This window comes from Colius striatus, chromosome 1 (assembly GCF_028858725.1).
Source record: "Colius striatus isolate bColStr4 chromosome 1, bColStr4.1.hap1, whole genome shotgun sequence".
Taxonomy (NCBI): domain Eukaryota; kingdom Metazoa; phylum Chordata; class Aves; order Coliiformes; family Coliidae; genus Colius; species Colius striatus.
Genome location: NC_084759.1, coordinates 91,041,701 through 91,102,648, shown reverse-complemented (window position 1 = coordinate 91,102,648; position 60,948 = coordinate 91,041,701). Strand labels below are relative to the sequence as shown.

The 60,948-nt window shown below is 41.8% G+C and overlaps 3 protein-coding genes across 3 annotated transcripts; 1 reads left to right on the top strand and 2 right to left on the bottom strand.

Moving 5' to 3' along the window:
* Positions 1–215: 215 nt before the first annotated feature.
* On the bottom strand, positions 216–20,734 carry TMPRSS3 (transmembrane serine protease 3). Its single transcript, XM_061988621.1, has 13 exons — positions 20,717–20,734; positions 19,169–19,313; positions 17,095–17,205; positions 16,136–16,252; positions 14,218–14,341; positions 13,053–13,178; positions 10,497–10,540; positions 9,584–9,749; positions 8,054–8,223; positions 6,373–6,468; positions 5,130–5,272; positions 3,462–3,614; positions 216–236 (listed from the first exon to the last, which is right to left on the bottom strand). Exons 1-13 carry the CDS (start codon positions 20,732–20,734, stop codon positions 216–218), a joined length of 1,434 nt encoding a protein of 477 aa, XP_061844605.1.
* A 2,212-nt stretch (positions 20,735–22,946) lies between these two features.
* UBASH3A (ubiquitin associated and SH3 domain containing A) lies at positions 22,947–44,446 on the top strand. The gene is made up of 14 exons (XM_061988620.1): positions 22,947–23,059; positions 26,346–26,399; positions 27,904–28,090; positions 30,106–30,304; positions 31,001–31,170; positions 32,046–32,254; positions 33,109–33,235; positions 34,767–34,875; positions 36,082–36,204; positions 36,996–37,088; positions 38,123–38,267; positions 41,930–42,036; positions 42,530–42,636; positions 43,508–44,446. Exons 1-14 carry the CDS (start codon positions 22,947–22,949, stop codon positions 43,643–43,645), a joined length of 1,881 nt encoding a protein of 626 aa, XP_061844604.1. The 3' UTR covers positions 43,646–44,446.
* Positions 44,447–50,415: 5,969 nt separating this feature from the next.
* Positions 50,416–58,477, bottom strand: RSPH1 (radial spoke head component 1). Its single transcript, XM_062005190.1, has 9 exons — positions 58,413–58,477; positions 57,674–57,787; positions 57,447–57,552; positions 55,507–55,597; positions 55,134–55,269; positions 54,770–54,832; positions 52,856–53,069; positions 52,286–52,450; positions 50,416–50,456 (listed from the first exon to the last, which is right to left on the bottom strand). Exons 1-9 carry the CDS (start codon positions 58,461–58,463, stop codon positions 50,416–50,418), a joined length of 981 nt encoding a protein of 326 aa, XP_061861174.1. The 5' UTR covers positions 58,464–58,477.
* Positions 58,478–60,948: the final 2,471 nt, after the last annotated feature.

Sequence of the window (60,948 nt, the reverse complement as noted above, 5' to 3'; positions counted from 1 at the left end):
CCATCATCCAGAATCCAACTGTCTCTTCCATCCAAAAGAGGCTGAATGTGCAAGAGTTTTCATTAAGTACAGTTACTAGTACCAAAAAGAAGTGGTAGAAAGTAGTCTGTGAAGGTACAAAACTCAGAGCAGTTGTCCAGAGAAGTGTGATAGGTCCTTCTGTGGGGCTGGAGTGCGATGAGGATTTTCAGAAGGCCAGAGCACCACCGCTCTCCTCAGGTCCGCAGTTCTTCTCTCTGGGAAGCAAAACCAGTTAGGTAGGCATTGATTCAAACACTCATATTGCTGCCTATTGAACTCTGAAAGCAAATTACTATTTTCTGCTGTACTAGGGTCACTAGAGAAACCATGAGACTCTGCCAGATAAAGTTCTTCAGAAAAGTACACCACCTGTCCAATTCCCTTTGCATGTACTGTAAATCTGAGCAAATGTCATCAGCTTCTCTCATGGCTTTATTGCACTGGTTCTCAGCCTTGTATGAGAAACATAAATAAATATGGTTATGGGGGATGGAGGAATATATTAGTCACAGTGGGACATACTGCATGCGGGGGACACATGCATACAGGGAGTTAGGTTTGCTTTGAAGGGCTTTATTTTATTTCCTCTCAGTTGTTCCATTGCTAGTTTCTGTTTTTTTTCTGGGGTTTGCTGGTTTTTTTGGCTGGGATGGGAACCTTTCATATCTATTCAGATTTAATAGTTGAAGCATAATATTTCTCAGGTAGTAATGTGTGTAGGTCATTGATATCCTCCTTAGTACTGGAAGCTCTGGCTTTTTTCCCTAATGGGTAAGTGGTTCAAAATGGTGGCAGCAGAAATCCCGTTTACAGTGTTGGAGAAGCACCTTGCTAAATGACATCAATTTCAACCACTTAGTGGAAAGCAAGAAAAAACTTTTCTTTGCACTCACAGGAGATAGCCTTTAGCAAAATGTTTGTATCCTACTCAAAACCTGAGAGAGTGAAACTCTTTATTCAGGTTTCCAAATTGGAAATGGAGGATCAGAAAACACAAATGACTCCTCTTTGATCATGTCTTGCTTTAGAAGATTGGCCATGATGGATGAGTTGTTATAAAGCTAATTTCCAGAAGGAAAGCTTTCAAAGGTATGCTGATGGCCAAATTCTTTATCTTGCAATTTTGCATCTCTCAGATCAAAATGGATCTCTTTCGTAACTCTTCTGCTAAGCTCTGTTTTGTTTGACAAAGCATAGAATCTTCTGGTGAGACCAAATGAACCCCGGTCCATGGTCGGCAATAGCAGGTAAGAGCAGAAGACCAGCAATGTTATACCATAATACAGACCTGTTAGGTGCAAGCACTTCCTTTAGCTCTATTTTCAAAGCTACACTAGCTCTACCTTCCTTTGGTTTGTTTCAGAGACCATTAAAAAGCATCCATATTTCTATGCTGCAGATGAAAATCCTTTCTAAGATAATAAATTAATGAATTCATGTTTACATCTGAAGGATGTCCCTACCCTTCTCAGACTAAAACACATTGCTCAAAAAATTTAGCTGTATGGTTTTTAATGGAGATCTCTGTTTTCATTGGATATGAATTCTTCATCTGAAAACTGGGCTTCCGCATCTGAAAATGAGTCACAATGATGTATATATTTGGGAGGAAGAAAATAGGATCTTAAAGATTTAGAAATGTTATCCTGTTTAACTTTGTTGAGTGATAGATAGATATATAATAGCATAAATCTTTGTGTGTAATACTGGTTATGAAAACTCTGTGTGTCATGCAAGATGTAGATGTGGTACTGAACTGAAATTGCACACATCACCTTATTTCAGGCATTTATGACTGTGAATAACCAATATTGGCACTTCAGTTTGAGGAATGAGGTGGGGACAGGAGTGATTTCATCATGTGGCATCACAGTGGCAAAGGCAGGTGTTGGGGCTAGAGGGCTGTACTGCTAGTGCTGGAATAGCATCATTGCTATTCATTCATTTCAGTATATTGAGTGCTGGAATATCAGCACTGGCACCACTGTCTGGGAGGACTTAGCTAGACCAGATGGGATATACACTTTGGTGGTTTTGGGTGGCTTTGCCGTTACGAAGATGACAATTAAGAGCTTGTGCATAGGGGACTTGTGCATAGTGGAGCATCTCCCTTATGATAAAAGGCTGAGGGAGCTGGGGCTCTTTAGTTTGGAGAAGAGGAGACTGAGGGGTGACCTCATTAATGTTTACAAATACGTACAGAGCAGGTGTCAAGAGGATGAAGCTAGTCTCTTCTCAGTGTTTTTCAATGACAGGACAAGGGGCAATGGGTACAAGCTGGAATGTTAGAGGTTCCAAAGAAATACAAGGAAAAACTTCACTGTGAGGGTGAGGGAGCACTGGAACAGGCTGCCCAGATGTGTTGTGGAGTCTCCTTCTCTGTGGACATTCAAACTCACCTGGACAAGTTCCTGTGTGACCCACTCTAGGTGGCCCTGCTCTGGCAGGGAGGTTGGACTAGATGATTTTTTGAGGTCCCTTCCAACCTTTGAGATTCTGTGATTCTGTGACTACTTGTGAGCTATGTGCCTCCCACCAGGGCAGAGGAGGAGAGCTCAGTTGCCTTGCATATGTACTGTCTAGTGCCACTTGAGGTTTCTTAGTGCACTTTGTGTGACCTCCAGCAGTCAGTCTGGAAGGCTCAGATCTCCCATAGACCTTCTATCATATCTACCTGAGCAGGGTATCTGAGATATCCCTATGGAGATCATGGATACCACCCAAGGATATCTGAAGATCTTTGCCCTTCTGCAAGGACACTTGTGAGCCAGGTAGGACAGCCTAGAGTCTCTGAAATAGCTCTAGATACCTCTGCTTAAGCAACAGCTCACTGCCTGGATGCGTAACTACCTGATGCGTAACAACTCTCCCTGCTGACTGAATATAGCATCTCTCTGGCAACATTGGAGAAGTGCTGGCAGGAGAGGATGTGGTCTCTGGAGAGTGGGCCACCCTCGGGTCAGCTGAAGGTGGCTGCAACTTCCTTGCCTCTGTGCTTTTCTCCTTCCAGCCAACACTGCCTGGCCTGCTCCTCAATTTCTTTGGCCCTCTGAGCTTCCACTCCCCAGGTGCTTTTTTGTAGCAGCTTCATGGCTTCAGGTATAAGTCCCCTAACATCTCTTCACTTGCCCTTCTACCTCTTCACTCAGCCATTTCACACCTCCTTGCTCCCTGCTCTGCTCCACCAGGCCCTCCCTGCAGTCACTTCCACCCTCCTCTCCTCTCTTTGCCTCTGCCCCAGTGCTCTACAGGTCTCACTAAAAGTTCAGCACCCTGCTCTGTCTGCTCTGCATGGACCTGCACCTCCATACCCAAACACATGCTCAGCTTGCACATTTCTGTATGACACAAATCAGCTGTGACAAATACAAGCTAAACCCTGTGTGACACAGGCAGAGCAAAGTGACAGCTGGAGACAGAGAGACAGGGCAAAACCAGACCTCCATTTGTTCATGTATCCAGTCCAGGAAGGAGGTAGTTCGGCTGTAGACGCCTGGCTTGTTCTTTTCTGCACAGCCCACTCCAAAGCTGGTGGTCCCCACCAACTTCCAGACACTCCTGTCTTCGCATGCTAAAGGGCCCCCGCTATCTCCCTGGAGGATAAAGTATTAAAACAAGCATCAGTACCCCAAGAAAAGGAGGGGAATGTTTATTTCAGGGGGTTAGAGAGAAAGGCATAGTGCAGTAATTCAGTCTCCTGTTTCTGCTCTGTTCTGGGCCCTGGGAAAAGCAAACATTACAGCAGAAGTTGGAGACTTCTTAGAGATATCTCTTAGATCATATTTTTTTTTCCCCAGCTAGCAGCACAGGAGGACAGAATCAGTGTTGAAGCCTGCTGTTAAACAACACTCAAGTGCTTGGGAATGTGCCTGTCCTGCAAGTAGAGCATTGTTGATCTGCAGTCTCCATGCCACGGACTTAGTCTCTCCAAGCTGCTTCTCTCAAAAAGCTCCTAGCCGTTCAGCTGAGCTGAGCTGAGCCCAGGGTTGCAACAACCAGCTTGTACCCCACCTCTTTCCCTGCCTGCTTCTGCATGCAGCCTCACACACTGCTTTTTTGTCTATTCCCAGACACTTTGCTAAGCAGATTCAACTCAATATACTCACACCTAAGTACTGAAAATTCTGTTTCCTGTCCTATGAGCGTCAGAGCCAGTACAGCAACAGAAAAAAACACAGGGGGAAAAAAAAGTCACTTAGAACTGGCCTCTCCCTTTGGCAAGTAGGGCTCATTTTGTCACTTGGAGCCAGGTGCTGAGAATACTGTCTTTAGGTAGTTCTCACACGCATAGTGATGTACTAGTGCCAGGTGCCTTGCTGGGGAAGTTATAGAAATAAATGCTTAAATGAAGATCTAAGCACCTAAATGCCTTTGTTTTGTCTTGTCCCATGTGTAATGGGGACTGAGCAAATCTGGAAAACATGAAGTTCCTCCCCAGTCCTTGCTCTTCATCCATGACTAGTTGGGCGAGTCAACCAGTATTGAGACCTGACAATACTGAGGTTGAGGCCTGACAACATTATGCCTCTGACAGTGATTTTTGAATCACCGCCATCCTGTGTTGCGAAGGATCCTCTGATCCATCACTGCTACGAGCCCCTGTCCCCAGAGGCATTACCAGTCCTCTCAGTTAATCAAACACTTCTCCCTCTCTTCCTTCCCCTGCCTTATTCTGCTCTTTCCAAAATCACAAGCTGCTGCTTCTCCATTGACATATGCTTCGTCTGCTTTTCAACGCAAGGTTTCTACATCTTGCAGGTCTCTGGAGCTGCTAACAGTGCAGTGTAACGCAACTCAGTGCAGTGCAGAGGCTACAGCCAGAGCAAAGAAAGGATGGCATCATGCTGTAGCACATGTAAGAAATTTTGAAATGACTTAAGTAAATTTGGCTTCAGAAGTAGCAGATATGGCCGACAGAAGAAAGGTAAGAAGGGAATTGCAGCACATGAATGCTTGTACAGTGATGGATGTTCATGGCAACAGAGTAAATGGCACAAAACCAAATGTTTGCCCAAGAAAAGCGTGGGAGTGCCTTCTGATAACTTATCACTCATGTTTTTCCATTTCTGCTGTTAATGAGCTCGATTGCAGTTTGGAAACTTCCATACCTGGCAGGTGTCTACCCCTCCCTTTAGGAAACCGGCACAAAGCATTGAAGAAGTTATGATCCCGCCATAGACATCCCTATGATTGCAAATTGCATTAGAAATCAGAGGAACGCCTGCATAATTCATGGTGTCAGATGTATCACCTGTTGAAAACAAAACAAAACAACAAAACTATCCTTGAAACTAATGATTACAAACAGAAAATGTTTTAGTATAGGAGAGATTTGTCAGTAAGGGTGAAAGAGAGAGGGTTAAAATGACAACATATGTGTAAAGTAACTAAAATGTCCCACCACTTACAAAATTCAGTAAATAGTAACTTTATAGACCTGTAGACTATCACAGGATGTAATATAAAGCTATAGACTATGTGTTTCTACTTCAAACAGGACAATCAATGACAGTAATGGACTTAAAAGAGAGTTGGACATTGTCTTCAATATTAGCACCAAAACTTTTTTCAAATTTATCTCCTGTTTTTTCACGCAACAAATCATCTGTAAACATCTGTTTTGCTTTATATATACTTATTTTGTATTCTCTAGAGTCCGAATGGATCGTTTCTATAAATGGGAGTATTTGCACACTGCCTATTGTCAATTTATAGCTGACTTTTTACATTGTAAACCTTGCTTTAATTTTTTTCCTCGCCTTTCCCTATTATCTATAGGTCAGGTAACATACCGTTCTTGTTCTCTGAACAATGGGAACATGTTAAATGAGATGAAGAATGATAAAAAGCAACGGTCTAAGAATTCAAGCATTTTCATATGAAAGTGATTCAGTACATAACAGCACCTAAGATGACCTGTGAGTCATGGGAAGGAAGAAAAAGAACACCCTTTGCTTTGTGACGTCATTCACAAATCAGATTTCTACATCACCCGACCTGTCTGAAAATGCATACATACTTTCTCTAAAAAAAAAAATGGATGGTTGACTCTTGTATTCATGTTGTGCTTACTGTGCTTGAAGTCATAAAGGATGCAACCTGTTTGACTAGAGCTGAGAACAACATTGTGGACAGTGCTGCTGTCTATATGTGGTTTTCAATCTTTTCACAAGGTATACCCATCTATTCCTTGTACAACAGTTTTGCAATTCAGGATAAGCATAACACTTCCCCCTAATCCCAAACCCCAATAGTCAAGAAAATTTAATGTTGAACAATGCTCCAGCCAAATCCTGTATTTACTGTATGTGTTTTCATGTAGTATAATCAACAGCAGATCATTTAAAATACCTCCTTCCACAGTAGCTCCCCATCCTGATATCCAGCACATTTTCCCTGCTGGGAATTGTTCACCAAAATTAGGCAGACAAATTGGTTCTATGTGACCTATTTGAATAAAAAAAGGTGGGGAGGGGGAAGAGAGACAAGAGATAGTTGCTTTTAAAATTTAGCAAAGACTTGTATGTCTCAGTGAAACTTGGTCTTGCAGTGAACTTGTTATGAACACCACCCACTCCCCACGGCAGTTCTGAAGATCTTATGGGCAATACCGTTGGTTTGAAGCAATACCTCCAACAGGCCTAATTAGTTTCAAGTATGAAGCAAAAGAAGGAGGTGTTGGCAGATCAATAAACTGAAGAATAGACAAAATTACGCACCATGTCCACAGTTGACAGGTAGATCAGAGAACCCATGGCATCCTGCTTGGGCAGAGAAGTGGCCTTGGCTAACCATGGTAAGTAACAGGTTTTGTGCAGCAGCATGTTACAAAGCCTGCATGCACATCTCTGCTCTTCTGAAAGGGCAATGAGGGGTATAGAGTGCACTTTACTTCCTATCCAATGGTTCTCAGAGTTTCAGTGCCCCTATGCTCCGGGGTACTGAGTGCTGTGTAATATAATTGGTGTTTGATGCTCACAAGAACAAACTATGACAGGTCAAGATGCACTAGCACTGAGAAAGGAGGGGAGGGAAGATACAAGGTACTGCTGGGCAGTTCCCAGTAGTTCACTTCTGCACAGTGCAGTGAGAAAAGCTCAAAGGATCAAGCATCCAGCATGGAGCCTCCAAAAACGCCCTATGGCACAGCAGGTATCTTACTCAGATGGAGAGCCATACTGTTCTTGATTAGCATCTTAAACTCATTCCCCAGTAAAAATAAAACAGCATTAACTGAGATAGAAAAAAGAACAAAATCAAGCTTAATTTTCATTCAAAGTGGAAGCTTAAAGTATTTCAGGATAACTGATTTAGGAACAGACAATCTGGATGGGTCAAAGAGATAGACCCCTTTTGGTGGGAGCTCACAGTGATTAGAAGGTATTGGCAGGTGAACATTTAAATTCACACAGTATTATTATACATTATTTCAACTGACTAACTGTGGCAACTGTAGGTAGCATCCTGCTGAGAAAATAAATGGAGTTTTAATTTAAATGCATCACGAGATTTTAATTGCCTTTTCTTCTCTTTGAAATTTAAGCTTGATTTTCAGCTTTGGACACTGCTGAAAGGACAGGATAACCATCTCTGTGACCTGCAAGTAAAATGAGGCAGGGCATTTATTTTAGATAGGAAAAATATTTAGAAAGAATAAAGTTAATGTTTGCCTATTATTAAATGCCTTCAGAAAACCAACACCAGAATAGGAATGTTTTGCAGAGCTTTGTGACCTCATTGCTGTTCCCTGTGCTTGGATCTTGAGTACAGAGGAGTTCCTGGTACCAAGATTGGGGGATTTCTGCTGGTGTGGTCTGAACAGGGATCACTGCCTTGCCGTCACAGCAGCAGGCTGACTTCATCTATGCTGCACATCTCTCATTGCTTTTAGAGATGGTGGGTATCCACTCAACAGTTCTGTGTCAGGAATATAGTGCCAGCAGAAATTTCCCTTTCTGTACTAGGAAAGATCCTTCTTGCTTTTTAGACGGGAAGACGAGAAAGTCAAGTGAAAGCTAACAGGAAGGATTACCATTGAGAGCAAGCGGTGCTGCCAGTTTCATCAGTGCTATATCATTTCCCATTGTCTTGGGTTTATAATTTCGATGGTATATAATTTTTTCCACTGAATATGGGTGAACCTGGGTGTCTTGTTGAGTCACAAAACCAACTTGCACACTCCATGAGCTTGGCAAGTACAGGCTGAAACAAAGAATTGGGAGAGAGTGAAAAAACTTCTGGAAAACTCTCAGGATTTCTAATTGTCTCCTGAGCTTTCAAACCACATAAAACTCTACAAGCAAATAGCTACAATCTGCTGTACTTGCTTACCTATGTTGATATTGACTATGTTTTGTGCCTAATTAAAAAAAGATATAGAATGGATGACTAATCTCAGTAACACAGTCAGTTGCTGGTATATCAGCTGTGCATCATTATCTTGCCCGTCCTCCTATCAATGCTGCCTGCCTGGCACACTTGTACTCAGCCATTTGGCTACCTCAGCAGCATTTGTGACAAGGTGTTTGCAAGGGAGAAACTGTCCTTCTGGAAGATGCTTCTGCCATCAGCTGACTCTTGGCTTCATCTCGTCAGGCTGGCAGCAGTTTAGCAGCAGTGCTGGGAAAAGGCTCTGGGGATGTGGGTTATTTTGCCAGCTCACATCCTCATCTGCCTTTGAACATGCCACAACCAACAAGAACTAAGGACAAAAGACCTAAAATGCTTAATTCCTAAGTAATTCTTTTTATGGCAACATAGGGCTCTAAATAGGATCTAAAAGTGTCTGTCACATCTCTCTACTGGGTACAGAAGTATCCTACAGGAGTTGCTCAGAAGCAGGCATCCGTGTTGTGGGTACCTAAATGTGGTCAGATAAATCCGATTTTAGCTGTCCAAGCATGAGAGGAGCTCTCCTGCACTATTAGCAATAAACAAGACTGTAAAACCAGATATCTCACTATTTATCACATAAAGAAGATGAGTCTAAATAACAGGTTAGCATCTCCTTATCACTAAAAGACTGCTTTGAGCAGCATGAAAAGGAGCCGTGAGTATGTGGTAAAGGGTGTTAAGCACAGTACTGCTCACTAACTACCACTGATTGATCCTGTCAACTTGGAAAGGATTGTGTATTTTATTTTAGAGCTTCAGAGTACCAGAGTACCAGGGCAGCCAAGTACAAGCTCCAGTTGAGTTGTTAACTCACACGGAATGTGCAGAAACTGCAGATCAGGAATACCTAAAATCTAGCACTTAAAAGTTGGTTTAAACAGATTTCCCAAGAAGCTGGGAGCACCCAGAATATATGAAAAATGGGCCTTCTGATTTGGATCACTTTCTTTTTTTCAATATACCAAGACTTTTTTTCAATAAAGAATCGCTCTCATGAAAGAAGGGAGATGGTTTCAACATCATGGAACAAACCCACGAAATAAGGATGACCCAATCTCTCCTGCAGTTTTAAGAGAAAGCACACTGCCTTAGTCCTCTTCTGCAGCAGCCCCACACACAGACCCCCTGCAAGTGGGGACACTCCAAGCAAGAGGATTTGGAGACTTACTCGTAGACGCAATGGGCAGCTGTGATGATCCAGCGCGGGGTGATGACAGACCCTCCACAGAGGTGGTGCCCCTGGAACTGCAGGCTGACCTGCCAGGGCCATTGCCGGGGGGAGGATGCATTGCCCCCCACAATCCGTGGCCCGTAGCTGGCCCGCGTCCCGCATGCTGCCAGAAAGCAAAGGTTACAGTCCATGGAAGGTCCATGGAAGAAACACAGGTGTGGTTTTGGTCACTTTTCAGCCCTTCTCCTCCCAGCATTGCTTAGGGATGAGGTCTCTCTACATCCCATGGCCCACATCTCAGGTTGCAGCTGCCCCTGTGGTCTCTCCTCCTCCCTCCCATTCCTGCAGCATTTTGCCTGGCAGCCTGTGGGGCTCACATCTTCTCTCCTGCAGACGTGGTACTCAATTCTGCTGTAAAACCTATTGTTCTGCCCTCCATAAATGCACAAGGTCCCAAGGGCCCGCATAGGCAGACTGAAGCATGTCCTCTCCCCTTGGTGATTATTTTGCTGGTATTTTTTGTCTCTTCATATCCCAATCTGAAAACTAGCTGACATAGAGAGGTGATGGGTAAAAGTTCAAATGTTAAGACAAAATTTTCCTTTCCTCACCAAGACAGCAGAGAGTTGAAATTACAGCATAAGTTCACAGGCTCAGTTCATAATCCTAAAATGTCTACTTACTACTGTGATTCTGACCTAAATGCTCCTGCTACCTGATACTTCCAGTCTGCCCTCACAGCATATTCTCACTTTCTAAAATTCTTTTTATTTTTATAAAAGAAATACTGTTTTTCCTTGATGTGATTAACCCACGGTGTAGTATGCCCTGAATACACAATTTCTCCCAATTCTTGTCATTCAGTGGATGAAAAAGGACTCATTTTATTTTCGCTTTTCCTGATTCTTACCCAAACATTTTAAGATGATCACATTGCCAGAAGTACATTCCTCTCTAAGAAGCAAAAACAGTGCAGTATTAGTTCCATTCACAAATACCAATCTTTTTTTTTCATTGTTGTGTCATACTCCAGTATAGCTATGTGCACATAAATATAACTAACTCATATATTAAAAGAGTTACAAAGCCTTGTACTTGCCAATCTACCTATGGCATTTAGCTGAAATGCTTAGGTTAGGAGTTTGGGCACCATTAGGAGCCTGCAGACCATGTGCTGTCCTCTTGAAGAGTGGTTCACTCTTCCTTTAGGTTTAGCAGCAGTTTTCAACATGTGATCTTTCATCTCCTTGAATCAATAGCTTGCTTCTCAGTGAAAGGTAATTAAGAAAAACAAGCAATTATCAGGTGCAAGAGATGGACAATCAGAATGTTGTTAGGTTATGTGGGGAGATAATTAGAAGGTCGAAAGCCCAGCTAGAAGTCAAACTGGCTTTAGAAGTAAAGAGTAGTAAGAAACGTTTCTATAAATACATTAACAATAAAAGAAGGAAATTTGATATTAAAAGACGAGGATAAGACTGAGGTGCTTAATGCCTTCTTTGCCTCAGTCTTTAGTAACAGCAGCATTTCCACTGGGGAAAGTCAGCTCCCTAAGCCAAGAGACAGGGGTGAGGAGCAAAATTTCCCCTTATAATTCAGGAGGAGATGGTCAGTGGCCTGCTGCTCCACATTGATGTGCACGAATCTATGAGGCCAGATGGGGTATATCCTAGAGTGCTGAGAGAACTGACAGAGGTGCATTCCAAGCCACTGTCCATCCTTTAACAGCAGTCCTGGGTGACTGGGGAGGCCTCATCTGATTGGAAATCAGCCAATATAACACCTATATATAAGAAGGAACAGAAAAATGATCTGGGAAATTACAGGCCTGTCAGTTGGACTTCTGTGCCCAGGAAGCTGATGGAGCAGATCATCCTAAATTCTATTACGCAGCACATGCAGGAAAGACAGATGATCAGGCCCAGTCAGCATGGGTTTATGAAGGGCAGGTCCTGTTTAACAAACCTGATGTGTTTCTATGACAAGGTGACCCGCTTGTTGGATGAAGGAAAGGCTGTGGATCTTGTCTACCTTGACTTTAGTAAGGCATTTGACACTGTTTCCCACAGTGTTCACTTAGAGAAATTGGCTGTTCTTGGCTTGGATGGGAATACACTTTCCTGGGTGAAAAACTGGTTAGATGGTCGAGTCCAAAGAGTCGTGGTCAATTAAGTTAAATCCAGTTGGTGGATGGTCACAAGTGGTGTCCCCCAGGGTTCAAGTACTGGGGCCACTCCTGTTTAACATCTTTATTAATGATCTGGATGAGGGGATAGAGGGCACCCTTCTTAAGTTTGCAAATGACACCCAGCTGGGTGGAAGTGTTGATCTGCTTGAGAATAAGGAAGTTTTACAGAGAGATCTAGATAGACTGGATGGCTGACCCAAAGTCAATGCCATGAGTTTTAATAAGGCCAAGTGCCAGGTCCTGCACTTGGGTCACAACAAACCTCAACATACTACAGGCTTGGGGAGGAGTGTCTGGAAAGCTGCCAGGCAGAGAGGAACCTGGGACCGTTAGTTGACAGCGGCTGAACATGAGCCAGCAGTGTGCCCAGGTGGCCAAAAATGCCAATGGCATCCTGGCCTGTATCAGGAACAATATCAGCAGGAGGAGGGAGATGATCATTCCCCTGTACTCGGCTTTGGTGAGGCTGCACCTCAAATACTGTGTCCAATTTTGAGCCCCTCTCTACAAGAGGGACATTGAGGTGCTGGAGAGGATACCAAGCTAGTAAAGGATTTGGAGCATGTCACATATGAGGAATGGCTGAGGGATTTGAGGCTGTTTAGCCTGGAGAAAAGAAGGCTCAGGGAGACCTTATCGCTCTATACGACTACCTGAAAGGAAGTTATAGAGTGGTGGGGGGGGGTCACTCTGCTCTCCCTAGGAGGAAACAGTCTCAGTTTGCACCAGAGGAGGTTCAGGATGGATACAAGGCGGAATTTCTTTACTGACAGGGTTGTCAGACATTGGAACGGCTGCCCAGGGATGTGATGGAGTCACTGTCCCTGGAAGTGTTTAAGAGATGGTTGGATGTTGCACTTAGGGAAATGTTCTAGTGGTTGATAGGGCTGGGACAAAGGCTGGACTCAAGAATCTTAAAGGTCTTTTCCATCTGAAACGAGTCTGATTCTATGACCATAAAGGGTTCATAAGCCCACTGGGAAATATTTAGGCATCTGTAAACTGAAACAAACTGCTTCACAATGGAAAAAGAAGTGCCAGGTGTCTACGGGACAAACAGGCTTTTTAACTATCTCGTTTTAAACCCTTTACTGATTTTAATGGGCCTTGGGTCAGGCTCTTTATTCATAAGACTGCTACTGAACCTTGGTCTATGATACATAACAACACCAAGCACTTATGAAGTACTGAAAAAAGATGACAACAACCTTAAACTATTAGTAATTCTCCTTCTATTGATTGCTCTCTTTCTGTCAGGATGAACAAGCTGAGGCATACCTGAGGTTTGTTGCGTTGTGCAGGGATGTCACTTGATCAGCTGATAACAAGTGGCTGAGGGATACAAAATGTCTTTGGAATTGCTTTTCAACTGCAGCCACAGGCAGGTAATCTGAACTCACATAACTGCAAATAAACCATAAACACAGCTTCCTCAGGCAGCAGTTCAGTAATCTGTTTAAATAATTTATCACTTCTGCTAATGAAAACCCAGTATAGCAACCACAATAATCAGATTCCGACAGTTGATAAAGTAGTCTCATCGTCCCCAAGAAGCTCTTCTTTTAACGTGCACATATTTTTGCTGTAGTCATGTGTGAAAGACATGCTGAGAGGCATTTAACTGGCAGACAAAGTAAATTTTAATTCTAATATTGCAACAAAGATTTTGTTGTAGCCAGTTGACACATTTCCTGATGCTCTAACAAGCTCATTGGCTCCTTTTTCTAGTTAAGCTTTGCAGCAGGAAGGGTGAATAACTTGTAATTTTTAGTTGTCTTTTTTGTTGAACAACTGAAATGTATTTTATCTTAAAGATGAGAACTCAGTCAAAGAAGCTATATACTACTGACTACAATAGGCAGAAATCAGAATGACACCATTGTAAGAAATAACAGAACAACATTACAAATCAGAACTACAAACCTTCTTAATTGTGTGAAGGTTTCTGAAAGAAATGGTGCTATTTTTTTTTTAGGCTGGGATTACTCCAGTAAGAACTGCCACATCAGGTCCTTCTTTAGTTATGAGGTGGACCTTAATTTCTAACACGTCATTACATCAACTATGTGTACAATTTTCCTACAGAGGAAGTAAAAGAAATGGAAAATGCTCATACGTTTTTTAGTGCCTCTCTAACAGGCTGTAAGCTACTAAAGACACAAGTAGGATTCAGGCACCTGCCACCAGTAGGGAAGATTTAACCAAACCATTGTATTTAGCCATCATCCAGGATTTATAGCAGTAGTAAATTATATTTGCACTGCACAAGTATTCAAGACTATTTCCCACATCATCCCAAATCTCTTCAACTATGTCATTCACAAAGGTTATGTCCTTTCTTTCTTTTAAAGCACAGACTAACACAAGGTTTCATTAGAAAGATTGTAAACCTCAGAGTTTGTTCAAAATGCTGAAGACATTTTCTTGCATTTTGCGTCCGTACCTTGAGAAACCCAAGTGTTTGCAGGTAGTATTTCCATACTCTGCTTTCCAGTCGTCAGAGCAGACTGTTCGCCAGGATCCAGAAGTGAACACCTGCAGTACTGCTTTCTTCCCACTCAACCTGACTTTGAGATTCAGGAGAAGAAAAGCCTGAGTTGTGAAGAACCACCACTGGGTACACAAGAGGTGCACAGTAGTGTCAGTGCACCACTGTAGCATCCATACTCCTTGTCTCACTGAGCTTTTACTACTTGTCTTTTCCATTAGTTGAATCTTTTTACAGTTTTTCTGTGCTTTTTGGTTTTCTCCTGTAAGGAAGGGAACCGAGGTACACTGAGCTAGAACAGCCAGGGGAAAGAAAGTTTGTGTTGGTAGGAATGGGTAGGGGATGTTAGTTTTAATACAGATGGGGAAGGCTGCCTTGCCCTCCAGTGAGCCTAATCAAGACTTTCAGTGTGTGGGAGCTGCAGATGCTTGGCACTGAGGAAACCTATGATTAAAGGTTGTTAGTACCTCCTGTGCTGCACAGCACAGTCAGAGAGGTTGACGCACTTGTACTCAGCCACTCTTGGGCTTCCGTGGGGTTTCTGCCTTGCTACCTTCTGCTGAAATGCGGCTGGTATGTCTGGGCTGCTGAGTGTGTAACAGATGGAGAGAGGAGAGAGGCACAGATTGAGAGCTCACCTTGCAAAGACTCCCTCCCTACTCCAACCTCACTCTGCTCAGCACAGTCCTTTCCTGTAGGAGTCTTTTCACAACAGCCAGGCAGTGGGGTTGAGCCGCTTAATGGAGCTGGCACTGCTGCAAGCTCTATGCCTCTGGCCAAGGGACTGATGGGGAAACACCACAGGAGGCCTAGATCAAGAGCCATAGCCCACAGTCCCATCGTACTCCATGTCTTCCTCACCCTACACCCCTCACTGCTGCCAGAGCACAGAGTCCCAGAGGAGCAGGAGGCACCTGGACCTGGAGCAGGCATGCCTTTGTGGTTTTCCCAGGGAGAAGAGAGTCCATGCACATGGTCACTGCTGGACAAAGGTTTCCTGCAGGCACTCACTGTCCAGTGTTATGGCATTGCAAAGGCAGATAAGAAAAGTAGATGCATTGCCTGCAGGCTCCACAGAGGCCTAAAGCCTCCCTGGGGAAAACACACTACAGTTTGAAAGCATCATGCAGGGTTAGCTGGGGCCAAAAGCTCATGGTTGCTGTCATTCCTGGTATTGCACAGATAAAAAGCTGTGCTGCCTCATTACCTGTAGGTAGGTACAGGAGTCAGAGTTACAAGTACACTGATCTAAAACTCAGTTATTCTGTTTGCTAATAAGAGTAAACACCTACAGTGGCAGCAAACACCACAGCCACCTTCCATAGCATAAGGCAGGGTGGGATCATTAAAAATGGCCCTGTGAACCCCAAAGCTATTACAGAGAGAAACTTGGACATGGAGGCATACATTTCTTATGTGAAGCAGCAAACTCCTCAGTACTCAACACACAAAAGGCAGTGCTGATCTCTCCCATTCCCACATCCCTTAAGACAGTCTTTGCAACCTTCAAAACTGGCAGTGCGACCGTGTCCTGGTCAATACAGGGAGCGCTGTTTGTACACACTGTAAAGCAGTGATGGCACACCTTGCAGGCAGAAGAGTGCTAGCAGTCAAAAAGCATCTAGACTTCTAACAGAGAGACATACCTAATATGGCACTAGCACTATTCAGCAGCTACCACATTTATCTCAGAGCCGTTTGATTTCTCATAAACTATAAATCAATACACCAGATAGGTTGTTCCTCCGAAGTGCTGATTTAGATAATCCATCAGTCTCTATCTTTCTAGTCTCACCCAAACTCTTTACAACATATATGTCTTTATAACCTGCCAGGAGAAGGTAGGAGAGATTCATAACCAATTTTAAATTACCACATCTGTATTCATCCTCTCCATCTTTACAGTTGAAGACACCGTTGCACCTGGCTGACTTCTGGATACACTTAAAGGATGATCGGCAGCGAAACTTCCCAATGCAGTTGTATTGGACTAAGAAGAATGAAAGATATTAATTTAATACTTCTGACTCCCATTATCTGTACAGATTTCTCTTCTGTCTTGCTACAGAAAAGACCACTCCTGTTCTCTAGGAACTTCTGAAACACAACCTGGAGGTTGCTACATGGTGCTGCTAAACTCATCCATTAGTAATGACTTGTAGGATGAGTCAGCCTTGTTGTCTGTGCTGACTCCTTCCCAGCTCCCTCTACCCAGTTTATGTTTCCCTCCAGGGCAAGTTTCTGCCTGGTGCCTCAGCCCCTCAGTGCCAAAGCAAGGAGATCCCTGCAAAATACAGCCAGTGCAGTCTCTTCCTAGTGTATGTCTCACCCTCCCACAAGCTTATCCCCATTGCAGGGTGAAGACACTGCTCTAGCATCAACATATTTGACTAATCTCATTCTGTATTTTCTTCTCCTTTGTAGAAGTGGTGGGTTTTTTTGTGGTAGGGGAAAGCTCTTAAATTATTTGAAAACAAACTTAAAGAAGTGAATTACAGGACAATAATATAGTGTGTGCTACCTGACACCTTCCCCAGTTCCTAAACTCTTAGCTCACCACCTGAGGGGAATCAGTGAATTTTTACTAGAGAAACATTTCCTAGAGCTACAGATTCCTCAGTGTTGTAAATTTTACACCAATCCTTTCACGAGTGCCAGATCTATTTTATCCCTACATGTAAATAAAATTTAAACCCATCACATCAACAATATTTTTTACTTCAGCAAACAAGCCACAGTAGCAGTTTAATTCCATTCTAAGTAAAAGGCTCATGAAAAATTAAGCATATGAATGGTTAAGCGAGAACTTAATGAATAACTAATTGTACTCACCACCCAAGCCAATGGCAGCTGCTAGGATTACTGCAAGGAATAAACCACAGATATATGGAAAGTATTTTAGGGAGGTAAAAGCATGGCACATCGAAGGAGGTTCGATATCTCCTAGAAACCAGACAGACAGAACAGCTTCCGTGAAGTTAAATCAGCTTGAGTTTGCAAAGAAAAAGATTTATCTAACATTAAATTAGATGGCAGTAGTAACCCCTGCATACACCTTGTGAGCTGACCTAACCTGGGGGGGTTTGGATGCCCTAGCTCAGAGCTGAGAAGGCTCCAAATACTTTGGGGCTGGCTAGTGTTCTCAGATATCCCTTTAGCATTTGCCTCGTGAGGGGTCTGAATCACACCCTTACACAGCACTCGGCCTTACTTCAATGCAAATTAGATTATGAGCTCTAAATCTTTATTTTCATGGACTACATCATGCTACAAGCTTTAGAAGTATATGAGCACCTCTCCTGAAACTCTGAGTCACAGAACAAAAATGAAATGCAGACCTGTTTTGTTTGTGTAGTCAAACCTGTGTGCAGGGTATACCTATACTCTCTGAAGTCTTCAGAAATCTCAAGTGTACTGATAAAATCTTTCAGTGGAAGTAGCTAAGAATGAACTAGTTTGAGCCTCCTCCTTTACGACTGTTTCTGTGTGTGATGCTTTCTGATTCTTGCTGGTACTAAGCCCACAGTCCCAGTACTCCCTCCAGCCTTAGTCCCAGGTGGGTGCTGCTCTGAGCACTGTGTCTGGGAGAACCAAAATCCTGGGACAAGGCTGGAGGTCACATAGCTCTGCTTCATGCACTAGAGGGTCCTCCAGAGTTGAGGCAACTGAGGCGCTGAAACACAAAAGAGACTAAAGATTCCAACAGGAGAAGGGATATTGGGAAAAAAGACAGGATGGACTCATAAATAGGTCTTCCAGACAAGAAGAATGCAAATCACTGGTCCTTGAAGCAAGGTTAACTGAAAAAGATAGAGTTGAATTTGAAAAAAATCAGGACCCTCAAACTAGTCTCGAAAAATGTGGAAACAGGTGATCTGTTCAAAGTTTTGCTATAAAGACAAGGAGAGAACAGAACAATGACTCAAGGCTGAATTTTGAGTTTTCAAGGAAAAACAGATGCATCTAAAGGTACAATATACATCACCAGTAACTGCTGAATACAATTCATGAGCTGGACCTGTCCCACTCACCAACTACCTCCATAGCTGAACTTAGTGGTATTGTCAATCTGGAAGACAACAGATTCCACTGAAAATAACAAACAACTCCCTTGCTTCAAATATTTTCTGATATATAAAGGGAAAACTATGGGAAAATAGTACACACAGCTCAATCATGGGTACACACAGGAACTGGCAGAACCTTGTTGTCAATTGTAATTCATGCAGGTCTTCACCCCCCTCATTCTTCAAGCTTCAGGTTTGAGATTGGCAGACACTTACATTCGGTCAAAGGTGAGGAGTGTGTCCCAGTGCTTACAGACTCACAAGTAAATCTCAGTCTACACAGAGTTTCTCAGCAGCAGCTGAGTAACTGGCTTGGGCATTGAGTTGGTGTCTTGTATGCCAAAAATCTTAGACAGCTGTAGTAACTGACAGACTAGAAAATTAAATTGCTTTATCCAATTCCTTAATGCTCAGCCTCCCTCTGTTGAAGTTAATGGTTATTTTTGCCACGAAACCTATGGAAAATAACAAACCTGCATGCTTATTCCTCCAAGGCTGCTGTATTGCATATTCATATTTTTTAATGGACAGACTTCCAGGTTGGTAAAATTTCAAATCAGCTGTTCAAAAATGTTTCTGAAAAGCGTGGGTAAATGTTTGCTATGCAGCTGAAGTGAATAATCTGGCTGTGAAGAATGCTTGTGTATGCAAGCTGACACAAGATGTCACCACCTGTTAATATGCTGGCAAACTTTATGGCTGGGGGAGTGATGTTGTGGGTTTTTTTAATTCTAAGTGATTTCTTCTCTGACTGATTGGGCAAGCATAGTTTGGCAAGGCTAGAGACTTATATTCACCATTTAGATTAAAAAGGTCAAAAAGCTGTGCAGTATCCCTACCAGATCCATCTGCACTGGGATCCACTCTTGCTTGTGGTATGAAGAAGAATCTTTTGAAAGAAAACTGAACTTCTGATACTGGTGGTTCATCTTCTGTAACAGAGATGATTTCAAGACTTCCAGTACTGGGATTTGTCTCCTGTACCTGACTCAACAGGAAAAAAAGAAAATCACCTTGAAAAATATTACCATAGAATCACAGAATGGTTTGGGTTGGAAAGGATTTTTAAAAGTCATCTAGCACAATCCCCCTGCAGTGACTATGGACATCTTCAACTAGATTATGGTGCTTAAAGTCCTTGATCTTGAATGTTTCCAAGACTGTGGCATCTACCACCTCTCTATGCAATCTGTTCCAGTGTTTCACCATCTGCACTGAAAAAAAATTGTCCCTTATATCTAGTCTGAATCAACCCTCTTTTAGTTTAAAATCATTACTCATTGTCCTATTGCTACAGGCCCTGCAAAAAAGTCTGTCCCCATCTTTCTTATAAGCCCTTGTAAGTATGTGTACTGAAAGGCTCAGTAAGGTCTCCCCAAAGCTTTCTCTCCTCCAGGCTGAACAACATCAACTCTCAGTCTTTCCTCACAGAAGTTCTCTATCCCTCTGATCGCTTTTGTGGCCCTCCTCTGGACTCACCCCAACAGATCTGTGTCTTTCCCACACTGAGGACCCCAGAGCTGGTTCTACGCTTCAGAGCTAAGTTCTATGCTTAGTTCATGAGAGGGGCTCTTATAATTAGCTTACCAGCAACCTCCCAAAGATAATTTTTGTTCCAATTTGTCTAAGCACCGTAGTTCCTGTTAATAACTCACACTGAGGATGTGAATCCATACCCTGCTCTTTGATTACAATAGGAAACAGGAAGACTAAAAAGCATATGACACCTGCACAGCTCCTGACAGGATCCTTATGCAGGGCCCCATTGAATTTTACTCCAGAAAACCTTTGATCTCTTTCTACTCAGTAAAAAAACAATAAAAACAGGCTACACTAGGATTCAAGGTAGATAGATTTGAAATGTTAATTTATTACTTCAATTTTTCACAGTCATTGGCAAAAGCAATCTGATTTTTGGACTCACAGCAGTGTGAAATATGGCCAGGTTCGTTAGAGACAGTGGAGCTGGTAAGCTGTAAAAGCAGCGTATTGGCAGAGTCAGTCCCAGAAAATGCTTGCAATGGCAGATTTTAGGCAAAGGTTACATGTTTATTCTGTTGCGCTGTATCTTTAAGTCACTTGGAATACCTTTTCCCCCCTCAGCAAACAACGGCAGTAAGGCTTCTACTCTTTCATTTGCTAAATTGCACGTACATTTAAATGAACATCAATTAAATTGTATATAGAATCTGCTAGCTTTAAGGCAGAGAAAAAGGACAGTTTGCTTGTTGTGCATGATTTTTAAATATATTTTTTAAAGCCTTCTAACTGGCCTGTAAATTGTTCATCAGGAAACAAAACAGCATCATGAAGTATGCTACATAAAAGATAAACACCGACGTGTTGTTTATTTGGGGGATATCACATGCTTCCAAAGCTTCACTCACCTCTTCCTGAGAAGTCATAGTTAAAAGAAAAACTGTTTTCTTTCTTCATTATCAAAAGAAACCAAAAGGAAATTCTGAGGTTGCTAAGCCAGTCTGCTCTGGAAAGGTTCCCACTGAGCTGCCCGTGGCTGCCCGTTCAGTCATCAGTTGCATACAGCATCGTGGCAGCAGCCTTTGTAACACAACCTGGTGAGGGGTATCGGGTAGCCTTGGGTGGCATGGCTACGGAAAAGGGAAGATAAAAATTCAGCACGCTTTTTAATTAGCCTTAGAGAGTTAGCATTTTCAATCATAGTATTTGCAAACCGTTCCGTAACCCCTCAGCAAAGGAGCACCACGAACTGCACAGGCTTGTGTTTGCTCCTCTTTTATCAAAACTTGTGTCACTGGGTTTGCTAATAGCTGTGGGTGGCAGAAGACAGAAGCCCCAGGTTGCTTCATCTCACTGGCATGCAAGGCCCATAGGCTCACCTTGCTTTTTATTCACTTAGTTTACCTTTTTGGTGTGTGCTTGCAGCAGATCACACTTAAAGAGAGATTTTTAAAAAGACCCATGCTTCAGTTATGGATAACTTTTATAACCACATATCACACAACATTTTGGAAGTGCTTTTCAAGCAGTATCTCATGTTTCTGAAGTATCACCACATCTGTACTCAGGGATTTCAAAACTCACCTGGACAAGTTCCTGTGTGACCTACTCTAGAAGGTCCTGCTCTGGCAAGGGGGTTGGATTGGATGATCTTTCAAGGTCTCTTCCAGCCCTTAAGATTCTGTGATTTTGTGATTTAGAAAATGAAAGTGTATGCTCGGCTTCATAAGATGCTCAAGAGCAGTAATAATTTGGCTCATTTGTTTTTATTAAGAAGAGAGATTGATGACAGAGAGAGGAGTGGAGGGAAGAAGGAGGTGAAGAGATGAATCAAAAAGCTGTGGCAATGCAAGTGAAACAATGCTTCCAAGAGGCCAGGGAAGAAACTAATGTGACAAAACCCACGTCCCTGGAACTGGGTTGCCATGAGGGAAGCTGTTCAGTCCCTTTGTTGTGCACAATGGTAACTGACACTTCTAAAGGAGAGGACGAAGCATCACAGTCTTGTTAACTGATCTAGGCCACGACATCAAGAGTTCTTCATCATCTGTTATGCCACTCTTTCAGCAGCCTTCCTTGGATATGGGAAACACAGGAGGATGTAGGAAAAAACACCAAAACAAACAAATAAAATTTTAAAAAGCAAGCAGGCAAAGATGTATAATAAAGCTGCATTTCTTGAGTTGCTCACAACGCTCTGATGCTCTCCTTATTAGGCTTCAGAGACAAACGGTTGGAACCAGAGCCCAAACTGTCAAGGTGCTACAACTTCAGCTAAGGTAGAGAAAGTGAGGGCTTGTTTTAGGAGACCAGCAGTTCAAGTGATCCTTTCTGTGCACGAGGTGAGATGTTCTCTCCAGGGAGTGGTGGCACATTCACTAAGGGCACAGAAATTTACCTCCAGCCATTTCACTCTCTCTGGCCATGCTGAAAACCCTGGGGAACAGCCAGTGAAACTCTGCCAAGGCTCCTGTGGTAGTACTGGAACTGCCAGAAAGGACAGGCTTCTCCCTACTGATACCCTGAGCTGCTCCAAGCCCAGTCTCAGGGCATAATGTCTAGATAGGACATTAGGTTTCACCTTGCAGAGTTGGCCAGCTTATTGCCTTTGGCTGAGAAAACCAAAGGAGAAGTCATGTACAATAGAGATAGGTGGACATGAAAATTGAGTCCAGAAGGAAAGAATTCAGCCTACAGGATAACTTCTTAAATGCTGCAGGACATCCCCACTCACCTCCCACAAGTTTTGGTAGCAGCTCAGGTTGATTTCTTGACTTTCAGAAGAAAATTTAAAATGAAAATATGAAATAACTCAGGCCCTTCAACAAGATCCCCTTGGTTGTGATGTTTACTTTTGGACTACCAGTCTTGTTCTGCCGGGGCAGATGACAAAATCCCAGAGATAACTTTTGCTTTTTCAGCCTCCCTAAAACAAAACTTCAGAGATTCTATGAAAACAGGATGTCAGCTTTTGTCAGAAAAGATCACAAGAGGCTTGAGGTTTTTGGTTTGTTTTTTTTTTAGCTGCTCTTTCTCTTTCCTTCTCTCTTATTTTCTTACTCCCTCCCTCTCTCGCACCCTCCTCCCACCTCCCAGTTCCTGTCAACACTCAGTACAGTCAGGGGAAGAGCGGAGGAGATGGCGGTGGCTGAGACGCAGCTGTACGCAAAGGTGTCCAACAGGCACAGGAGCAAAAGCACCTCTGCACTCCTCGAGTCTCTCCTTGCCAAAGGATTCCCGGCTCATACCGCGTGAGTAAAGTATTCGGCTGCTTTTGGATAGTAAGAGGTGAGGTATTTACCCTAAGATCCTGACAGCAGGTGGTTTGTTTTTTTCATCTAGACAGCATGCAGTTCCCTGGAGTAATATCTCTCCCTATACAGAGGTCAGACCTCTTACTTTGATTTGCTTGTAGAGCAATGTGTATTACTTATATTGCAAAACCCACATGCTTTGTATGCGTTTGTGTGTATCTGAAGACACATGCCCTTCCATGCCTTCAGGTTGAGAGGCTTCACAATGAATAAAGAAGTTCATCTGCACAGTTTGCCCTTGCAACGTATCCTCTTTTGGGTTTTATGCTTATCACTGTTATTTTAAGGGAATTAAAAGTGGACATAACTTCTGTCCAAGGGGTTTTTTTCCAACCTGACAAAGACGTCCTGCTGTATTTTGTCACTGGAATCTGTTTTAAAAAAGTAAGCATTCCTTAACAAGGTGACATATAAGTCTGTCGATTTTTCTTCCTGTCTTGAATCAAGATCTTTTTCCAAAAGCATCCCATACTTGTAAAATGTAACAGTAAAGGATGAGGCACTATTTTGAGCAGCCCCAATGGATGAGAGGTTAGGTAGTAGCAGCTAACTGAGTTCATAAAAAAGAAATGTGTTGGCCACTCCTTCCCACCTTGGTTGGACCAGGAAGTTTGGGGGAGGATTTTCCAGCTTCTGAAGGGCAAGTACAGACAATTGAGTTCAAGCTGTTAAAAAAATAAATACTTTTGTTTAAGCGTCAGAGACGCTCACAAAAATATTTTAGAAAGGAGAGCAATATCTCTCCTTTTTGACTGAAAATTAAGCCAGTGGAATAGGCTTCATTTCTAAGTGCTGTGCTGCTTTTTACAGAACAGCTGTGTTTAGCAAATCAACTTCAGACACGATGGGCACAGCTTTTAAGGAAACTGTGGTTCCCTTGTTCCCAATTACGCACAGTGGAATTTTAGCCATGGAGCTGAAAACCTGGCTCATCATCTCTCTGTTAATAATGTAAGTTTTGGTCACCACAAAGTAATGGCTAGTTTAAAAGTTTTTTGGCTTCTATGTGATGTTCTTCAAATCCCCTTTGAAATACTTTCTGCTGCTGCTGCTGAAACGGCTTTTTGTTTCCCAGGTCAAAATCAAAAAGCAGCAGCAGAGGTACAATGCGAATCATCATCAAGTGATAACATGTCCAAAAGCACTTTGTTTTTAATTTATTTTCTTTTATTGACTTTAAGACCTTCAGAATTTTGATTGGTTTTATAAGACCTTTTAGCCATCTCTGTAGTGCCTGGATTACACCGTAAACAAAGTACCAAAAAGTTGTTCTTTTGAGTTGTTCTAGCCTGAGAAAAATGAGGTTGGGTATAAACACTACAAAATCTTTCATATTGTAGAACTAGCATGACAAAATAACATTTCCCCAAAGAACAAAAAACAAATATGTGAGGATGAAGCCTAGCATCAGATCAACAAAAAGGGCCTTCCCTGCTGCTTACATAGAACTAAACTGTGTCAGCCATTTCTGCTTTAGGGAAGAGATAATTTATTCTCACCGTAAAGACGCTGTTTTTTAATACAGAATTCCAATGGTTTATTCCTACTCTCTGACCGAAAGTGATACCTACAGAATTGATTATATGCATTATCTTTCAGCCTTCACTGCTCATCTTGAAGTACAGGATGACTAGTCGCATTCCAATGCACTCTTGATGCTAAGGTCTCTGCAAAGCATCCTACAGCCAGTGTATATGACAAGACAAAGGTTGGGAGCATCTACTACATCTGCAGAGAGTAGCAGAAGGGAACAAAGAGATAGTACTGAAGCAGTATGACAGTCTGTGGTCTCAGGTCTTGCTCATCATATTACATTCGCGATTTTGTAGGCCCTATGGTAAAGAAAAGCTGAAGTCAAGCTCCATTTGGCTTTCTGAGCCATTTGCACAGAGCTTATGTCTGAGTGGGAGGAGCAGCGTGACATGAAGCAGTAAAACACACACTTTGAAGTGTAACAAAATCTTACATCATTGAGCAGTGGCAGGCACTGACATTTCAACAGGATGCAGCAGGAAGGGCTGCATGGAGAGAATGACAAAAACACAAGTTGTTCATGTTTGATGTGATGGCAAAAGGGAAGCTAGCAGAGATGTGGAAAGAAAATGTGCAGTCTTCCGTCACAGAGGACACGGGCTAGTTTTAGACCAACCAGCTCATAGTTTTTCATTGATTTGGCCATGGTAGTTGGTTTACTTTATGGAGGAAAAAGGTAGAAGGTAAAGTTTGAGTGAAAAGATGTTAGCCTACATCTACATTGAGTCCCCACTAAAGAGCCAGGCATAGTTGCAGACACGTAAGTACCTTTAAATGTTTTTAGGAAGCCCAAGCTTTTGAAGTGGAGAGAAGACAGAAGGCTAGGAAGAGTCACCAAGGACTAACCTAAGTCCTGATGTTTAATGCACTCATTGCACTGCTGGTGTGTGCTCAGGCATCACAGGGATGGATGGAGGATAAAAATGTGAGGAGACTAAATTAGTTAGCGCCCTCAGGACTCAGTGGCTAGAAAGGATATCTTCAAGAGAGAAGGAAAGACATGTGCAGGTGGGGTTAATGGGTGCAAGTGCTACTTAAACACTGGAATCCTTCACCCATTACTTGGTATTTATCCACAAAGACTTGCTCGTGTGAAGCACATAGCTGTCATTCTGAAAGCTCTAGTGAAAAAAGCAAATGCGAATCAATTCCGGTCCCAGAAAGGGACCGATGCATTAACAGAGAGCAATGTGAGCTATTTTCCTTCACCTTGGACTGAACTGGTGGCTTAGGTCTGTCTCTCTTCTGGCCTATGGGAGATCCTCAATCCAGATTTTAAAAGTCCAGTACAAGCATGTTTTCCTTTGTTTATATGTATGGCCTTGGGCCTGCCATCTTGAACTGGAATGTAACCCTATGAACCGAGCAAACTCTGCTCTTGGAGTGCATGGGTGGGTGTTTTACTCAACCCCAAGGAAATCCATATAGTCTGAAAGGAAGTGCTCCTAGAACACAAAGTAGGATATTCTGTGGAGTGGACAGATAACAGTCCTCAAGGAATTAAAGACTTGCAGTGGAAAATGCTATCTGGAAGGCTTCAAGAATGTTATATATATTCCAGACAGAACCTAGTTGTTAAAGGTCCTGTCTGTGCTGGAAAACAGACTTGGCGACCACAGGATACCCATTCTTTACTTTCTTGGAGTTTTCTTTCCATTATTCTGATGAATCCATTTTGTTTTTTTCCTAGTCAAAAAGCATTGGCTGCTACTGGACAAAAGACAATAGAAGATGCTGCAAAATGGTAAGTACCTGTGATTTCTAAGGAGTACTTTCACACTAAACCTGGCTAAAAATCCTTGTTCATGTGCTGATTCTGTCAGTAAATTTGAAGTTAGCTGCCATAAAACCCCTATGTCTGAGTTCTTTTTTTTTTCCTTTTTTTCATTTTAGTTCATGTAGAGAAAGAAATAATTTTGTTTGTACTTATTCTGGGAGTCAAGATCATTTGCGGAAGGTCGAGGATAAATTAAAAAACTGGGGAGGAAAGGACAGTCTTAGATAGAAGCAGCTACTTTTATCACCATGATGTTAGTCAGTTCATAGAACCGGTGGCTCTGGCCAGACACTTCTCAGCTTTAAGTCTCCTGCTATTTTTTGTGGCTGTGCCCTCAAGTATCTTCTCACTGCCTCTGCAAGTGTGGTCTGCACCCACTGGTGTTGGACACTGGGGTCTGAGGGGGCAGCCTGGACTGCCTCCTAAAGGAAAGAAGGAAGGAAGGAAACAGACAAAAATATCTGTGAAACCATGGTTGTAGTTACAAATGCATGCAGTAACAACATGGGGGTAAATGGCAATGGCTGAAGGCAAACAGCCCATCATGAGAAAGGCTCATTATAAAATAAGTTAAATGGCTGATGGTCAGAGGGGCATATTATTAGAGTCAAAATCACTCATTAGTTTTGATCCCTACAAAGATATTTTTCCTCTGTACCAAGACTCCTGCAGAGTATTCATATCCTGATAATTGATTTTTTTGCTTTAATCCACTCTCTAATCCAATCTAGCGTTTTCTTGCATTCTCTTCTACGTTTTGGTGTGATTTTTTTTCCCCCTTTGGCTTGGTTTTATTGGATTTTGGGGTTGAGGTTTTTTGTGAAAAGACAGAGGAGACATTGGAGAAAGGCAGATTCTTTATGAATATTTTTTGTCAGGCATGCCACGGTGCTTTTCAACAATCACTCTCAATCCAACAGATATGAAGCCAAACATTTGCAGAAAAGAGTAGAGAATATCATCATAGAATATGAGTTTTTGATCATTGCTTGTGCATTTTCTGATTTGTCGTGTTTGCTTTTAGAATGGCTAAATAAAAGTATTGTGTTATTTTGAATATTTTTTTAGTCTTCAGTTATCTTTCATGTGACATTTTCTACCTATTGTTTTTTTTCCTCCTCTATCTCTCTGTTTAAAGACATGAAAAAGGGGGGAAAATAACCCCAGAAAAAATGAAAAAAAATCTTTGATAAAAAAATCTTTGTCTTTCATTTTCAGACATTGAAAGAAGTGAAGACACATGATAAAATGTAAAGCATACAAAATATAAGCAGAAATAAAGCCCATTCTCTAATAGCTAGTATTTCAGAGAGAAAAATTGTAAGGAGCTTTTATTTTAACTTTTCATTTGTTAGAAAATAACAAGCTTGTATTTCCTTTTTCTGGTCTCTACTTATGGATGCCTTCAACCACAGGAAACAAGAGCAAGCAGTGCACACACTTACTCTCGGTGATATGCTCTTGATTTCAGGTTGCACTCCCACTGCAATGATCCCTCTTTGGATGACCCAATCCCTCAGGAGTATGCTCTTTACTTGTGTCCCACCGGTCGTTTTCATAACCACCTGCAAGAGTTTTGGAAGGAAAGCAAGCGCCAGTGTGGGAGAAACAGAGCCCATGAGATTTTTCCACACATCACACTCTGTGATTTCTTCACGGTAAGGCACAAAATGTCTGCAGGCACCAAAAACTGGTGAAAATGGACCACCTACAGCTGTCTTATAGCACAACTTCTCAGTGATCCAACTAACATGACTGAGGTCCAGGCACATTTGCTTAGTATTTGGGTACTCAGCCCCTGCGTAGGCACACCACCTGCTTTAGCTACCCACCTTAGGCCTCGAAGTACTTAAAAGTCAGACATTGGAGCCAAGTGGGATGCTTCGGCATAGCTGTGACACATGTCTAGCATCTGCCTAGAGCAATCCTGTGTAGTCCAGGCTGCTTATGGACCTGTCAGAAGGAAGCAGTGCTCCCCACACAGATCTGTTGGCAAGCTAGAAATACCATGCCCATTGCTACATCATTCTAGGATGTTACATCTTCATGCCCTGGGCAGCAGTGTCTGCCTTCAGTCCACTGCACAGCAGCAACAATATTATCATAGGATGTAGACAATTTCAGTACTATGTCTATAGGAATCTTAGGAAAAACTGCCTCCCACAGAGAGCCCCAGCCAGAAGGTTATTTGCTAGGGTGAATGTCTCAGCCTTTACCATGTCTATTGAAGCCTGGATGTTGTGAAAAAAAGAGAAGCAGAATGCACAAGGATGGAAGGAACAAGGAGTGCTGGACTGGAGTGCAGCAGGGCAATTGAGTCACTGTCAATAATTTAGGTTCCTGGACTCCTCGTGGGCTGTTTTCTGGTTCTGGTGATGCTATAGCCCTCCTAGCTGGCCTTCTGAATGATGGTCAACCCTCTAAAGAGTTTCCCAGCAAAGCCACTTCACTCATATGGGTGAATGTGTCAGTATCGGCAAATACCAGCAAAAGTCTGGAAGGACTCTGGAGCCAACTGGTATCCAGTTTTTACATGTTGATGGTGCTGCATATGAAAACCAGCTGCATTTAAGATGTACTTAAACAGACATGAGCTAGTGTAGCTGGACAAATTTATTATATTAATCAATCTTACTTTCATGGTAAATCATGCCACTAAGAATAGACAGTGAAAATAAGAGTATTTTGTTGCAAAATATTGAATAGCAGGGTACCCTGTGGCTATTAATCACAATTATACAGAACAAACCTCATCAATTAATAACGAATGCCATGCTGTTGAAAGGTGTCAAGTTTAAAGGCCTGCCCCTGGAAGAGATGACTGAATTGCAACCCTCACCTCACACACCTCAACCCTCTTTCAGGTAGCATATTTCTAGGGATAAATGCACCTTCCAGTGCTATTGTCTGTCTGCTCTTCAGCTGTCAGCAAGAGCTGACCTGGGCACCTCACAGGCAGAAAGCGAGACTCACTGACCTGGCTCCCACCTCTCTCTCCTGACCCAGCTGCTCTTGTTTCTTGACTCCTCGCATCTTTTGCAGCTCCTGGACTTGTCAACCCCAGAGGAGACCGCTGCACGACACTTAGCAAATAGCACTGTAGAGGAGAATAAAGCAGTGCAGAAATGGAGCATCACTAATGTTTTTGTCTTTGGCTAGATGGCACAAAGTTCATCCTTGTCTTTCCACTGCTTAAACTGCTTAATTGCCACTTTTTGTAGAAGCATGGCTCTGTACAATTTGCTGTGATTAGAGCATTAAGATTGATGATGGCAGGATGCCTCACAGATTTTGCTAGGTATGTTGATCAGCATTTAAGACCTTGAGGTTTTAGCAGAAGTGATTTCAGCCATTGGATAACAATTCTTACTTAGAATTGAGGTGGAAAATCAGGATCCCCATCTTGTGGCCTTTTCCTATCGAGCCACCTGGGTAGGAATAATCTATGGATAGGTGCTGTAATATTCTATTATAGCATCAGGATATTGTGCTGATCAAAATGCCCAATATTACCGATTTTAATACCAGGAATTTCAAGCAAGTTCATAGGCATGTTATCTTTCCCAGGAAGTCTAATATCCACGCTGTTTTCTGATATGACTGTATGACACAGGCTACAAAAGTGGCTGTTGAGCCAGTAGGTAAAACCTGTTCCTCCTCTGTTCTCTTTCAGTGTGAAGACCACAAAGTGGAATTATTGTATGACACCTTAAAGCGAGTGGGTGACAGCTTTTCACAGTGCTTTCCACCATCCATTTCTCTTTTACTACATTCATCCACCAGCTACCTTGGCTTCTTTGTTGGTGACAGCCATGCAAATATCCTCAAAGAGTTTGCTCTGGCGTTTTCATCAGAGGCTTCGGCCCTGGCAGGTAGGACCAACATCAGACTGAGAATGGGTGGATTGTAGCAAAAATGCTTAAGCATGGTACTGAAAGCATCTCCCGGGTCTCAAGGGAAGTTTTACTGATGTTTTATGCCAGCATAAAATCCTCCTACAGATTTCAAAATAACATGGCTATGGGAGTATGTCTTAGGGTCTGAAGACACAATGCTTTTGTCTGGGAGCTAGAATGGTTAGCTGTGTAACTGGATAGGTCATTGATCAGATTATCCTAGATGAGCAGGGATATAATCCCCCCTATCCCCAGAACTGCATGCCAGCCTGATGGCCTGACTACATTCCTGAGAAACAGATCCCAATCCTCACTACAGTGACATCCAAGGAAAACTGCATTGCCAGTGGAGACTGAAGAGGCACAGCCCCAGAACAGCTTCATCTGAGAGAAATGAGTTCAGTGTATCTCAGATTGGGAGAGGAATTCAAACCCTGTTAATTTTTATTCTTCCAGATGAAGGCTGGGAGCAAATCCTGTCCAGATTTGTGAATTATTTTGCCATGGTTAGAACCATGACATTCTGCAAACAGCTACTCAGCAAAACTATGACCTACTCTGCTACTAATTACTATGATATTTCCTGTACCATGCAAAGCATGTAGGAAAAAACAAGAAAAAAAGTTAAATTACCTTTATTTCTATGTTGTGATGTGATTCTTTTATTCCTAGATTGCCATGTGAAGCCCTGCCTAAAGCAGATCCACCTTACTTTGGCTCACAAGTTTTATCCTCACCATCAGAAGACTTTGGAACAACTGGCTAAAAGCATTAACCCAGGAGAGACCTGTCAGTGGGTAGCTGCTCTTTACTCACGGGACATGCGTTTTGTGCATTACCAGGTACTTTCACTAGACTTCTTTAATTTCCTGAGCCCATGGTCAGACTCTTTGCTACAGTTATCCTGCCTTTCTTCCTTTTTTTTCATTAAGAAAATGAGTGCATGCACAGTACATTTTTTCAAAAAGCACAATTGTTTTAAATACTTCTTTTGACTGAAAAACAGTACGCATGAATCAGTAGAAGATGACTTACGGTAGCCTACTTGACCTGTGTGTCAGTAAAGTCTAATTCCTAACTCCATCAGAAAAAAACCCTAATCTTACCATGATGTGAGAAAATAAGAGAGAAGGAAAATTACAACCTTGGAGCATTTGCTAGGATTTGTCAGACCAAAGCTTTGCAGTAGAATTCCGTTCTGCAAAATTAGTTTTCTTGGTTGTCCCAGCCAAGGTGAAAACTTCACATATTAAACAGCAGTGAGCAAGACACAGTTTTTGCTGATGATTTTCTCCTTTACAGACTCCTGGTTAAAACCAGTTGACATTTTTCCAGTTCTAAATTCCAAATACAAGTTACAGAATGGTCAACGTTTTTTAGTCTGATCAGCATATCACTTTGTCACAAGTCCCTTATTAGATTTTGGTCACACTCAGCTGAGCTGCAAGTAAGCACAAGAACAACTGATAATGCTTTTGCTACCTCTGCTTTCAAATAAGCCTGTACTCTTATAGGGAAAAAAAACCCCCATTTTTATGAAATCCAAGCACCTGTTTTTATACACAAGTGCTGTTAAAGAGCACATTGTGGAGCGGAAAATAGAACTGGTCTCTGTGTCCAGTACAGAGTTGAGCATGCTTACCCTGAACCACTGTGGCACATGCACCAGCAGGCTCCATCCAGGTAGCAGCCTGACCCTACTGTGTGTTCCCCCCAGACCCTGCGGGCTCTCTTCCAGTACAAGCCCCAAAACATCGATGAACTCATGATCAACGCCGGGGACTTTGTCTACGTTGACCCAACGCTGCAGTCGGGCGTGAGCGAGGGCTGGGTGATCGGGACCTCGCATCGCACAGGCTGCAGGGGTTTTCTTCCTGAAAACTACACGGAAAGGGCCAATGAGTCAGATACATGGGTTAAGCACAGGTGAGCTGGGATTTTGTGGGTGTTGCTTTATGTCAGTCACTTTTCCTGATGGGAAGAATTCCTCCTCAATGTGAGCTGTAGGCCGCTGGGCAGGAGCTGGAGGCAGCATGGGCAAAGAAAAGGGAGGTCCTGGGGTTCTGCATGGGATGCTGAGACTTCTGGAAGAAAAGACTTAGAACACACGCACAGAGCTCCCAGAGTTCATTAGTTCAGCTGCTCAAGGGATGACCGCTGTTTGCTCTTGAACAACCTGAACATCCTAATGAATTTTAAAAGACCGTGTTCTGCCAGGTAGGCTGAGCTTTCAGCCTCGTTCATTGCTCTCTTCTTTTTTCTCATTTCAAGAGCTTGCAAAGTTAACTTAATGAAACCACTTGAAGGTTACTTCACTGCCTTAAGCCCACTCTTGCCGTGTTTATCTACCTCGTATCAGCAGGCATCTGCCTGCCTTCCTGCACTTTGCTCTGCAGCTGACAGCATAGCCAATGCTACTTGTAGATTAAATCTGATTTTTCTAAGCAGACATGTGTAGGTGCACTTCTTGCTGAGTCCTCACAGACAGAGAGGAGGCAACTGGGTAGTATTTCCTGTTTGAAGATCACACTGTAGCAACGTTACACCCAATGTATGTCATTAGTTCATATTATTTTAGCCTCATTTTTCACTGGGCAGATTGTAAATCAAGAACAAAGCGATGTAGTGGATTGCAAGTATGCAGAAAACATTGATTAGAATGTGAATCCTGACTTACACATATTTGTAGACAAAACATGACTTAAAAATCCCTTATATTCGTGTGTGTGTCCATATGTTTGTGTGTGTGTGTGTGTGTGTTGCTTTTGCTTTTTCTACAGGGAATACGTTTTTGGAACTGTTTCAAGATTCTCTGTCCAAACTGAAAATGAACCTAATGTAAAGCTGAATGGAGAAGTCCACAATCCTAGTATATCAAGGAGTGTTACCAATATACTTCCTCTTCAGGTAATTGGGTATTTTTCATATGCATATGCACATACACTATCAAAAATATATAATAACTTTAATAGTATCTTGCCTTTTTTTTGTGCATTCAAGTGTTTCATCTTCTTAGACATATAGGTAATGCAAATAACTGCACAGGACTGCAGCAAGAGAATAGCTAACTGGAAAGGTTTGCAGCACTGGTGGGATTACATTTTTGTCCCAGTTTCAAAATTAACATGGTATCACATTTTTCCCTATGTTTTCCACTGGTCTTCTGGTGGAAAGTGGAAAACAAATATGGACTTTGTTTTTTCACCTATAGCACATTTGCACCTGCACTGCCTTCTTGGCTCTGACTGTCAGACATGCCAAGACAGTCCTTTCTTCTTTTCTTTCTTTCCAAGACAGTCCAGCACTGACATGCTGCAGAAACCCCTGTGAGATTGCTAACCCCTCAGCCTTTCTTCTAATTGTGTTGGGGATTAACCCCAAGTTCATTTGTGTTAACATCAGAAAAACTTGAGGGTACCTTGAGGGAACTTCCTGGGGCCTCCCAGGGTGCTATATGTACAACTGTAAGACAAACCATGAATCGCACATCCTTCCATTGCGTATTAATTGCTCTTGGCCTCCCTTACCTAGCTCAGATCTGTGACAGAGCCACTGCTTGGCCTGAGTAACACGTTTTGCAGATGAGTACATCTCTAGTCTAGGAGTTTCCCCAGCTTCTGAGTTCCTCCTAAACAGAAAAGCAAGACCAGAAAACCTTAGTTTTAAATTCTGATCTTGTGGTTGATTTGTGTTTCATGGCAGGAAATGCAATAGTGTTTATCAGAATACATGAATATAAATCTCAAACCACTTCTTAAAAATTCCCTCTGCTGGAGATACACATCACCAACCTCAGTGCTGCATCAGTAATGCTGTGATGGGTTGCTGTCGAAAAAAGTTATAAAACCTTTGACCTGTCCCTTCCTATCTTCTCATCTGTATTTAACATGTATTATATCCTAACACCAGACTACTTGGAACTTTTTTGGTAATTCCATGTAGTCTGAGTAAAAAAGTGACCTCAGAGGAGATTGACTGTTGACTTGGCCACAAAGTTAAGAAAAGTGTAATAGTAGTGTTTTTATCAGGAAGAGGAGGTCAAGTTTAGTGTTAGTCCCGCTGTAGAAAAGAGCATTACCACTTAAATTTTAGCAACTTTTCCTCATTTGTTTATACTGACTGTATGATATATATTAAAATTATAAGTCTTTCTACACTGTAATTAAAAGATCTGTTATCAGCACTACCTTTCACTAGTGTAAATGCAATGTTACAAGCTAATCTATAGCCCATGAAGGTCAGATTTCTCTTTCATTTGCCTTCAGTGGAGAGCCAGTCAGGCTTACTATTGTTCTAAAGATGGCCATCTACTATTGCACCTCCTTTCTGTCTCCCACTGTGCTTGTTATAAACCTCTCAGGATAAGTCTGCTGTTCCTTGATCAGAACTTTCATGCAGTTTATACATAATATCATAATGAAAACCCCTTTTCACATAGCTGTCTCAGAATGTTACCCTGCGAAGAGGTGTGCTGGTGATGCGCCACGGGGAAAGAGTCGATCAGGTCTTTGGCAAATCTTGGCTCCAACAGTGCTTGACTGCAGATGGTGAGTAAGATAAAGGAAAGATCTTAGCAAATCAAAACCAGAACCTATTAATCCCAGTAAAGGGATGTAAACATTGGCACAAAAGAGTCAGTAGCACTGCAAGTCAGGTCACTGCTTTGACCTGCACATAACCAGTATTTAATAATGTCCTAAAGTCCTTCATGTTTATATTATGATTATGGGTAAGCTCTGCAGAACCATCAAATCTTGTGGTACTGACAGATGTGTGTCTCTCTGATAGACCTACAAAACACAACATCCCTACCACTCATTACAGAAGGTGATGGTTTTGAGACCCTTACACCTTTCTGTGCTTGAGTGATGTTTTGAGGTGAAAAAAACTGACCCAGAACAGTGAAATATGTGTCAGGAGGAAGGAGGGAAAGAATAAGATGGGAGTTCAGAAAGCAAAGCTTTATGCTGAAGTCTCCTTTCTTATGCTGGAGATCTCCTATCTAAAGTGTGAAAAATTTGGAGTAGGTAATGAGGATGGTACCTTCTGGCTGCATAATCGAACTGGGTAAATTTTTCTTCAGTGGAAATGTCATTTTGGCAATGGTAAATAACTATCGATATGGAATGGATTTTTGTTTCATTTGAGCCCTACGAAGCTGAATTCTCCCTGTTTCCTGTCCTGTCTCCTCCCCACCATTTTACTCCTTCAGAGCTTGCAAAAGAGATGCTATTTTGTTAGGATGGGTGATTTCCCAAGCCTTACAACCTGATCTCTTTAAGGGAATAGTGGTCACCAGGCTTGTTCACCAGTGAGACACTGACTATGTTTGTAGTACTGAAATAATCCTGTGGGCATCTGAGTTCAGGTACTGCCTCACAGTCCCTCCAACTGCTTAGTTCCTATCTGTCTCCCTGGTGTGATCTTCGCTGATGGCAGCTCTCCCTCACCCCTACAGGTTCCAGGCAAGGTCTAGGGAGAGCACAGACCAGCAGACAGATGGTATGGGTGTTTGAGGTGGAGAGAAGAGCAACTAACTCCTTGAGCAGACACTTTGCTTCTCTAATTGCCCTTGTGGCCAGAGAACAGGCCCCAGCCTGTTTCATTTCCCAGCCGAGATGTCACTCTGGGATGAGTGTTCAGAACCAGCCATCCAACCATTTAGGAGAAATTAAGCCATCATAAAGAAAAGCAGCCTGTATGTTAGCTTCTCTCTCCATTGTATCGTGGCAAAACATCCCACCTCATTTCAGGAAAATACCACAGAGCTGATCTGAATTTCCCTTGCACCTTGCCGAAGAGGAAAGACGGCATGAAGAATTTTGAGTATGATCCTCCTTTATCTTGCTGTGGGGTTTTCCAGTCAAGGCTTATAGGTAAGCTGGATAATATCTACTGTTTATATAAGGGTTTGGGAAACAGACTTACATCATCTACAAAAGCTCACACTGTCTTTGAAAAACTTCCTAGCAGCACTCACAGTGATAATGCTTCTCTAAGGGCAACGGATACAAGGTCTTGTTAACTGGTAAAATAAAGAGCGGGGCTGGTTGCTTATACTGGAGACCTGTTTCAGCCAGTTCCTGGAAAGTTAAGAGAAATCAGCTGCAACATTACGTGTGCCCTGCTTGTGTTTGTAAGGGACTAGCATCTTATGCAGTTGTCGCTCAATGGGCAGTGAGGAGTGAAGGGGCTGACTGAGGAAAGCAGCTTCATGGTCATCAGAGTGTGGTCTGCTCATCACAGGTACCTTGACAGCTGCGTGTTTTGGGTTAGTCTGACTCAGCCCACTCACCAAATGAAGCTATTTCTGCTTCCTGAGCAAGTGTGCCTGACGTTGACAATGCAAGTCTGGCGCAAATGCTTATCTCTGATGATATATGGAGACAGACAAATACCTAATTGCTGTTTGCAGATTTTGAGTGACTCTTCTGTAATTATCTTTCCAATACGCATTTTAACCTTGCTGTTGCAAGCAGAGGGAGCTTTTAAGTGAGCTCAGTCAGTTGATAGTTTGAAAAAAAAATGAATAGAAAGGAACTGTCAATATATTCTATGTCAGTAAAACTGAAAAATTCCAAGCCTTTTTTGCAGAATGTCTTTTGTCGTAGTTTCTCATCTGGCATGACTTGTAAAAAGAGCAATTCACTTTGCTGTTTTCATCTAGGGGAAGCTCTGCTGGACCAGCAGGCAACAGTCAGCTATATGTACTCCTCACCCGCGCTCCGCTGCATCCAGACAGCTCAACACATACTGCAGGGTAAGGCAGCAAAACCATACTGGGGTTTCTGCCACAGTGAAAATGTCAAACTCCTGTGAAGTCTCTGAGAGAAGAAATTAAGAAGATATATGACTTTGTGGTTATTGTTCTATTTAAGCAGGGAAGACAAGGTGGTTTTGTCTAGCTGGTATTGTAGGTAGTAATAAGCTTGCTGCCGTGTCTATGTCTGGAGAGTATAATCTCACTAGTCCTTGCCAGCTAAAATGGAATCTAATCTTGTATGAAACAAAGTCATTTCACACCAGCGTGAATTCAATGTTAGTAGCTGCTCATCAAATCACTCGTGCCACCTCTTACAGAAAATATTCTCAGCCAAAAAGCAAATGTTTCCAGCACTCTGAAGGCTAAGTATGTGAATCAGGGAAGAGAGCTTGCTCCTGGAGGCATTTACCTTCACAAGCCAAACTATTTTCATTCCTTCGTATTGCAGAACCTCTTTCATTCTCTTTCTCCTCCTCCCTCTCCCTCTGTTTTTTTCCTCTCCTGTCCACTCTGACAGATCTGTCAGAGGTTCACAGTTCATTGCCATATTTACATTAGAATTATGATGGAAATACATTTATTCTGGGAATTAGTGCCACTCGGTAACATCTCTTGAGAATAATCAACAAAGTAATGTGTCTTTTGAAAGGAGATTTTTAATGCTGTAGGACAATTTATTGCCCAAGGACCACTGAGCAAAATGCTACATAAAAATGGTAAAAACATTTCCTGTCTAAAGTTGATTCAGATTGCAGTGTCATCAAGGTCTTGAATTTTGTCCTATACCTTGCAGATCGTCACAAAATAGCTCCAGAAGTAATAATAACAATGTAAGAATTTGTAGTGCCTTAATGTTAGTCAGACAAGAATATAATGGCTTTATTTAATCCACACGATCCTCTTTTGTTCAACAATGAGTGATTCTTTTTCATTAATGAAAACATTACAGTGAACAAAGTGGAAAGTACAACACAAATATGCCACCTGGAGTGTATTTTTCTGTTCTTTATAAATATTTCTTATTCTTGCAGGGCTTAAATTAGATCAAAAGGTCAAGATCAGGGTGGAACCAGGACTCTTTGAATGGACCAAGTGGGAAACAAGCAGAGTAGTTCCTAACTTCATGACCCTGACAGAACTGGCAGAGGCCTCTTACAAAATAGATACAAGTTACAGGTAATTGATCTGTATCTATCTGTTAAAGCTGGTGCATTTGGGTTTTGTTATTTTTTTCCCCGAGGCATCTGTTTGTCTTTTGAGTCGTCATAAGCCGTTTTCTCATTAAATTCAAGTCTGCGTGATCTGTTCCCAAAATATGACACGCTGCCATCTGTCTTGTGCCAAGAATCAACTTTGTTTGCTGCTCTGACACAGGGACACATGCACAAACATCTGATGTTTCAGTATGGGATCAGCTCTGCTCTAGTGTTGCCTTCAGATCCTCTGGCTCAGGTCCATTGTTTGTCATGCACAAGCCCAGTGATATTATAGACATTAGTGTCAGGTATCAAGAGTTCCGTTTTTATCTTTGGCTCATATGAAGCATACTTTAGAAATGTGAAGAATAACCTGTTGGGTAAATAGCATGCTGTTTTTCAGCAGTGAGGAAAAGTTACTTTAGAAAAGTTTGGTAAGCACCTTGTTGAGGGTCTGCAGGGCCAGAGATCTGCCCTGCAACAGAGGATGAGACCAGGCTGGGAGGTGACAGGGAGCACATCTCCATGCCTGAAACATTGGTGTTTGTCATTGAAGCAACAGCTTCTAGAGGAAGAGAAAGAAGGGAGACACCCCTGTGCAGCTTGGGACAGAGCCATGCATCATCTGGGGAGAGAGAGGTGAGCCCAACATGAACCAGTTGGTTCCTGTTGACCCTCCCACTTCTGGTTTGAGGGCTAGCCAGGACAATTGATTTTCACTATAACTGATGTTTGTGCCAAACTTGTTCAGAGAGGGGGGTGGTTTTGTTTTGAGTTGCTCAGAGACTAGTACTGTGCTCAGCAAGGACTTTTTGGGGCCCTCAGAACTTAGGGGGTGAGGAGGCGTGGTGCCTTTTCTGAGTACTTGCAAACCACAGCACAGGCAGGAAATGATAAGCCTCCAATTCAATCTATCTCCTCATCTTGCTCACAAACCAGGCTGTTCTGCATTTGCAGTGCACAACCAGATCCAGGAAATTACTCAGCTAATAAAAGTGAGTGTCTCTGGGCTTTCCCACATATACAAGGAAGGGAGAAAGAAAACTTTTCATGTCTTAATGCATTTCTTATAGCCAAACAACTGTCTTCATTTGATATCACATGAGGTAATAAAATCCTTCATTTCCTTCATTTCCTTTCATACTGCTTTCTGATGTGTTTTACCACCAACAGACAGCTTTCCCCACTTTTGGTTTTTTTTAGATAAAAAAATCTCTTGCCTCAACCCTCCACATAGAGAAGGGTGCAAATGCCAAGCAGCAGGAAGTTCAGAGGCAAAGCTCCGAAGCACCGCTAACTACAGAGTTCAGATGCCTCACAGCTCATGCAGGTCCAGGCAAAAATAGGGTGGATGAGCCATAGATTTGCACATATGCCAGTTTCTTCCCATCATGCAGGGCTTAAAATCCTAAGATCCCAGGGACTTATCATATTCACCCACTGCAAAGGACAACCTTCAACTAGTTTAACTCCCTGGTCAGCGTTAGAGCTAACCCAAATTCTCCTGTTTCCATTAAGAGGCAACGTGAGTGGTGCTGAAACATTTTCTGCTCGTGCATAGTGTGCTGAGATGAAATCACCTTGAGGTTCACCGCACCCAGTTGCAGACTGCTGAGAGTTGAGTGCCTCATCTGTGATGATTAGCTAGCAGGCCTCTTTTCCGTGGAAACAGGCACCTATGGCAGACACTGAAGATGGCATGAGTTGCCCTCTGAAGGACCATACTTGTCTCCATTGACCAAGTGGGACACTTGTGCCTTAGGCAGCTAAGTCTGAGTGAGATTAATTCTGCCTCTCCTTTCACACTCACGGAAACAGAGTGGTGGTAGATGTTCCCTATCTCAAAGCAGGATAAATTCTGCTTCTGCTATTTCTGCTGCTAAAGACTGACAGTCAAAGTGTAAGCCACTTAGTTCTTTCCTCTTTACCCTCTGCATGGAGGACAGACCTCTCCTCTTTACAACAGCCTTTTGCAGACTGTTATCACATTCTTCAGCCTTTTCCTCTGAGCTGAACCCTTCCCATCTTCTTCCGTAGCCTGTGCTTTCTGGATCCCTGTTCACTGATTCCCTCTGGATTTTCTCTTGTTAATCCTCAGCTCTTGTGCACTGTAGCACTCACAGCTGGACACAGTACTCCCACGAAGATCTTAGCCTGGACTGAGCACTTCTGTTGCTATTTAGACTGGTAACCACTTTTGTCAGTGTTCGGGACGCTCAGTTCAGCTGCAGGATGACAAGTTAATAACACGGTTAATATTGAGGTGCCAACAGGACAACACATTATTAAAAAATGCATCTCTGACAAAAGGCAGACTAGTTCTGAGTGCTCCAGTTTAGATTTCTTCAACCCACCCAGGATTAGTAACAGCTATGATTAACAAGCCAGAGTGAGCTTTACACATGGTTTTACCACCTATTTTCTACTTCTGTGGCTTGTGCTGATAGAAGGTACTGAGAACTCACCTGTGAAAGTACACTGTGATACCGTACCTTACTACAATATATTAATCTAATCTTTCTGCTGCCTATTCACTGAATGAGGAGACAATCAAATTGAGGTCAAGAGGGCAGTTGTTTGTAGGAAAAAAACCACCTGTGTTGTATCACAATACATAGCACTTTTGTGATTATTTGGCAAACAATATTTGCCAGCTGAAGCAGTGAAGGCTTCTCCTTCCCAGATAAGATAGATCAAGAACATGACATGAAAAAGTAGTCAAAAAACAGAAGTGCTCAGGTACTTAAGAGCAGTGTATTGTGATTAATGACCTTGGAAACTAGGGTCTTTTTTAACTCTAGGAGTGACAGTCTTTTCTGTTCATTTGTCCAGGTAATGCAGATGTACCTTGTTTGTTGATGATTTGATTTCACTTTGTTTATTAGAGAGACTAACACTGAGGTATTGAGTCTTGAAAACTTTTGCATCATCAGTGTCTCTCGCCTTGGTTTGAATTGAGTCAGGATTGCTGGAGCTGGGCTGTTCTGCAAGTCTGCAGTCCATACCTGGAAAATGGTCTTTGCCCACAAAATAGCTTAAAGGACAAGCTTTTCTTAGGCATGAATTCTGCTTTAAATAATCTCTGCTGTAAACTTCAAGTTTAACTGAAGCATGGTTTTCACTGCATCTGTTGCTCTATGAGCCATGAGATTTTGCCATAGGATTTAATACAAATTATTGTGAGAGAAGCTCAGTGTCAGGAGATTGGGGCATCCCTTTTTTCTATTGTACCTAGCAACGGGACAAGGGGTAATGGGATGAAGCTGGAACACAAAAAGTTCCATTTAAATGCAAGAAAAATCTATTTTACTGTTCAGGTGAGGGAGCCCTGGCACAGGCTGCCCAGGGAGGATGTGGAGTCTCCTTCCTTAGAGATCTTCAGGACCCGCCTGGACACGTTCCTATGTGACCTGATCTAGGTTGACCTGCTTCTGCAGGGGGGTTGGACTAGATGATCTCTAAAGGTCCCTTCCAAACCCTACCATTCTATGATTCTAAGCTAATGCTCCACCCAAGCTGAGATAGCAGTAGTCAGCCAAGTCAGTAGATAAATTTATATCATTTTAACCAAGTGCCTTCAATAGTACTAACATGGTCCCCATATTTATCTATATTAAAGTATATTTATGATTTTATTGTCAGGGGTAACTTCCCGCTCTCGTCTTTGGTGCCATCAGAAAGCTATGAAGAATATGTAAGCAGAAGCTCTGCAGTTATAAAACAAATCATCACTGCCTGCCCCAGCAAAGGTAAAGGTTTCAGATCTTTGGGTATTCTGTCAGACACTTTCAGTAACAGGAAGAGGCAGAGATTTGCCAACAAACATGTTTAGTATGAGCTCTTTGTATCGCACAGAGCTTAAGGTAGAGTTGTACTCCTTGTCCTGGGCTACACTAGATCAAATTACATGCAATTTATGGGGTAGACATAAAAAAGCAAAATTAAACAGAAGACAGTAGAATACTAAAGTGCAAGAGCACACGCCTTGCTTGTTCTTTCTGCTTTGTCATGTAGCTCAGCATACAACAACATACTTTTCTGGGAAGGTTTTTTTTCTCTCTTCTGGGCAAATGTTTTCTCTCAGTAGTTGGCATGCCTACAATACACCAGACCAGCACAATAAGTCCTGACACATTATCAAGGAGGTTAGCAAGATCCAAAAGAGCCTCATACCTATCTGTTGATGTGGTAACCTGACAGCACTGCAGCTCCCTTACTACTTTACTTTCTCTGGTATATCAGGTGTCATCCTCATCGTGGGCCATGGCTCTTCCTTGACATCTTGCACCCGACCCTTGATAGGGCTCCCTGCCAGAGACAGCAATGACTTTGCCCAGGGAGTTCGAAAGGTAAGAAGATCTTTTTTTTTCATCAGGAAGCTTTCTGTTTGTTTTATTATACTTTTAATAAGAAGGCTGCTTATGCAGTGAGACACATGTGTAACGGCATGCCAATACCAATGACATTAGCTTCCTCATTGTAGAGGGAATCTCATGCAGTTTTAGCAAAGCACTGGAGGTCAAGTGAAGGATTTTCTCCTGGTGAACAGTATGTGACTAGCAGCTTTGGAAATTTTCATCCAACTTCCCTGGAAAGTCAATGCCAGGTAACACCTACAGACAAGAGGCACATAGGGAAACCTCTCCATCCGGAGCTAGCGTCTACCCTTTAGCAACAGGGCTAAGAGTCTTCCCTCTCCTCCCCACGGTGTTGCAAGTGTAACCTGCAGCTACATTAAGTGAGTCAGTCTTTAAGAAGTTGTGTGTTTTTTGAGTCACTGTAAGCTCACAGCTTCAGTGCTCAGCTACAGAATGAAGTGAAGAAGGATTTTCTTGCCAGCTTCACAACTGGGACTTGTGCTTGACACTTGGTCTCCAAGGTTTATTTTTTGTAATGTTCTTTGTGTACCATCATCAATGGCAGAATTATTAACCTCAGTTTTTTCTTACCATCCACCTGGGTATGACCAACCAACTTAGGTATATTTTTATATAAAGGAGTAGGAGTAAAACTTTTGATTATCAGATCCAAGTATGACTGTGGGGTGATGACAGAAGCTCAGCTGTCAACTCTCAGGCCTCCAGTCTGTTTTTAGTTCATTTCAAATGTGGCAAAAATGTCCCAGTCTCTTCCCAAAACAGTCTCAGGATTTGCTTTTCTTCCTCCTTCATGTCAAAGCAATGACTCTGTTAGTAACTCTGCTGGTAAATTATTTCCTAGATCCCTTCACTGGGCATGTGTTTCTGTGAAGAGATTAAAGAGGAGAACAAATGGCAGATGGTCAATCCACCAGTGAAGACATTAACTCATGGACCAAATGCAGCATTTAACTGGAGAAATGGTATCATAGAAGACTAGAACGCCAGCTCTGCCTTTGCGGTTGTTAAAAATGAGCCAAGGACGAGTGATGGTTCAGCACAGTTGAGTGATTCACTCAGAATCATAGAATCATGAAGATTCAAGAATCAAGACGACTTACAGAGAGCGTGAATTACCCTCTCTGAGTTGTCAAAGCACATAAAAACACTTCCAAGTTTTGACATTTTTATTCCACTGGCTGAGAAGTAACCTAGGAATTGGTGTGCAAGTGAGCAATAACTCTTCTCGTGGTGAAGAAAGTAACTTTTAACCTTTTCTGAGAGTACAAACATTTAATAAATACAGAACTACCTGATTATAAAGTCCACTGCTATAAATGCACTAAATTAGTAGACAATGCTGCAGTTTCAAAGACCAAAAGACATTCCATGAGAATTATCTTTTTTCACACACTTGGATTGTTTTTACATAAGCAGAGAAACTGTGACTGAAAAAAGTCATCTCCTACCTGAAGAGACCAACTCTGCCTAAAGCTACTGAGTTTCCTATTTACTCCACCAGTTCCAGGAAAGCAAATATCACATTGACTATTTATTTGCCTCTTCTACAAAGAAGGTCCGTTTTTTATCACGCAGCTCCCCATTCAGTGATTCCTGAGTGACCCTTATTGTGAATGGGAATAAATGATTCCTTTTTGAAGAAAACTGAACTGATTGCTTTACAGTTGCTTGGACAACAGTACTGGTGACAAAACTGTGATGTGAGGAATGCTAACAGTTGAACATTTCCTGAGATGGCACTCGCAGGACAACAGCTTTGCTTTGTGCTCTTCCGTGCCAAATTGTATAGGTCTGAAAGGTCTCTGTGGCTCTACTCTGTGTGAATTGTTTTATTAACGGAACATAGACCTGAAATTTTATGCACAAACAGGAACATGCCTTTCCAAAGTCTGTTTTCCATTCCAATTTTTCCTTACAGTTATCCTCTCAGATAACTACTTTCAGGAATGCCTAAGTGTTTCTTTCAATGAAAGGGGTGAAAGAATGGTTACTCTTTATCTCTTAGCATGACTAAACATGTTTTCATTTTCATTCTTCATTTCCCTTTTCCTTCTTGACATACCTCTGCATGCGTGTCATTAGCCATCAGGCTATCCTACATTCAGGTTTTGGGGCTGAGGTGCCTGACAAGCACCCTTATCTGTGGGTGTGGAGACTTTGTATCTTGATCTTGCATGTTAAGTGGTTCATTTTGACATTCCAACTCTGGTGAAGTTGCTTGAGGTTTTGCTTTTCTGATAGCACTGCAATTTCAAAGCAAAAATCAAATGCTCCAGGGCCAAGACAGGAGGTCTTTAGCTAGCAAGAGATGCAAGGAAGGGCACAGGACTACATCACTGCTTGCAGATCAAGTGCATGAGATAGATGGCTACAAATGAGGCCAGGAAAAAAGTGAAAATCCTTAAGTGCTGTCACAACCTCTTCTTGCTCTAGGGGAGTAGGATGACAATGCAGCACTGAGGAGACTGTCGCTCATTTACTTTTCTACATTTCACCCTTTCACACACTTTCTGTCAGCTCAGAAGGGCAGATATTGTCAGATGATTTTTCACTGAGCCCCAAAGGTAGTGGCAAGGCTCCTCTGTTGTCTTCAGGGAGGACTGTGAGTCAGAGGTCTAGCTAGCAGATGATAAAAGGGCCATATGATACAAGAAAGTCAACATGTAGGGCAAAGGAAGGTGATGAGAGAGGGTGCATCATCTCCACCTTGCTCTCAGCCGTGTCAACAGCAACCAGTAAGTGTCTCTCACCACACCACCTGCTCCCTTGGGCTGGACCCAGTAGGCCAAGCCTGGCCTTCTGCTAGCACAAAGGAGTCTGTTTGGGTGCTCTGTTTCCTCACCAAGGAACCTGTCCAAGTGGGAAGAGGAGGGAAAATGGGAACAGCAAGGAAATGGGAGTGGCATGGAGGACTTGGACCTGGGCATGGCATATCTCTAGTTGTTCCCAGATGTTAGAGCTCAATGCCTGCAGAAGAGTCAGCTCCCGCTTCACAGTATTCCCATGGAACTTTCCTCACTATGAAAGTTGTTGCTTTTTGTGTTATTTGCTCTGATTTCATCAATCAATTTTAAGCCATGGGACAGGTGTCATCAGAGAAGCTGTTGCCTCAGACTGAAAACCTCCATGAGAGGTGGTCCCAGCTCTGAGCAGGACTTGAGGGTGTGTGGTACCAGGATTATGCAGACACTGATGTGGTGCAGCATCTGGATAGAGACTTGACTCTGTTTTAATACACAGTAGGGGCTGTACTTGTTATGGTACATATTACCATTGCCCCTCACCTCTGAAAAGCTGCCTTGCAGACTGTGTCCCAGGTTTCAGCCTAGCTGCTTTTGGCCTTTTGAATTTCTCCAGCCTTGGGACTGATCTCTCTATGTGAGGAGAAACACAGGCAGGTCACAGGGAGTGTCTTTCTGCTTCAGTGTGGCACATGTCTGACCAACTATATTGAGTGAGGTCTTGGCCTCTATAGCACAAGCAGAGAAGCTAGTTGGAGCAAAACAAAAGCCCAGGTGAGGATAAAGATGGGTGGGGTTGGTAGCCATGCTCCAGGTTCACCCAGGAAGGAAAAACACCTCCTGCTCAAATGACATCCCATGAAAGCAAGGGAATAAAGGCACACTGCCTGCCTGGTAATTGAGCCAGAGACAGATAAGGAGAGGCAGGTGAGACCTGTGCTCTCCTCATTACAAAACACACCTGCCTGCAGGGTAGGGAGTTGGCACTAAGTGATAAGAAAGAGAAAAAGGCAACTTTCTTCAGGAACAGAAGTCTTCAAAGCCATTTAAAAGACTGGTTCTTTTTTGAACATGAAGTAAAATTTCAAATGTTTCCATGAGAAACTTTCCTTTGCCTTTTTAGAAAGAATATGTGGGTTTTGGATTGTTTTTTTTCCACAAAACTTATATATCAATTCTATATTGTGCTGAAAATACCAGTTTGGGTTAATAATCTGGGTCTTCTTTTAAAACAACAAAATAAAATACCAAATGATGTCTCTTCGTTCACCTAGCAGCATCAGAAGTGTCATCAGTGTGAGACACTTGTGAGAAGCAGCCTCTAAGAACAGCATCATCTCCTTTGAAGAACTTTCCTACACTGCTGCCACTGTGTAGAACATAGCAATTAAATACTTCTCATTGCTTTTCACTCTTTTTCATCTGCAGAATTAATGTTGCTAAAAGCCATTTAGAGACATTCTGATCCTGATATTGCCCATCAAGTTCCTATTATAAACAAATGCATCCAGGTGTTGAGAGGGGAGAAGGACATGGCTGGGGGGAAGTACACCTCTGTCTGTTAGGACCTTTCATACAGGTAGGGGCATGAGGGAAGCATTCAAATGTTTCACTCAATCTCGGCATCTCATTAAATGCCCATAGAACATGAGCAAACTAAATATACCTATTTGCAAACTAAATATATCTAACATGCAGATTGCTAAAACACTCGAACTACAATCCCACTGTGCTTTAAAACATTTTCAATGTGAATACAATGAGTTAAACTTCAAAGTATGTGGGGAAAAGAGGCTTTGGGAACTTAAATATTTCTCCTGTGGTGTTTTCTAATCCAGACACTGCAGCACTAAACAGTTGAGGACAAAATACTTAGTTGCAAAATACGGTCTTTATCTTATAAAGTCTTCTCTGTTTTTACCATTCAAAATGATCTAAGAACAGGCAGCAGAAATACCAAGCCATTGAATATGTATCTCAGTCTTATTAACAAAAAGGTGAGGACAAGCTCTTCTACTCACAAGGACCCCACTTTTGGCTTTCCTGGGACCCCATGTAAACACAACTTCACTTCTAAAGAATGCTTTTTAGGATCAGAGTTGAAACAATATCTTTAACATACAAGGGATCTTAGTTGTAAAATCTAATGGTTAAAAGAGAGAAAATTCCTAATGTGATGTGTTCATAATATGAAAGTAATCACTGAACAGAGATGAAATGAAGAAAACGTCCCAGAAAACTTTGAAGTTGATATGTGTAGGGGAAAAAAAAAAGTAGGAAATTCTTTTCCAGTTTCTTGTTTTTTAAGGCAACTTCAAAAAATAGAAAAATGTATTAAATTGGATCTATTTCATTATAAAGTTATATCCTTTAATAGATACTTTTAGTACTACCTAGGAAATCATAGAATCATAGAATGGCAGGGGTTGGAAGCGACCTTTAGAGATCATCTAGTCCAACCCCCCCTGCAGAAGCAGGTTCACCTAGATGAGAATGTTTTGTTTATATTTTCAAAAACCTAAATTCTTTTGATAAAGACTTGAGTAAAGTTAATCTGTGGTGACACCTTGTGGGAAAACACAACCTCAGATTGATATGACTACATAAGATCTGGTGTGATTGAGGAATGGGGAGGCAGAGTGGCCTTTTTTTTTTTACAAGAATGCTCCTTCCATACACAGTGAAAGGACAGTAGCATAGAAATTTGTAACAATATTTAGGACTACTGTTCAGCAGAACTGCTTGGAGAGACACTTGAGTCCAGTTCTTCTGAAAGGCAAGATAATAAAATGCTCTGAATACTTTGTTCCTAATTTTTGCAAAGCTTTTTCCTTGTGCCAGCATTGATACTGATGCAAGGAAACTGTGTAATTCTTCTAACCCAGAACAGCAGTTGTTTCTATTCACTTTGTACAATTTTATATAATCAGGCAGGGATTAAAGCAGTTCAGGAGATTTTTCACTTACTGAAAGTAGATTTTTCACTCTTTCACTGCCTTCTGAGATATTTGTTATGAAAATGTTCCATTAAAAAAAGGATTTTTTTTAAAAAAAAGATGGTATGCAGCTTTTTATTGTGAGTTCTGAAAAATATATGAGTCTGGTCTTGAATTTTAAATGCTTTCTTCAATGGATGATTAAAAATTGAAATGTTATGGCTGAATTTGACTGTATTCGACAGGATGGGGTTTTTTTTCCAGATTTGCCACTGGAGGGCACTCATGTACTAATAAACATTACAGTGCTGAGGGGAGGTAATGAAAATTGTCCAAGGATGAACTCAACTTGACCTGAAGATTGCCTTAAAATGAATCTGAGTTGGGGAATTTGTTGCGTAGATATTTCTCAAATTTAAAGTAGAATATTTTAAAACTAGCAAGTTTTTAATAAAATAATAAACAAAAAAACCCAGTGCCCAAGATTTGCAACCCAAGTTTGCTCTGTGCTATATATAATAATGGAAATGCAGCACTTCTGTTTGCCAAAGGAAGTAAAAAGAGGAAAAGATAACCACTTCTAAAAATGCTCTCTGAAGTCGCATCAGCATGACAAGAAATTACAAGCAAAATTACATGTAAGATAGGAAGGAAAAGTCTGCATGGGAATCTTCCCACTATGACATTTTTGATAGAAGAAAAAGTGCCTGGAAGAAGTAATAAGCTCTGTTTATTTCATAGGACTAGTTTTCTTATCTCCACTTTCTGTTAATCCATTTTTTTATCACTAGCTTTCTTTGCTGAAATTGTGAATTGTAGTGAAAAGGAACTTGTTAAAATGTTTTCCCTCTTTCCCCTAAACTAAAATTTTAATATAGATTTTCTAATCTGAGGTGAAGAATAAGAAAAGATAAGTCCTGTTACACCAATATCAGTATAACATCTCTTATCCTAACTGGGCCAAAACTGTCTGTTTTGCTTTAGAAGCAACCTGCTGCTGACTGGCAACTCTACTTCAGGCTCCAAGCCCATCAACGTTCACACCAATGTACCCTCAGTATGAGAGAATCAAATTTGACAGGTACATATGTTAGTAATTAAGATATTGCTAACATATCTGGAAAAAAAATGTTTCAGAGCAGCTTTGCTCACCTGTAGAAGAGGAGAAAATACCTGTCCATGGCATTAGGTGTTTGTACAATTCTTTGTGCAGCTCTGCCTTGCTCTGTATTTTTAACTTACTATTTATATGTCATTCAGTTCTGGTAGCTTCTAGGTGGCTTCTGCAGCTTCTGTCTCCTTCTGGCTGCTTTTTTTTTTTAAAGGAGCTACATGTTCAGTGGTTAACTGCCTGCTGGTTAGGGAGTGCTGGACTGGTTTTGTCTGCTGTTTAGCGATGCTTATTCAGCTGGTAGATGGGAATAGAGCAAGTAGAGCTTTCAGTAATTTGTGTGAGTGCTGAAGAAAGGCAAAAACTCTTCTCCAAACTGTGTGGAACTGAGAAACACCAATGTAGGTGAGGTACTGGGCCTGATATCTGGCAGCAGTGAAGAAAGTACCGTTAGCATGTCAGTGGTGACAGCCCTAGACAGGGCTTGGGAAGGGGGATGTTGTGTCTAAGTCTTTCACAGGGCTGTTGGTGATGGGTGTTTCCTCTGTGGGAAGTGTGCAGCGGTCCAGGTTCTGCGTGTCCAAGACTTGCAGAAGGACGTGTGCAGACGGTTTGCTATAAAGGGGCATAAATGGGATGTCAGCAGGATCTCCACAGAAGTGGGAGGCTGAGCCTGAGGTGAAGAGATGTCTAGGAGTTGTGCTGGATGCAACTTCATGAATCCAGAATTCTGAGTTCAATATCCATCTGCTATACGGAATAAAGAAAGTTGTGAGACTGTACACTCTGAGATCATAAAAGTTTCAGAGATATATGTTCCAGACAGAACAGTGACAGAAATGTTTATTCAAAGTATCTTAACTCACCCTGTTATGAATAAAGATATTGCAGGTTTAACACAATAAATGATTTACTCTGAAATTTCCTTTTTTTGGACTCTTTTATCTTCAGTTGTATCGAATTACTCCGTTCCCTTTGATTCATCCTCTAAATTAGTAGATGCTGTGGAGGCAAAGGGAAGACAGAACACAGAGATGCATTTTATTCTGAAATGTTGGAAAGTAATCCAAGTAACCTAAAGCATAATTCTAAGACTATGCTGTCTACCTCAGTCCTTCTTCCCCCCCCCTCCACCCCCTCCCCCCCACCCCCACCTTGCTTTTCACTGCCAATACTTGAATTTAACTGCTACACACTGTCAGCTGTTAGACAGACTCGGAATACACATATTGACTGCCAGCCAGCCAGCCCATATGTATTTCTGGAATAGCCAAAGAATGTCTCCTATTTAGACAATATCTTAAGAAATGTGGAACGAGAAGGATGAAATTTCTGTGTGGAAAAAAATGATGGTAACTGGAGAGAGAATGCAAGAAAACAGATTTTGTTACATCTGCTCTTCACAGTGTGCATATTCTCCTCTAATCATTTTCTCTTACTATAACTTAGTCTCAGTAAACAGAAAGACAAGAGAAATGATATGTTGCCTAATTAACTATGGATGTAGGCCTATGCTGAAAAATGTATAAAATCACCCAAAACTTTCATTCTATAAACAAATTGCTGGAAGGAACTTTGAGAATATCTATCCCATTCCTACACTTTCACACACTGGTTATCTGCACCTATGCTGCCTCTGACAGATATTTGGGTCCATTTGTTCTTTAAAAAAACCCCAAACCCAGCACAAAAGACAATGAGGATCTTAGAACTGCTTCATTGTAGCAAGCCAAAAAAATCATTAGAATCGATTTCAGACAAAATGGTTATTTGAATCCAAGAGGGTTTGTGACAAACCAGGCTCAGTGTACTTCTGCCAAATCTAAAGCAGAGCTATGGAGGAAACTTGCTGAGACTTCTGCTGGGATTGATCAACACCCAGGGATTCTGTAAGATGTGAATCCTACACACCAGATCAACTAGCTGGCTAGTCTGCCTTGAAGTGGAAGAGAATCTTCAGAGGTGACAGGTAAAAAAAGAGAGCAAATAAACTACCAAAATTCCAAGACCTAACTTGAATGTTCAGTATATACCTCCAGGCATTTTCACAAGGTTTAATGGTCTTTCTGATCCCTATAGATAGTGCTTTGCTTTCATTTATTGTAAAATGGACCAATTAAAAGGGATACATTTATCTTATGTTTTCATACATCAGGTATGTAAACTTGTAAATGTTAACAAAATAAATACAAAATCCATTATTGGATGGAGACCTTTAGGCTAAATATGAGTAAACATAGGTGTATCCTTTTGTTGCTTCTTAGTAATTTTGTATTTAAAACAGACTTTTGAACTACCTGGAAGAAAATCTGAGCATCTGAATTCCAAATCAATTTGGTTTGTAGGAGAAAAAAAATCAATCGGATTGTTTAAACCATAATGGATAACAATACCTAAAATTTGTTTCTTCAGATTCATTTTGCCTGCTTTCTAACTTTAGTTGAGAGAAAAAGGATACATAGTTCCATATGTGACAGTAAAGTGAAGTGCTCAAAATGCCCTGAATTTCTCAGGGTCTGAAACCTCTCCCATTTTTGTACAAAAAAAAGAAAAAAGGTTGCAAATACAACCACTTACAAACTCATCTCTGCAGCTGCTCTCAATGGTAGATGCATAGATATTGGCACTTCTAATACAGTATATAAACTTGACTATTCAAAACCAGTTTATACCTATAGAAAACAGCTCCCTTATCAAAGGCAGAGATTCCTACGGTCTCTTCAGCTTGATAATAGATCTCTCAGCAGTAGCATAACTTAAGCTGTTAGACATATATGATTGCAAATCCTGATTGCTACTTGAAGAAGGAACATGCATACCCCATTTCTCACCTTCATCCTCCTGAGCTTTGTTTTCTTCTTCCCCTTGGCTTCTCTCATCTGCGTCTTGGGTTCCCTCATCTTCCTCTCCTGAATGTTTTGCTGAACTAACAGTTTTGCTGGATACTTCATGAAGAGAAAGCTCATCATCCTTACCCTCAGAAAACTCATCAGTGACTGGAATATGAGAAGTCAGAAATATCAAAGGTAATTAATTTTACAGTCATCGTTTTCATGCAGCAGCTAAAACTCCTAATGAAGTCCACAGTCTCTGCTCACATGAGAAATCCTACAAGATCTTTTGCAACTGTTATATAATCAAGTTTGTATAACAGGCCATGATATAGACAAAAATGATTCACAGGCTTCCCAAGACAGTTGTATCTCATTATGCTTTGTGAGATAAATCAGACAGATATGTGTATTATAGTGCAGTTTATTAACAGATTTGGAAGCTCCTATCATTCAATATTTGGGAAACTATAGGGAAAACCAAACCTAACCAAACAAACTCTCTTATACTATTTGATATTAAACCTTATAGTCAAAACATGGAGTTTCCAGCTGTCCAGCAGAACAAACCTGCAGCTGGTGGCATTTCCTCCTCCCCAGTTACAGCTGTTTCTGTTCTTACTTCACCTGCTTCTGCTACAGCTGTCACTAAGGAGACTTTTCTGGGAGAAGGTGGGTTTTCCCCATGGGGAGTCCATAGTGTTAGTTTGGTAATTTCTGATGCTTTCCATTTTGGTCCAGGAAGTAATGAGGGTTCCTCCTCTTCTTCTCCCTCTCCTTTATCCTAGAAGACAACTCGTGAAATTCACCATCTCATCTTGCAGGTATTAAGGGAGTAATTATGACAGTGGTTTTGTGTACTAAAACCTCTTTATCTGGGCTCAAAACAGCAATGATATGGCCTTTCAAAGTACTTACAGATGCAGGAACTTTGTTACTCACAAATCTTGAAAGATAACTATACTTTGAACCTTGACAAAGCCAATTGTCTAGTACTAATGATCAATGCTTGCAAACTTGCTTTAAGGTAAAATTTTGTCTCTCCGTTAACCGAATGGCTGTGAGGAACCTATCAACTATGTCTCCTCTGCTGTGCCTGTCTACAGGACAACAGCAGCAAATAAGACCTGGTGCTCTGTCTGGTAGATGCTGCACTGTCTATCTCACACTGAACAGAGTGGCAAAATCTTTCTGACTCAGTCTTTGCTTAAGGAAGATGTTGGAATGGATCTAGGAAGAAGTAAGGTACTGCATAATACTTACGGTTTTGAAATTGAAAGATTATATTTATAATATTTTAAATCATGCTTTATTTTATCCAAAGATGAAGGAGTCTTAGTAATGGAATCACTATCTGTATTGTAAGCTAATTTCTTTTGATTTTTTAAATGTGCCTTGTTCTGCAATTACTGCAACTAAAGAAGCAAAAGGTTGATCTTTCTTTAGTGACAGCACTGTCCCTTGCTTTATAGTTACCAGAACATTCACATGAGAAGAAATAATTGTTCCTGAGAATAATTATTTTCAGAAGCCAAGGGCTCCTAAATTCATGTTTATACTCCCATATCACTGGCCTAGTTCACCACACATAACAATCCCCAACTAAACTGAGGACACTAGATAAACATCACTTCAGATACTAATATGAATCTGATACATAATTTGAAGATTTCTTGCTTGTAGCCAAAAAAGCAAAACAGTATCTATGTTTTGCAAATGTCTATCACTAACTATAGGATTTCAAATTATTATTCTTTAAGAAACAATTATGGCATTGGAGAATTTTCAAAGAGTGTGTAATGGGAACTAATGTGTCAACAACAGAGGAAGCAACCTCTAAGCTAAAATGTCGCATGTTTTCTTGAAATCAAGCCATTAATGTTCAAATGTAATTCTTATTTCTGTAGCTATTTTTCACAGTATTAATCAGAAGTGTTTAAAAACACTCATGCATGAAGGAGAAGGGAAAAAAGACCCTGATCCCAGCTGCTCCATACAATTATTAGGAGCTGTGGATGTTAACAGGACCAGGACAAGAATGGGGCATATTTCCAAAACACAAATCTGCTGGGAATTATCATTTGTAGACATAACATCATGCAACTCAGAAACATAAGAAATATTTTTCATTGGTTCCTTGTCTTCAGAGCAAAGTGGAATATAGGTTAAAGGTACAGATAAATATATCTCCATGCTTCTGTGGTTTGAAACTTTTAATGTTTCGGGAAGGTCCTGGTTCTTCTAAGCTTGAAGTGGAAAGGACTAATGTCTACAAGCAGTGTGAAAACCACACCTTGTACTTGTTGAAGAAAAGTAAAATTAAACTAAATTTCTTTCTTAAGAATGCACAAGTTTCTATCCTTTTTTCACTGGTTAGATCTACCTTACCATCAGTGTCCATAAAGCATTTTATAGATTATTCAACAATAGATTTGATTTACTGAGTTCTCTAATATTCAGTAACATTTGCACTATTTCTTTTACCTGTATGTATTCGCCATGCTGTTCACACCCAATATCAAAGATATATTTGCCATAACCTACAGGCTGCACAAAGACACAAAAAAAAGTCAGCAGAACTGTAAAGTTACTGCATTCTAAACACAAAAATATGCTTTACTACAAAATTCATACACCACTTAATAGCAACACAGTTTAAAAGGAAAGTTGCAGAGAAACTTGACATTCTGTCCTACAGATTAATTCAGTTTCATATGTTACACTTACAGTAGAAGAAATACAACAGAAGATCAGAAGCCTAGCTTCTTGTTTTAAGTGGAAACAGATCATATTAAGACAATTCCATGCTAACTGTTCAGATGAATATAGAGCTTTCCAGCACACTTACATTTCCATTCAAAAACTTGCCCTTGAATCTATGGTTTAGGTGGATCAGTTCAGCTTCTCCTTCCTGGTTTCCATTTACCCAACCACCAACATACTTAGATCCTGTTTCTTTATAGACATATATACCTTGCCCATGCCTAAGGAGAAAATAATAGTTTTGCTTTATATTATTGAATATTAATCATTTAGGACATTTTTATACTTGAAGTATTAAAACTGTATTGTTTAAGAAGTTGAAATTACTCAAGTTGGACTAAATTGCCAACATAATTTGGTAGCCCTTGTTTTGCTGCAACCGTCCACTCTTTGAAAATAACCTTTGAATTTTAATGCCATTGGGTGACTTCAAATGTCACTGCAAGAATGAAACAAACCTATCATGATTAAACCATTCTCCAGTATAGGTGTCTCCATTTGCATACGTATACTCCCCATAGCCATGTCTCTGGTCATCCACCCAGTCTCCTTGAATGAGAACACAATAAAAATAGAGTGAGATGTGGTTCACTTCATTGTGTGATACAGTGGTCAGTTTTTAAAGTTATCATATCTGATTTATTAAGGAAGGAAAAGAAAGCTATGACACCATTGTGATCCCTTACCATTTCTCACACCATTCTTTACTCTAAGCCCTTGGTCTTTCTTCTGCTATCTGTTTCTCTCCACATATATTTATGCAGCTGCCTGATCTCCCTCATTTTGTCCATCACAGTTTGTATCATTATCATACTCCATTATCATTATGAACACAAGAAGCCATGAAATATCTCACTCCTATCTTTAAATTTGGTGATGTATTATAGTTGCATTAGGTAATGTGACATTTCTACTCAATCACTCAATTAAAAGGAGGGACTACTTTAATTCAAATTAAAGGGAGAGGGGGATAATATTGTCCCTTAAAGCCCAATTGATATTCAGAGTGTTCTGGATACTCTCCTGGAAGAAGGAAAACAATGCGAGTTTCAACTTCTTCAAATTTAAGAGGCATCCCAATCCCTTAGTAAGTGCTCTAACCAGTAGACTGTTTTTTAAGGATGGATGCAATAAAGTCCTAAAACAGTTTATACTAAATATATCTGTGTTCTAATCACCATTCAAAAAAAAGTAACTATACATTCTTCTACCAAGAGTGCACTGATTTGTAAAAGGTACTAAAGATCACAGAATCACAGAATGGTAGGGGTTGGAAGGGACCTCTAGAAATCATCTAGTCCAATCCCCCTGCTAAAGCAGGTTCATCTCCATCAGGTCACACAGAAACGTGTCCAGGTGGATTTTGGAAACTCCAGAGAAAGAGACTCCACACTCTCCCTGGACAGCCTGTGCCAGGGCTCCCTCACTCTCACAGCAAAACTCCAGAGAAAGAGACTCCACACTCTCCCTGGACAGCCTGTGCCAGGGCTCCCTCACTCTCACAGCAAAGTTTTCCCTTATGTTTAAGTGGAACTTTTCTGTGTTCCAGCTTTTGTCCATTACCCCTAGTCCTGTCACTTGTGATAACAGAAAAAAAAGGTGCCACCTCCATCCTCTTGACAAACACCTTTTAAATACTTGTATGTATTAATGAGGACCCCCCTCAGTCTCCTCCAGGCTAAACAGCCTCAGATGTCTCAGTCTTTCCTTGTAAGAGAGATGCATCTGTCCCCTGATCATCTTGGCGGCCCCTCATTGGACTCTCTCTAGACGTTCCCTGTCCCCCTTGGGCTGGGAAGCCCAGAAATGGACACACCACTCCAGATGTGGACTTACCAGGGCAAAGAAGAGAGTGAAAAGAACCTCCCTCAACCTGTTGGCCACACTTTTCTTAATGCCTCCCAGGATGCCATTGGCCTTCTTGGCCATGAGGGCACATTGCTGGCTCATTGTTATTTTATTATCAACCAGGACTCCCAGGTCTCTCTCTACAGAGCTGCTCTCCAGCAGGTCAATCCCCCCAGCCCATACTGGTGCATAGGGTTGTTCCTCCCCAGGTGCAGGACTCTGCACTTGCCCTTGTTGAACCTCATGAACCCAACTCTCAAGATAGTTAATATTTCGCAGGACTTGGAACACCCTACTTGAAAGGAGGACATGACAGGAATAAATCACTACTAAAGACCACACTTCTCACAGTAATCAATATAAATCCCCAAAACTAAACCCCACACTTCTCAGAGCTTTATTAAAAGGAATAAAAGGAAAATATCTTGCAGCAAATTTGTCTTCTTAAAATAATACATTCTGCAATTCACCGCCTCCTCACATTTAGGGGAGTGGTGAGGAGGGAACATGTCCTTTCAGTTAGAAAAAGCCTTGTAACTGTGTTCAGTACCTTCATATTTTGATCCATCTGGATAAAAAAAAGTACCCCGGCCATGCTTTTTGTTTTGAAGATACTGTCCTATGTAGCGAGCACCATTTTTAAATCTGTAGGTCCCCTGAAATATATTTGGTACAGATAAAACTCAAGTCAGTTTTCACTCTTGTTTCATTATAGTACCCAAACAAGCACAGTTGCTGAAACATAAGCATAATCACTGTCTGCTGTCACTGTCTTACCCATCCACTTCTGAAACCACGTTCATATTCTCCATCGTAGGTATCACCGTTGGGTAGCTTTGCTTTTCCATGTCCATGTCGCTCACCTTCAGAGTTTCGTTCACCATCATACTCCTGATCAAATGTGGGGAAAAAAAATAAACATTGTTGAAGAGGGTTAGACTGAATCTAACCTTACCAGAGAGAGGAATAAAAGTGTTTGTTCAAAGGTGCTCCAATTCAGCTTCAAACAGGAGTCTGCAGGAGCACCTGGTCAACAAATGTACTGCTGATGCAGACACTTTGGTCAGATCATAGAATCGTGGAATTGTTTTGTTTGGAAAAGACCCTGAAGATCATCGAGTCCAACCACTACCCGAATACTGCCAAGCCCGTCACTGAACCGTGTCCCTCAGCACCTCATCTACACGTCTTTTGAGTATCTCCGGGGACGGTGACTTTTCTCCCTTCCTGGCCCACTCCTGAAAAGTGTGGATGACTTGTTTGCATCCAGTGGAGAAAGTCAGGCAGGTCCCAGTTGACACAATCCAATTCCACTTCTGAAACTCCCCTGCTCACAGAAGCAGTGCCTCGGGAGCTCGCCCAGGCTCAGCCCGGCCGGCACTCGATATTTAAGACTCCACGACCGGTAATGTTCAACTCCTCCCTTCCCCGCTGGCGCTCCCCCAGCTCCTGCCCGATTGTCCCGTGCGGCCGTGAGCCGCTTCCCATCCCGCTCCTCTCCAGCACCCTGTCAGACCCCTAGATCGGCCTCGGCCTCCGAGCCCTGCTCCGAGCTCAGGTCCGACATGGCCGCGGCGTCGCCGTCGCCGTGGCAACCACGGGGGAATGAGGGGGGGGGGGGGCGTTGGCTGCCATGGCAACGCCCGGCGGGGCGCCCGGGGCGCGCGCTGCTGTCCCCGGTGCTGAGAGCAACGGCCGCTCCCGCCCCTCAGAGCGGCGGCGGTGGGGGTTGGGACCTGCGACCGCTATCAGTCTTGTGAGAGCCTCCAGTAGTTTGGCCTGTACGCAAGCATTCCTGCATCTAAATTTTACTTCTATTTTTTCCTGTCAGTTTTAATGACGTTCAGAAATTCCAGTCTGTGCGTCTTTTCAGTTTGTATCTTACAGTTTCAACCTGATGATGAGTCTCATTCACCTGCTCGATGGACCAGATGTGTTCACCCGGTACTGCCTGGTGAATCCCATCGCAAATCCAGCTCAATCCTTAAATCGGAACCAGAAGGCCAACAGCATTCAGCACAGTCATGCTGGTAGCAGTCCAGCTTGCATTTCAGGGCACTCTGAAGAGATTCTTTCCTGTGCAAAGCATAACAAGAGTCTATATGGGTAATTTCAGGGGTCAGGATAGAGGCAGGAAAAGGCTCTGGCACTAATCTTTTCTGGAGCTTAGGCATTGGAAGTCATCAAAACATCATGTGATCTGGCCTGGAAAGTCCCGTGTTTCTGCATAAATTAACAGAGTGCAAGTTAACCTTGCCTGTTATTTTTCATAAATTGCACCAAACTTGCGATGGCAGGGGCACTGTGCAGTTCAGAGTTACTGCTGAGATAGGAGAACAATGAGGTGATCAGGTTTCTACATCACTTAAGCATCTTCTGCTTTCACCCATACAATTACTTCCATTAAACATTTTTCCTCTTCTTTTAGTAATTATAATTCTCAAACATCTTAATATGTAGGAAATTCTCTGTATTCTGACTTCTCCAAACCCCTCTACTGAGTCAGCCTCATCAGTGACCTACGTGAGTCTGACAACAAGTTCAGTTATCTCAGCCAATCTAGAGTCTCCCATACTAATATCAATATAATTACATCTGAAACAACGCAGGGAGGCAAGAAAAGGGCTCCCCTTTCTCAAAAGGCCAAGAAGAGTAGAAGGGAGTAGGTCACAAGGAAAAGAAGAGAGGATAGTACATCATAGCCATCCGCAGTCCATATTAATCAGTAATAACACCCCAAATGGAAAAGACTTACTTTGTATTTTGTCATATTTTTTGACATTTCAGATGTGAGCTGCAATATTCAAAAACTATCACTTTAAAAAGAGGGGTTTTGCTTCAATGTAAGGTAATGCTTTCTTATTATTTACGGAGGAAAAAAATGCCCTAAAAATCTACTTTGGCTAAGGGAACTGATGATGACTGTGTTACAGTTCATGCCCACCTCCTACAGATGTCGAGAACAGGTTGTCTTGCCGAACACAGGTGGTACTTGACTCCTCTGCAAAGCAGAGGAGCTTCACAGTCCTTGTAGGAACTTGGCAGAACTTGGGGCTTGCCAGTGATAAAGGAATGAAGCAAATCACTTCACTAGCACTTTGCACAGCAACTTAATGGCCAAGGTTTCACGAGAGGAGTGACCTGTGATAAAGTCATGGGAGGATAAGTGCAGTGAAAAGCAGTTAGCTAATTTAGTACTAGGCAGAGGAAGAGACACTTCTGAGGTGGGCAGCAAAAGGAGTGGGTAGGAATCATGGTGGAGGTTACCTTATACCCTACATCAAAGCTTTACCACCCAAAACAGAAGAAAAACAGGGTCATCTCTATACAAAGACATCCCATATATTCAAAATGTTCTTAGGTTGGAATCTAAATAGCCAGTATTTAGATAACAAATAAATAGTATTTATTTACTGAGATGTGTCATACAACATAGGTGTCTTTTTGTTTTCAGCTGGGCAAAGATAAAAAGGGAAGAGAACTGTTGCTAAATACTATCATGTTCTTTAGCTCATAGGAAGCATTTGGACTTCCGAGTTAACACTCAGTTACTAATTTGAGGGTGCTTTCTGCTTGAAACAGTCAAGAACACCAAAATTAATTTTTCTTAGCTGGCAGAGCTTTAAGAAGCTACACATTTATTAACTCGAAACTGTGTGGTCCTGCATATCCTCAGCATTTGACATAATTTGCATAGTGGCCATCCTGCTAATAAGTAACTGCAGGATATGCAAATACTGCTTCGACTGCTTACCTCCTGCAGAACTGGCTACGAATGGATGTTACCTGAAGCATTGTCTGCTCATCTTCTCCTTTCTCACTCTCGGTGATGCCTCAGTTTCTTCTTTCACCTAAGGATGGCTAAATTCTTTTATCCACCATAAGGTAATGTCTCTAGTTATAAAACTGTTTACTTAGTCTGTGAATGACATATTAATTCTAAGTAGACATTGCAGCTCAGAGCTGTAAGGGAAAATATGTTTGTGATGCATATAGAGGTGCTCCCTGTTAAACTTGATGGCAAAAATAACCAGATATGTCTTTTGGCTCCA

Excerpts from the sequence above, each read along its gene's own strand:
- RSPH1 (XM_062005190.1), bottom strand. The coding sequence starts at position 58,463 with ATGTCGGACCTGAGCTCGGAGCAGGGCTCGGAGGCCGAGGCCGATCTA. Across the intron at positions 55,598-57,446 it reads AGATGGATCAAAATATGAAG|GAGACTGGGTGGATGACCAG; the intron begins GTACTGAACACA and ends TTCTCATTCAAG. Across the intron at positions 55,270-55,506 it reads GAATGGTTTAATCATGATAG|GCATGGGCAAGGTATATATG; the intron begins GTTTGTTTCATT and ends TTTTCTCCTTAG.
- TMPRSS3 (XM_061988621.1), bottom strand. Across the intron at positions 14,342-16,135 it reads AGAGGATGAATACAGATGTG|TCAGGTTGAGTGGGAAGAAA; the intron begins GTAATTTAAAAT and ends TGAATCTCAAAG. Across the intron at positions 10,541-13,052 it reads CACAACGCAACAAACCTCAG|AGAGGAATGTACTTCTGGCA; the intron begins GTATGCCTCAGC and ends TTTGCTTCTTAG.
- UBASH3A (XM_061988620.1), top strand. The coding sequence starts at position 22,947 with ATGGCGGTGGCTGAGACGCAGCTGTACGCAAAGGTGTCCAACAGGCAC. Across the intron at positions 37,089-38,122 it reads AGCTCAACACATACTGCAGG|GGCTTAAATTAGATCAAAAG; the intron begins GTAAGGCAGCAA and ends TTATTCTTGCAG. Across the intron at positions 38,268-41,929 it reads AAAATAGATACAAGTTACAG|GGGTAACTTCCCGCTCTCGT; the intron begins GTAATTGATCTG and ends TTTTATTGTCAG.